This window comes from Amblyomma mixtum, chromosome 1 (assembly GCF_055824585.1).
Source record: "Amblyomma mixtum isolate Tamu chromosome 1, ASM5582458v1, whole genome shotgun sequence".
NCBI classification, from domain to species: domain Eukaryota; kingdom Metazoa; phylum Arthropoda; class Arachnida; order Ixodida; family Ixodidae; genus Amblyomma; species Amblyomma mixtum.
Genome location: NC_143012.1, coordinates 292,532,615 through 292,598,252, shown reverse-complemented (window position 1 = coordinate 292,598,252; position 65,638 = coordinate 292,532,615). Strand labels below are relative to the sequence as shown.

The window sequence follows — 65,638 nt, the reverse complement described above, 5'->3', positions numbered from 1 at the left end:
ACGCCTAGTGTTCTGCCTAGTGTTCATATTCGCTCATCCGAACGATTCTGCGATTGTCTTGTAAGCTGTTCAATGTTACCGTTGTGCATGATGCACAGCGCGTTTCAGAACTCGCGAGTCTAGCATCCCTGCTGCATCCCGAGCACGGGCATCTGCACTGCGCAAAGCACGGCGCAATTCTGTGTCGCCGGTGGGTTTGGCTTGCCCAGCCGTGGCACACATCATGCCACAACTGGCCGATACATCTAGACGCGGCGGCGGCAGCGCGCGCATTCGTGCAGTCCAGCCGTGATCATGCTCGCTAGCCCTCTCCATTTCACTTCTTCGCCCATTATCACGCTCGCTTCCGCCTCGCAGGCGCCTTGGAGCCCATCAATCGGCAGCGAAAGACTCGTTGTTGAACCATCGGCAAACTGCTCTGTGAATGGAATTTAGGACTGTCGGCATCGTCGATAATGGGAGGCTGCATGCCGTCTACGTTCGGCGGCGTGCCGTGAGCCCTGGCTACGTGAGTAGTGTCATGAGCGCGTTCTTGTGCTCTATTTAAAAGTCACAGGTCAACACAAATGGTGTTCAGTGTTTTGTTGAAGGACGGAGGAGAGATTGTGCTAGAAAACTAGCCACCCTGTACATGCAATGCCTTGTGATCTCGAGCGTACCAGGAGCTCGGAAGAACGCTAACATTATTTTAATTCATGAGAAAGGAGACGTCAAGGACTTGAAGATTTACAGACCGATCAGTTTACTGCCTGTTGCGTACAAGGTATTTACTAAGGTAATCGCTAATAGAGTCAGGACAACCTGAGACTTCAATCAACCAAATCATCAGGCAGGTTTTCGTAAAGGATACTCGACGGCAGACCATATTCACGCTATCAATCAGGGGAGAAATGCGCAGAATATAACCAACTGCTATATATAACCTTTATTGATTACGAGAAAAGCCCAGTGGCCTGCGCCGCAGCGTGGGCCCTGCGAACCAGTCCGTTGCTGGTCGGGGTCCTCGCTGTGCAGAATGACCTCCCACTGCTTCAAATTGGGATTCGGAAGTCTGTCTATGGCAGGATTGAATTGGCATGCCCACACCGTGTGAAAAACTGTCGCTATTTTTCCACAGTTTGGGCACTTTGGTTTGTAGAGTGAAGGGTACAGCGGCAACGGAAAAAGATTAGCACAAGTGACTCACGACCGGAGCGGAAAAATTGCGAGACGCGGCGCTATTGTAGCCGTACGCGCAGATAGCGAGAGTGCCTAGCACATTCCACTTTCCAAATTGGGGGTGGCCGGTAGAAAGCAGCTCATCCGAAAGCAGGCACTGCCACACGTTACTTTTGACAGTGCATCCCCAGCACATTTTTAAAGGAAAACGGTGATAAAGATAACAATGATCGCCACGCCACGCCAGCGCAAAAAAATAAATAAAACGAGATTATGTGCTGAGCCACCTTACACATGCTTTGGCTGATAAGAGGTCTGCAGGCGTTCGTTTAAGATGTTACTTTTCAGATGGGCGAATGTCTAGGTCGGCTGCTTTCTGCCGGCCACCCCCGCTTTAGGAAATGGAATATTCCTTACACTCTCGCTAATGGTGTACACTGCAAAAAAATTCCGTGAATGTTACGTACAAACTCTCCATAACAGAGCAAACGCTTGCTCTGTTGCATCTAAAATGGAGGGTCCATCCGTAACACATTCGTGAAGGTGGCTGGCCGTATTATGCATTTTCTGAAACGTATTACTCGCCGTAACTGTTGGCCCCCGGACTAGGCACCACATGACGTCCCATTTCTGATCTGTGTGGCTTACTCTTGTTCAACAATGTCCACAAACTAGCATGGCAAAATGAGATTAACCCCATGTGCAAAGGTGAAGATCCGAGGGGGGGGTGATAATCAAATTAGACCCAAGTGACGCATAATGTTGCTTCAACGTTGAGGGATTGCTACAAATTGTGAGAAACATTAAATAACAAAGGACTTACTTTGCTATAACTTTAAAAGAAGAACGTTGACTTCATAAAAAAATATTTTCACCATGTTCGTAACCCCATGACAGGGTAACAATTAACAAATGCATTTAATAAATAATTTAGAAATGCAGCGTAATGAGGTCAAGAGTTAAAAAACATTTAGACACAGACAATGGTTAGACAACTTCTCTAAATTGAAACTGAACACCAGCTGAAAATACATTACAAACATGATGAAGGTGCACAAGGTGAAAGCCGAATTTCCGTCTGCCGTTTGATAAGGAAACGAACCACTGAGAAAGCCAAAAGCATGGGCAAACAAATTTGTGAATGCAGTGCAATGTAGCAGTCACATCTTTGCTACACAACCATCAATCAAAAACGCTAACTCCTTCAGAAATAACAAAAGCACAGGCATAACAAAATATTGCTCATTGCAATGTTCAATTTATTAGGTACCTATAGCCGGCCATTCATGCCTGGTCTTCCTGCGGATAAATGAAACGCTGCAAAAAAGCAGTGAGCAGCCATAATTGCTGTAGTGACAAGGAGGATGTGCACCGTCGGTGCTGCTCCCTCATCCTGACTAGGAAATAATAGCTGTTTTTTCTGGAATGTACTCTGGAAGCATGAATTTCCTATCCACCTTTATTTAGCTTGCACTGACACGAGCCATCATGAACTCTGCAGCTTTGACAAACATGCGGGCCAGTTGGCAGCCACAGAAGACTGTAGAACTGTGCTAACTTGCAAAAAACCAGTGCTCAGAAAGAAAAATTATAAAAAAAATGTGGAGTTCCTTATACGCACTATGTTTTATATGGTACTAAGAATGCGGCTAAGACATGGCATGAATATTGTTTTTTTCTGCTCAGTTACAAACTTTCTCGCCTGTGCTAACATATTACTGCAATGTAAATAATGAAACATGCCAGCATTGCACAACATGCTGTAAGACTTACAAAATACACCCCCTGCAAGGCTACCACATGCCTCTTACATGTGGTAATGTTTATATCTACCAAACTATCTAGACTAAAATGAGACACCAAGCCTCTGGCATCTGGAGATGTGTACCTCCCATGCAATTAGAGTGATTGGAGATGCTCCTCCTTGATGGCATTTCAGTTGCTAGGTGTGGAAGGACTAGATATGAAGGTGGACAACTAGACACCCACTTTTTAAGCAACGTCACAATGAGCAATGTGCCTTGGCTTTTCTTCCATCCAAAAAGTTTTATGTTCCATGTTTACGTAACTGCTTGCATGTGCTCATTTTGGCTTGCTGAGAGGTTCTTTTCTTTGTTAAACTAGCTTTAACTCTGGCCTCAGTCTTCTGCACCTTCTTAATTTTTTGCTAGTGTTCACCTTAAGTCATGTGTAAGCTCACACAGATCTCTACTTTTCTACGTTTCCAACTGTCACATCTTCTCTGCCTTCGTCATGTCCATCACTGCACCCGACGCCTTCAAGTATGCTGTGTATAATCACCTTAACTAATTTGCCTATTACAAATGTATTTTTGTTAGCCACCCACTCCTCTATCTGGCGCCGATAGGCCCTGAAAGTAAATAAATGAATTGTAGTCTAAGCTAAGTCTCAGCAAGCATGCATTACGTTCAGTTTATTTTACCATGTTGACCAGTAAAGAGTGGACGGAAAAAAGCTGCTAAGTGGAGCTTGACATGCCTCTCGCCGCTACACTGGAAAGCAGCAGGCAAGGCATACGTAACCACTAACGACAACGGAACATGCTAAGTGTGAAGTAAATCAGTAATGTTCCTTGCATTTATCACAAGGCATACTCTCTGCTCAGTAATTTATTACCCCCTTAGACATTCTGCAAGGAGTGCATACAATGATGTGTCACCACAATACAATGAGAATCATTAACCCTGTGCCAATACAACAGCAAAGAAATTTATGCCCAATAAATGCATTGCTTACATGCAACCAAGAGGCAAGAAAGGGCCAACCTGGCACATATGTGGAAAATAAGCTCACAATAATAAAGAATGACATTTGAGCAGCAGCTCATTCCCGCACCCTCTCCCACAAAAAAATATGAAAAAGGCACGTTTGAAAGATGCGGCTGTAATATTTGCGAAAGTTCAACTACGTGTGAAATTCAGATATAAATAACGCCAACGCATGCGGTTGGAAGCGAGGCGCCACGGCGCGGGCAAACAGTAATCGTCTTCAGGTATCGACTGGTTCCACCTCCTGAGGGCCGCTGCTCGACGAATACCACTCATGGCCACGTTCACATCCAACAAGCTTGTAATAAACTTTAGACAGGTGTTTATCATGACGCAGCAGCAGCTCATCACTGCTATCGGCCAGTGCTGAACTTTTTAGCTTGATAAACGCAATCATCCACCGAAACGCGTGTCGACTGTTCCTCGCCAGATTCTTGCAGTCCCACGAGGGTGAGCAGCTTTTCCGCCGGCTTCAAATCTCCTCTTTCGTGCAGGGCCACTGGCATTGTAACGCACATTCTGCACGGTCGTTTTACTATGCATCGATGCCGCATGGGACAGCAAGCGGTTGTACACTCCAATGCAGCGTACGGACCGCACACATACACACACCGTAACGACAATACAGCGCGCAGGACGCACGCAGCGAACACGGAAGAACAAAAACCGTTTTAAAGCACCTGTTCACTCAACACCACACATACTCCGCGCATGGTTCCGACTGCGGGCTTGGCTAGCGCTTCGACTCGTCACGGCCAAGCTGCATGCACTGCGCTCTTGTGGTAACAACGCTCATGAAACGAAAAGAAAATTTTAATATGTAAAACCATTCAAGTTGTCATCTAAAAAAGCTACGGTAAAATTAAATACATCTGATATGTTTTCAAGGTGGTGCGCTTTTGCGGCGTCAGCGAAGTAAGCATGGACGCGAATACGAGAATGACGCTATGAATTTCCCGTGCAGCTCTGCTAGCGACCATAGCTCTGCAAATGGCATCGTGCTCGGCGTTTTGCGCGGCTGACTTGCCCGCATAAATTTTACTTCCTCCGTGCACACATGCTTGGTGAGGTGAACGGTGGTCGGTGCGAACAGTTTGAAGTTTAATCGACTGCAAATTGCTCAAGGAAAGTCAGCGGAATTGCATTTTTATTGTTTCTGTGCATCGCGAGTGACTGGCGGCAGCCACACGGCATCGTCTCCGGTTTGGTGAACTTGTGAGAAGGTAAGCAATTTGTTCTCAGATTTTGAAAGCCGTTTTTTGTTTCTATTGTAACCCTGTGTCTCGTCGCATGTTATGTTCACGGTAACATCAGCACAACGTGCATGCGCTTTCTGTCTCTGTTTGAAGTAACATTGGTCGATCAGCGTAAACTTTTGGATTCAATTAAGCACAGGCTGTCCATGTTGGTAGTGCGTGTCGAATGTGCTTTGAGATCATTCTGCGCTCGAGATGGTCTTCTGATAATTTATTTATTACCAGGTATAGTCTAGAGATTTGGAACCGTTCATCCCACTGCAACAGTGCTGAAAAGCTGTTTTGTGTTCATGCATCTGCTGTCCTTAAACTTTTCGGTAATCATTCGCGTGGTTCCTTTGGATCTGGACAACCGGCTACTGTTGCTAGGGACGCCTCGCAGCACAGCCCTTGGGGACGCCCAGTGGGTCAGCTGTTTGTCCAGGTGCCAAGTTACCTAAGATACCATTCCAGGCTTTTTTTTTCTGTCCATCAACCTCATATTCCTTGCAAAAATTACAGTATGTAATTAGGCACTAAAAAAATTGGTAACTTATACACATTTCAGGACAGTTGAGAGAAATGAAATTAAAATTGGTTTTTGAGGAAATGAAATGGGGCAGTAACTGTCTCTCGGTGGACTCCTGAACCTAAGGGAAGGAATAAACGAGGGAGTCTAGAGAGAAATGCACATGCAGCATCAGTATTCTCTCTGTAGACTTTTCGAGACCGGGATTCATTCCTTCTAGGACAGTGCCAAGCAGTATGTGAACTGCACACAAATTTATTTTCCTCTGGTGCAAAGTAAAGAGTGAAAATGTTATAAGACAAGTCTCTAGTCTGTTTCATTCTCACTGCATTTGCTCAAAGCATAGTATGAAATGCTGTATTTCTTATACCCTGGTTTCCTTTACTTTTAGCAGTAGGTATTGACAGTGAACATCAAGACAACTCCACTCTCATTGCTTTTGCTGCTTTTAGGTTTCCTCCATGATTTTCTGTTTGCTCAGTCCTGGCCTTTACATATTTTCTTCTGCTGCTTAGCTTCGAACTATTGGCTAGGTTACAGGGTTCTGCTACTTCTATGTTCACTGTGAGGTTTGAGAGCTTGTTGCTTTGTTCTTTTTTTATAAGCATTTTTGTCTTCTCGAGGCTGATTGGCAGTCCCAGAACAGAGACCACATGCTTTATGTTAAGATGATGACATGATAGCCTAACGCATCGTATCGTTGCATTCGAGCCCCCTGTGTACTTGCTTTGTTGCACTGGGAGCAAAAAAGTTTAGTGGAAGTCGCAATGAGGTGCACTTTTGTTTAGACTAGTGGCAAAGGTTTACTGTTGCTTCGCAGTAAAGTGCTCCCACCTGTTGTGCACGAGCATTTAGATGGCTGTTAAATACTACTATCAAGGATTTAGCCATTGTAATGTCGCAGGTCTGTTGTGTAGGATTTCAGATCATTGTCTTGCACTGTCCCCGAAGCCTGTTGTCTGTCAGTCACGCCACTATGCTGTTGTATTTCTGTCCAGTGTAAAAAATATTTTCTGTGATTATGCTACACGCACAGGTTCATGGGGAAGTAAATATTTTGTGTCGCTTCAACCGGGTAATGCTTCAGAATGAACACATGCAAAAACACATGCTGTTAAAAGCCTTGGCTTGTGTAACCCAAGTGTGAGGAGAATACTACTGTGGCAGGGGTTCTTGCATTGCAACCTTTTAAATTTCTTTTTTTGTAAAAAGAATGACGTGAGGTTTCATGAGTTACAGCTGTCTTTCATTGCTTGCTCAGAGAAAGCGTTTATTGTAAGTAAGCAGTAGTCGCTTTTTTCTATTGTTCAAGCAGCAGCATCAGCATGCCTCATCATTTTTGTCTTGAATGACTGAAGGTGCTTCCAGAGCATTGCCTTCTTTTTTTCTTGTTGTTTATTCGGCATGCAATATTGTGTCTATAGATTGCTCTTTAGCATTATTTTGCGTTCTCCCAAGCAAATTTTAGGCGACCAAATTCAGACGCACCTTGTATTGGCCTTACATGCTCGCTATTAATGCAGAAGTAATTATATGCCACACTAAACACCAAATCTACATCCTTCAGAGTGGGTCTAGAAGCTTGTCTCCAGACTCTTGCCTTCAAGGAGTTTTTACAGGTTTCATGTATCTGCTTGGTGTTGGAAGTTACAGCCTTGACTGATAATAATGAGCATTAGACACACATTATGCATTTACAGTTAGGCCGGAACGAAATGCAAACATACATGTGCAGTACTTTTCTACTTTGTAGCGAGGTATACATTTAGAAAGGGTTCATATATGTGTATTAGGTAGATCTCTTATCCTGAAACAGGAATCAGGCTAGCTGCATACTCAAGCTGAAATCACACAGGTGAAATATTTTGTCTTGTTCATAGGCGCTGTTTGCATTTCATTCCAGCCTGATTGTGCACTACTGCCATAGCAGGTACCCTATCTAAACGAGATACTCTCTTGTGGCAAATCATGCGCATATGTTTTAGACACGTGTGTGAAGAAATGTGCAGCTACAAACATTGCATACTTGGTTATTCATAATGCTTTTTTTTCTCATGTCCATAGAACAATGTTCAGCTACATTGCTTGCTTTGTTGTTACTACTTCTATTTTTCCACTAATATTAAACTACATATTAATCTCAGAGACCCGATGTTCAACTGAATGATCCTTCTGTGTCCCACTAGGAAGGCAAAAGCATCACGCCTAGGGCTCATTCACCGCCCTTCATCCCTGTTTTGGTTTCAGTCGGTCAGTTATGCTATTAATGAATGTAATCACTGTATAGCACAAGTATATATGAAAATATATTTTGGGCTAAATGAGGTTAACAAGTTATCCACTGTGCATAATGGTATGGTTGGTCTTGTACATCTTTTCTTGAGTGTTAATGTTTCTTTTGTGGTTACTGTCTAAATAACTTTGCCTGCCTATTGTATCCTAAGTCCTTTTATGCCTGTCTTCCTTCCTACTGGCTCTCTCCCTTTTCAGTCATTCCTTTTTCCTTTAAACTGGCGATTGGTCACAAGCCTGCTTTGGGAATGGCAGCTAGCACTAGGCCCCTTTTTTTTCATTGAACCTGCACTGCTAATATTAACACTAATAGTACTGTATCAGTATTTATGTGATACTGCATTTTTCATTATGCATAAATAGCTGGCTAAGCCAATGGTAGCAGTGTTGAATATCACAATATATCATGCATATATCTTGCATGCAATATCAGTATCACTTTATTCACTTTGGGTGAAGGTTATACAAACAGGGTGATAAAAGCATCTGGGCCCTTAGCAAGCTGCTAGTTCAGGCCCATGCAATAAGTGCACAATATAGTGTACCCAGGCGTCAGCATAAGAAAAAAAAAGTGTACATTTTATATGAACAGAAGATGTTACACAAAACTATATCAGTATATTCACTATTACACTACCCTCTATTTCTTTCAGCTCGGCCGTTTGGCTGTAGATATTTTGTGCTTCTTTCCTAGTTTAGTCCACTCAAACTAAAACTTTGCGTTCTGTGTTGCAGGTAGAATCTACAATGAATGCCGCACTGTGTCTTGTAAGCAGGAGGCGGTGTTAATGGAGCCATGAACGTTTCTTGCGGATGACTGGTGTTGGCCTTATTATGCACTGAACCTCAAGTGTGAAGAGGAAAATGTCGTGTTGGATTTCTGAAGAGGTGAGACATCATGGTGAATCTACCAGTGCAAAATACAAGACAAGAGACAAGACAGTCGCTGAGTCGCGGCCATAGTTTATTGAAGTGAATAGGGAATACATGAAGAAGCCAAGCAACGCCACAAACCACACAATTACAGATAAGCATACATGACAACATGAGTCAATGCCCCTGAACATTCCCCTGATCGAGATAGTCCAACTCATTGCGTGTTAGTGCGATAGACAATACACTTGCACATTAGTCACCGAGTCGTAAGGTGTGTCTAGCCTCAATAATCTACCATTTAATCTTCTCTGAATTTACTGCCAAAATGTGTGCTGCCAAAAGGAAAGGGTAGCAGCCTTCACATCCCTTGCAATATACAGAAAAGTTAGAACCCCTACCCTCATGTGCTCCTGTAATCTTACATTGATACACCTTCCAGTTTGACCTATATCGACCCGACCACAAGATATAGTGTCTGATACCATGTTCATTTTACAAGGTACATATACATTTCACTCCACATGTCTACTTTTCTCTAGCCACATTCACAGAATTATTCTTAACAATTTTACATATTTTAAACAACTTATTAGGGGCCAAAAAAATCGCTTTTCCATCATACCTTCTGGCCGCATTTTTCAATTTGTGCGACAATCTATGGACGTACGGTAACACAACCTGTCTTTTGGCATCTCGCTGGCTGGCTCCGGCCTGATTGCGCCGGTCGCCGTGAAAAGCTTTCGGCTTCTTTAACAATTTATTGTCTGCTCTTGCAATAACATAGTTAGAAAATCCTGCGTTCATTAACCTAAAATGTGCTCTTGGAAACTTGTCGTCATGCTGTGAAAGCATGACTTCATCAATTCTGAGCCCAGGCTGGACAGTCCAATGCTATCTTTCACTAGCTTGGAATAGCCAACCTGTGTCCAAGTAGCAGCTTAACACTCCTGGGTGAATATCACTAGCGCACATGGTATGTGCAGATCATCAAGGTAAGGTCCAGAAACCGCAGCTCTTTTTGTGGCGACATTTGCTCCAAGGTAAACCTAAGACAAAGGCCTTGCTCCTTAAACAGCTTGAGAATATGTTCACATCCCAAATTATCAGAACCTCTGTAAAAGACCAGAAAATCATCAACATAGCAAAAGATTTTTTCCCCCAGTCCATCCAAGTCCTTGACAACCATTCTATCCACCCTACTTAAAATATCTCTTAGCACAAGGCGCATCTTCGAACCACTACATATACCAGATTTTTGAACACATACCACACTACAATACTCTACAGCCATGCTCTTAAAATAAATGCTATTCACTAGCATGCTCTTCAGATAAATTTCAGAAAAGGGTTCTTGCAAAATTTTGTCTGGTTATTTGCAAAAGCATTTGTCTACTTCGCATCTTGAAGATCCGTTTCTGGTACTCAATTCGCAGCGTGGTTGAGTATCTGAAGAATGGCAATTCAACAGATTGTCTGGCGGTTAGTGTCGATGTAGAACTATTTTATTCCATCCCGTATGAGAACCTTATGAAAAGCTTGTGAATGTGTATATCAAAGCACAATGATGAGCTTGTGTTTAGGAGCAGGTGCTTAATAGTGTTTTTTTTTTGGACTTACCTCCGTTTATTTGAAGAGCATGTTTCTGGAGTATGGCTGTGCGGCATATGTTCAAAAGTCTAGTATATGTATCGATTGAATGCCTCTGTGCTAAGTAATATTCTCTTAAGCAGGGTGGATGGAGTGATTGCCAAGAACTTGCATGGGCTGGGGGAAAATCTTTCACTGCGTCTGATTTTCTGGTCTTTTACAAAAGGTTGCGATAGTGTGGGACCTGTGCATATTGTCAAGTTGTTTAAGGAGCAAGGCCTTTCATTAAATTAGGTAGGTTTTCCTTAGAGGAAATGTCCCATCAAAAAGAGCTGCGGTTTCTGGGCTTCACCATGATGTTCTGCACATGCCATGTATGCTGCCGATATTCACCCAGGAGTGTCAAGCAGCTACTTGACTATTGGCCGAACCACTCTAAGCTAGTGAAAGATAGCATTGCGTCTTCTAGGCTAGGCTCGGTATTGATGAAGTGATGCTTTCACAGCATGACAAGTGGTCTCCAAGAGCAGATTTTAAGGCTTACGAAAGCATTATTCCCCAACCATGCTATTGCAGGAGTGTGTGATAAATTGTTAAAGCTGAGCGTATAAGATTGATCAAGTTGGTCAGACATGCTAAAGGTAAGAATGGCATAGCATCTTTAACGAGGACAGCAGGAGAGCACACGCATTAGTGCCAACCCTGGAGCAGATACAGAATCCAAGAGCGTGTGCTTGACATTCAGCGTTGACAGTCAAGGATCGGGCTCATTCAATCTTGAATGTTCAAATCAGTGTTTTCTCATTTCCTTGACTGTCAGTGCTGATTGTCAAGCACGTGCTCTTGGATTCTGTATCCGCTCCAAGGTTGGCACTTGTGCGTGTGCTTGTTGTCCTGCTGTCCTTATTACTTGATGCTGCGCCATTCTTCCCTTTAGCATGTTAAAGCTAAAACCCCTTCACAGCGATTGGCAGGATATGGCCAGGGCCAGCCATCGAGATGCCAAAAGATCGACTGTGTTACTGTACATACGAAGATTGTCGACAATTTGAAAAATGTGGTCAGAAGGTATGACGCAGAAATGGTGCTCTTGGCCCCTAATAAGTTGTCTACAAACTGTAAAATTGTTAAGAATAATTTTGTGAATTTGGTCCGGAAAAAGCATGTGTGCCTTGTAAAATGTATGTGGTGTATCGGATACTGTTATCTTGAGGTTGGGTTTATGTTGGTCAAACTCGAAGGTATTTGAATGTAAGACTACGGGAGAACAAGAGATATTTGGATATTGGTAGGGGTTCTAACTTATCTGTACATCGCAAGGAATGTGAAGGCTGCTAGCCATTCCTTTTGACAACACTCATTTTGGCGATACATTCGGAGCAGATTAACCGGAAAATTATCAAGGCTAGACACATCCTATGACTCGGTGACAAATCTGTGAGTGTGCTGTCCATCGTGTAAATATGCAACGAGTTGGACTATCTAGATGAGAGGAAAGTTAAGGGCGATCTTTTACTCATGTTGTGGTATAGCTTATCTGTAACTGTGTGGTTCGTGGTGTTGTTTGGCTTTCCTATGTACTCCCTGTTTACTTCAATAAACTTCAGTTGCGAGTCAGCGCCTGCTTTGTCTCCTTTCTTGTCATTGTCTCGTGCTTGTAGGTTCACATACTTGTAGAGTAGATTCACTGAATTGTATACTTGCAGAGGCTTGTGAAGAAAAACCAGAGGAATTTCCTTTCCTTTGTCTGGAATGGAAGTTAAATTTTTTTTCGCATAGCTAGATGTTTGCAGCATGAAATTCCATTCTGGAAGGGTAAACCCACTAAATTGTACATTTTGTGTGCAAGGGTACTGATGCTTGCATGAAACTGAAAACATTCGTCCAGGCTATCGGCTAGCTTCCTTCTTCCTTGTGCCCAGATTTTTTTAAACAATACTTTGTCAGATTTATTTTGACCAGAATTTCTAACATGGTATTACACCACATTTTGTGATCATATACAACAAAATTCAAAACATGATCACTGGTGTATGGTTTAGTCTGGGGTAGAATGATGAGAAGTACCTAGTATATAGTAAAATTTAATATTACTAGTCTAACATGAACAAAATTGCTCTCTTTTTTAGTGGAAAATTTTGCTACCAGAGAGTCGGAGCGGCATGGCATGATGAAGACTTGGACAGTGTGCATTCCAAAGTACCTGTATTCATGTCGGCACGAGAACTTGCGCATAGTGCTTCAAACAGTTGGTGAGTACCTTGGTGCTGTGCTTCTGCTTAAAAAGATAGGTAGATATTTTATTTTAAATGTGCCTGAACAGCCAATTGGCCTAAACAAGTGCACACTAAGTCAATACAAACACCATGACGTGAACAGACATAATACAGAAAAATGGTCACAAATACAATGATAATAGTAGTAAAGAAAAACAAGCATAATGAAATAAACAATGAAAACAGCAAATTAGGCAAATATTTCTGTGTCATAAAAAGTTGAATTGTATTATTTGCAAACGAGTCATTGGTGAAATGGCATGCATGTCAGGATAAAATCTATCATAGCATTTGGCGGTTTTTCCCTGAGGCACATGAAATCGCAGTGACATCAATAACTGCTCACAGTCAATAGAGCCGAGCACAATTTTATGTAGAAAGTGCATGTCACGCGTGAGTCACCTGTCATAAAGAGTAGACATACCAAGTCCTGCTAGAAGAAAGTCGTAGTCTTAGAAACGACGGCGCTGAATATATCTATCACAAAGGATGCATACAATCTTCTGCTGAACATTTTCGATTTCATTGCCAGAGGTAACAGAGGCACTATTCCAAGCTACTGATGCAAACTCAAGACGTGGCATCACGAGAGCACAGTAGCCAAATTATGTTTTTAATCTGGATAAGAGTGTGTATCTGAAAATTTGAGCAAAAATTGAGTAGCATTTAGATATTCTTGCACGAAATACCACTGTTAAAATTGGTTATAAATGATATGTCTCACATGTACACTTATGTGCTGAATATAGTAAGCATGGCTTGCGACCTGAGTCCCTCCGATGTATGAAAAAAATAGCCAGGTTACTGCATGACGCGTGGAGCAACCCAGTGTAGCACATTCAGGCTTCATGGAGTGGAGAATGAAGGCAGTAATAACTTTAAGAACAGAAAACACAGGACCAGGAAGCTGACAGAACACACTGACACTCGGTGCATGAAGGGCATTATGGAGTTGCCTGTCGTGTCGTGCAAGATGGAGGTCGCACAGACAGATGTTAAACATGAGTCGATGCAGATACCTTCTGTCATTACGTAGTACTCACTGCAGAACTCAACAAGCAAGAAGCAAAGAAAGGTAACAGCTGAGCATGGCCAGACTCTTGTGCTTTCCTCCGCAAGCAATCTGGAAGCGCAACTCTTCGAAGTCTTTTATGCTTTCGCTCGACATATACATCATCACTGCATGTGTCGAGGAAAAGTACATACCCTTAATGTCAAGTGACAGAGCACTCACAGGACCCAGTAACAGCTCACTTAGGTGTTCTGATGCATCTACAGGGCACCTCATGAGAGATTCTTAAGCTTCAGAGCACTCAATCTACAGGGCGCCTCATGAGAAATTCTTAGGCTTCAGAACACTCAGCCCTTGCAGAAATTGTTTCAAAGTTTGTTGCTACATGGACCTCTTCGTAATAATGACCCTAAAAGCGAGCCTTCCTTTAGTGTCACAAAAAAAGGCCTAGGACATGGGTTTTTTTTTGCTCCTTCATTGAACCAAAATTTTTGCGAGCGAGATCTTTCACAGACATGGAATGATTTCACGAAATGTCAAAGAGAAAACTGAAGCTGTGCGAAGCAATGCCAGCAACAGCCCTGCCGCGGTGGCTCAGTGGTTACGGCGCTTGGCTGCTGACCCGAAAGACGCGGGTTCGATCCCGGCTGCGGCGGCCAAGTTTCGATGGAGGAGAAATTCTAGAGGCCCGTGTGCTGTGCGATGTCAGTGCACGTTAAAAAACCCCAGGTGGTCAAAATTTCCGGAGCCCTTCTACACGGCATCCCTCATAGCCTGAGTTGCTTTGGGACGTTAAACTCTAATAACCAAACCAAACCAAGCAATACCAGTTACAAACACATCACAGCTGTTGAAGAAGCTGAAAAATTCACGCCTTCATCCTTTTTCTACATCAGACACATGACTACACTTTGTCTTTCTGGGCCATCATTTTGAAAAGGTTAACATGGCAGCGGCCTTCGGTTAAATTTCTGCAAAGAGCCCTTTGTGGAAACTTAAGCATCTGTTCCTCATGAGGCGCACTGCAGAGATATTTGAATACCTTAGTGAGCTGCAACCAGCACCTGTGGCTGCATTTTCACTGACATCAGAAATTAGTACATTTTCTTGCCGATGCTGAGATAATGGAAACTATGACTGAAAGCATAAGGTTTCGGGGAAGTATGCTCCCTGATTTCTTGTGGGCAAGTGCTGGGTAACCACCAATCCAATGGGTACAAGCTTTCTCCTCACCTGGTGCTCGTCTTCTTTAGGGTGAAATGCCAGCCAAATGGTTCATTGCCCCACCTTGAGATGAAGAAAATACCTTGTGCCATGGTGCTCTTTGTCCTCAGATTCCCTCGCGCCATCAAAAATCACAATCATCATCATGCTTGTGGGCAAGTGTCTGGCCTTTTTCAGATGTTACCAATGTTCCTTGCTCACTAAGTTGTGCATTGAGTACTATGTAATGAAAGGCATCTGCATTGAATTGTATTTGGCACCCATCCTTAGCTACTTTATATTTGCACAAAATTGTAGACAACCGTAAAGACTTTCATGCACACAGTGGTGTCCGAGTAAGCGCATTTTGTCTGTTTCTTCCTGGCCCTGTGGTTTTTGCTGTTTACTGTTATGAGAAATGAATTTTAGGCAATGAATCATGTTGGTTTGGTTCTCAGTAAATGGCTTTTACAAGCTTCTACGAAAGCCGATTGTTCAATAGCGGATGGTTCAAATGTATTTGTGAAATTTATAATAGGTGTTGTGTGGCTACTAAATGAGGATTTTTTTATCTTTTCAGATGGATCCGACAGCAATGTTTAGAGGTACAATGCGTGCAATTTGTCATGAAAATAAAACGTATGTACTTGTACTCAACCAAACACTTGCCACTCTTTCATTCTAAGTTGCATTCTTTTTATGTGTGCAATACATAATATGCATGAAAGTCTTGTACATAATACTTATTTCCTCGACCTCTGGACTACTATATCTGCAGTGAACAATCTGGGCAGAAGCTATACACAGATGCATGTGCATGTGCTACTGAAAGTATTATCGAGAGCAAAAATAACAGACCCCTGCCAGCGCGTGCTGATCTGTGCCAAACTGCATTTAAGCGCCGCTTGACGAAGCACTCCAGATGCTGAGACGAGCGCAGTGGCACGCAATGCGTAGCGCTCCTCGAGATGGGCGCACGCCACTGCGCTGGTCTCGGCACTAGGAGCGCTTCGTCAGGTGGTGCTCGCATGCAGTTTGGCACAGATCGGCACGCGCTGGCAGGGGTCTGTTATTTTTGCTCTCGATAGTACATAATTACAATATTCCGTTCTAGATCAGATGACTTCCAAGTGAACGGAGGAAGTATGCATACACATTACGGGACCTTTAATAAGAACACAACAGAGAAGCATTCGTTGCAAAGAAACGATTTCATTCTCGTGCATAGCATAGCGTAACTTTCCGTTACCAAGAATGTGACGACCGTCGGACGGAGTCGCTGTATTCATGTTGCGGAAAACCCTCCGGCAACGCATTACCAGCGGGTTTCTCTGTACTGTGGAGCATTTTTTTTTACAGTGTACTTGGCAACAATAGCGCCGCGTGTCGCGATTTTTTCGCTCCGGTCATGATTCACTTGTGCCATTCTTTTTCCGTTGCAGCTGTACCATTGGTGGAGTTGAAGTGGAGTTACGAGAGTGTCTGTAGTCGGCGAAGGGTGTGTAATTCTGCCTTGTACATAGTTTTGTGAGGTGTGGGGAATGTCTGTATGGCCCTGTCTGTACACCTGTAGGTGTTTAGCGAAGCTGATTATGGGCTGTGTAGCGTGTTCCTCTGCCTCATCGGTTAGGAGGGAATCCCGGTATAAGAGAGCTCGTCATGGGAAGTAGCGGGGCCATTTGGTTCATTTTTCAACTTAAAACAGTGCGCAGGGACAGGACACAGTCAAGAAACACACAGACACAGCACTGTGTCTGTGTGTTTCTTGACTGTGTCCTGTCCCTGCGCACTGTTTTAAGTTGAAGAAGAGAGCTCGGTCGTGCCGGTGGGCGGCATCATTCCCTCCCGTGTGTTCCGTGTGGCATGGAAACAATATGATTGAGGCTTGATTAGGAGGATGTTTGGCTAAGTGTGTTAGACCTGATTGATGGATTAGTCCTTTGTTTATATTTCTGCAGGAATTTTGGGAATCTGTCAGTACATTAGCGTTTCGGTTGGTAGCTAGCGCTAGCGCAATGGCTGCCTCCTCTGCGTGAGTGGGGTTGGACATGCGCACTGACGCGCAGTTGATCAGAGACATGGGAGAGGCCTTTGCCCTGCAGGGGGCGTAGTCAGGCTGATGGTGGTGATTATAATGATGATGACGATGATGATTCGGTTTTTTGGTGGAGGTACGAATTTCGATGACCGAATATCGAATGATAAGGATGTTTTCCAGGGTTCTGGGAAATTCGCATTCTCAATGTTTTATTCGACGGCTTGTGAATTTCAGCGTCGTTTTATATGTCTAATCTTCGATGCGTTTTTCGTCTTTACGGGGTTTAATTGTGCGCGACCGCACGGATAAAAATCAGCAGCTTTTTCCGTGATTTCGTTACGACCATTGTTTTGTTAGGACCCAGGAGAGCAAAACGCTTAAAACCATGCACTCGTTGCTGGAGAAGACCACAAATAACGCTGGCTTTGTCACTAAGTTCACTGTAGTTTATTCAAGTGTGCTTGAAAAGAACCGATGAATTGACACTTATTCTGCTGATGGGCAGCTGTGTATGGTTGAAGGAACTTGGATGAACAACAGCTTTGGGTAAATGGAACGACCAAGTGGATAGAAATGAGCACATGTTACACTATCCACATGTGTCCACGGGAATGCACATGCTGGAGTGTCTGCGTTGGTCTGGTTGTTATTTTAATCTTCCCCGTCGTTTTCCCTAATCCACAGTCGCGTGATAAAAGAAATTATCTTGGAGAGGCAGTCGTCATCCAAGTCCTTCGTGTCTATAACTCCGTCCTGCGGTTTTTCTAGCAATACCTTTTCATCGCTCATCACATACATGCTTGGGACACTGACTTCGCATTTCACTTTGATGTCTTCGTTCTGATCAAAAAGGTCGTCTGTCACCACAAAGCTAAGTTTACGGGACACCGTTTCGAAGCCGTCGGCGTGTTTCACGGTCGTGAGGTCGCTTTGATGCTTGGAGTCCGTCACCAAGGCGCCGTTGATAAACCAACGAAGAATTGGCGCTGGTTTGGATTTTCCCGATGTGCAGTTCAGGCTGACCGTTTCAGTGGCCCTGTATCTCCTCCTGGCTCCTTCGATCCGCGGTCCATGCCTCGGAAGGGCTGTAGTAAAAACGTAAAGCGCGCTGTGAAATAGATCGACAGGGTTTGTTGGCAACAGAGGGCACACTGCCTTCTGTGTTGAGTCGAAGATAAAATGCGCAACACTCCACTCAGCCGACATACTTCGCTTACGGTTTTCATGCCACAACCGCCTCCGGCACAGCCGCGCCATGTTGAGCGACGAAATAAAATAACGCGCACGGTGCCTGGAACAAATGGAAGCGCTCTAGCAGTTGAGGAGACACCTGGCTTGCGTAAGCATTGAACGATCATTCTTGTAGTGATTGGCTGTGACCGCATGCAGTAAAGCACGCATGCATTCAAGATCGTGATCGAAGTGCATTCTTTGTGAGAACAGTCGCTGCTAGGCCGACCCGGGGCCGGGTTCACGTGACCACACAGGGCGCCTCCTGAGAGCCCGCTACCTACCTCTCTACCGCGGAGTTCTTGCCGGGTTTTAAGGCACAGCAGTAGTGCGTGTGTCGTAGCAGAAAACGCAATGACGTCATCAATTCGCGATTCGCCGTGTTAACCTGTTGTACCAATGAGAATGTGCCGTCTATGGTCACATGACCGTGGTCAATGGCCTGTGGACCTGTGAATGTGTTCTTTACGTGGTCGGTCGTAGAAGGGTGGCAGTACAGCTTGGCGTAAGCCTGGCTAGTAGTGCAGCTGTGTATCTGCTGTAGCTTAAAACGAGAAAGACAAAATGTGTAGTGATTACTTCGATTAGCTATGCAGTCGTGCCCAGTTAATATTCCCTCTTTAAGGTGGACGACTCGAATCATGGACATCTCGTACACCGCTCTTTTTAAATGTATTTGCCTCCCGTTAATAAGGAAACTGACTGTCCGGGCAAAGGAATGAATGAAAATGTGCGGAGCCCATTGGGGCCCATGTATTTTTGTCGGGTTAGTATTAACGGCAATGATAAGATCTCGACTGCTCCAACCAGATATTTTCTTTTCTGTATATTGAGCGCAGGACACCAGCAAAAGGCAGCGGAAAAGTGAAAATGGCTGAGTGATAGCCTATTTTTTTTTTCTGGTTTCATACTTTGAAGTGCCAAGCTGCCTGGTCGACGCGGCTTACTATTAGCCGTACTGCGTGTTTGGCCGTGAGGAAAAATCTCTCGCCCCGCCGCGGTGGCTCAGTGGTTACGGCGCTCGGCTGCTGACCCGAGAGACGCGATTTAGATCCCGGCCGCGGCGGCTGGATTTCTTGAAGGCGAAATTCTAGAGGCCCGTGTGCTGTGCGATGTCAGTGCACGTTAAACAACCCCAGGTGGTCGAAATTTCCGGAGCCCTTCACTACGGCGTCTCTTATAGCCTCAGTCGCTTTGGGAGGTTAAACCCCAATAAACCAAACCAAACCAACCTAAAATCTCTCAACAGCTAGGGCTACATTGAAAACCGCATTCAGTAGCTGTCTGACGGGGCACATATATGTCGAGTGGTTCGTGAGGTGTGAACAGTCGTATAGCAGGACACGCCACGACGTGTCTCATGGACTACGTGGAACTGCAAACCGCACCACATTATTTTAAACATAATGGCGACTAGCATTTCAAGCTCCCAAGAATGACTAATTTCCCCTTCATGGCCCACTACTGTGCATTTTTTCCGGATCATTTTTTTTCTTCACAATTTTGTTGTTACAGATGACTAGCTTTATGAACAGTTTTGCACGGGAATCAAAAAGTCCATAATAACGAGGCACTATACTGTATATGATATGCTGAATTTTATTCACTTTCTACAAGCTGTATGCGCATCCTTGTATTCTGTGAAGAAAACCTGTCGGCTTTTATAGTCTACGGATTCGCCTTCGCTTTCTGTCATGTTGGTTGGTTGGTTTATGGGGTTTAACGTCCCAAAGCGACTCAGGCTATGAGAGACGCCATAGTGATGGACTCCAGAAATTTCGACCACCTGGGGTTATTTAATGTGCACTGACATCGCACAGTACACGGGCCTCTAGAATTTCTCCTCCAAAGAAATTCAACCGCCGCGGCCGGGATCGAACCCGCGTCTTTCGGGTCAGTAGCCGAGCACCACAACCACTGAGCCACCGCGGCGGCGCGTTCTGTCATGTATTGTGTCCATAATTATTATTACAAAACTAGTACCGGTTCCTGACAGCACGTACGATTTTCGTTGATGATGATGACGGTGTGGCTTTACCCTCTAGACCAGGGGTTCTCAAACTGGGTTCCGCGGAACACAGGGGTTCCGCGGGCTGTCTGCTTGTGTTCCGCGAGAACCTTCACCGGCCCTGACCTGGCAGCTGATATGAGACTGGCTCTGAGTGCTACTGAGCCACGCTTTGACTTGCTCTTAAAAGGGAAGCAGTACCACCCATCACACATCACATTAGTATTTGTATTAATCTGTGCAATAAACATTTAACCTCTGCAACTTTCCCTTTGCAAAAATGCACTCCACAACATTGCTGGTAAGTGAAAGCGGGGGGGGGGGGGGGGGGGTGTTCCCTGGAACTTATTGAAGGCTTTTGGGGTTCCTCCAAGCAAAGAAGTTTGAGAACCCCTGCTCTAGACCAAGCTGTCACAGTTCGCCTGTTCTAGCTGTTGGATTAGTGCCGAAACAAAAAATGAAAGAAAAGAACGAAGCTGGTCGGGGTTAAGTGCTCCCTCTTATGGGAGCCGCTTGTGTTATCTAGATTATTCCGCACTATAAGGCAATCTTGGGGCTTAGAAAAGTAAGGGCTTCGACGGGCTCACCTATGACGTTTATCTGCTTGACGCCAATCACTGTCTGGAACGACGGCTCCTGTGCCGATATCTCGCAGTTGTAGAGCCCGGAACTTTCAAGAGTCACGTTGTGCAGGTAGACTGTCGCCCCGACAGACTCCGAAGTCTGCGGTGCGTTGTAGGAAAAAAACCACAGAAAATTCGCAATGTTAGCTGTCTTCAATGAGTTGTGGGCTTAAATAAAGTTATTCGCTTATTTCTCCTCAATGTGAGACCACGCTAGTCAAACACAATGAAAAACTCGTTTGTGCAAAACCTCTCCTTCGAAAAGGACCCGATTTAACTCGTGTCTCGCTGGGAAGAAAGTGAGGGAGAACCTTAATAAACGTTAGAGGGCGCTGCGGAAACCGCACTGGAGTAATGCGAAAGCACTGACGCCTCCTCGCCGCCTCTAACCGCTCCTCTTTGCCTCTATAGTTTCTCTTCTTTGCCTCTATGTGGATTGTGACGTCACGTCTGACAATCGAATCACATAATTCACCTTTGAACCATAGTTAATGTACCTTACTGTAAAATTAATTCGCATTCAATTCAAAATTAATTCATTTCATCCACACTTATTTCACAAACATGACACAAATAATCTACAATTAATTCAGCCAATTCGCACTTAGATAATTTAATTTGTAATTGATTCATTTAGTTTGCACTTAATTCACAACTGATTTACTCTAAATCACCTTTAATTCATTTCAATTTATCATTAAGTCACATTATACCCACATTAATCCATATTAATTTATAATTAATTAACCTTAATTCACTCTAATATACCTTGATGCATCTTCGTTTACTACTGGCGTTTCTGTAATTTGTTATTATTGATTATATTTCGATTAACTCCAAAGCCCCCATCGTTTAACCGCAGTATTCATTACGGACATTCAAATTTCGCGCCGCGCGTTGGCTCTCGCCCACCTTTCCGGTCACTTGGGCCAATCAAGTGGTAGGTCACGTGGCAGCGTCACGTGGTACGACACTTCCGGCAATTAGAATTTCGCGCCACTCGCGCCCCGACCACGCCCACTTTCGGTTGCTTTTTTGGCTGTAATTAACTAATGATCCGATTGACACCGAATTTCTTGCCCGGCATCCTCACATCACCTCCATTCGATTATAACCACTTTTTAGACATCTCTTTATGGTTCCCCGCAACTGCTGCCTACACGTTTTGCGGACACGAAACCGCCGACATAGCCTAGTAATGCTTTCGCATTAAAATGTCCCAGGTTCACGGAACACATGGGAGGGAATGATGTCGCCCGCCGGCACGCCCGAGCCCTCTTATACCGGGATTCCCCCTTGGCCGACGAGGCAGAGGAACGCGTTACACAGACCATAATCAGCTTCCACGAACACCTACAGGCCTACAGACAGGTCAGACAGACATACACCACACCTCACAAAACTCTAGACAAGACAGAAGAACACACCCTTGGCCGACTACAAACAGACACTCTCGTAACAGCCCTTAAACTCCACCCATGGTATCCCTCACTCTACAAACCAGAGTGCCCACACTTTGGAGAAATAGCGACAGCTTTTCACATGTGTGTGCATGCCAATTCAGTCCTGCTACAGATAGACTTGCGAATCCCAATTTGGAGCAGTGAGTCCTTGCAGTGGGTCCTCGACCAGCAACGAGGACTGGTTCGCAGGGTCCACGCTGCGGTGCAGGCCAGTGGGCTGCCGGAATAGCCGGGCCACCCAGGGCTTCACTTATTGTCATTGTCTAAATAAAGTTTTCAATAAATTCCAGGTTCATGTACTAGGTCGACGGGTTCAGGCCAGGTGGCTACCCACCAGGCGAGAGTTATGGACCACCAGCAGCGGACGCAACGTTTGGCGGAGAGCAGAGGATTCTAAGGTCTAGAATCCAAAAAGAATCACTCCGTCCTTCATTCCAACCTCTACCGCCTCCTTGGACTGCTGTCAGCTCACAGCAAACAAGCCTACTCGTGGCAAGAAGAGACAAGTGACGTCGCCTCCGTTTCAAGCCGCCGCTCTTCGTCCATTACCGGACGGTTGCATTCTTTACATTGATGTCGCCACCTCAGGAGGATCTACTGCTTCCGTTAGTACACTGAGCTCTCACCTCAGCGACCGCATTGACAATCCTTACGCACTGTGGACATGTTTCGGACCGTAGGTGGTTCATGCCCGGGTTCTTCGGGGAGCTGGGCTGTCCTTGAGCAGTGACGCTCACTTCCGCTTGTAGCTGACCGAACATGCGTACACTCGCTTTATGTCATTATTGGCAGCAAGCTGAATTGCATGGCTACTTGGGATTATTTCTAACGCTTCATTGCGTTATACTCTGCGTCATATCTGCAGCCCCTCTGAACGAGATGTCCATAGACGATTTCCGTTCACGACGGCCCGTGCCTCTAATGGGTACTCACGTTTACGCTGATTCCCGGCACAGGGAAGGTCGTGGTGCCGACGGCAGGCCTATAGCGGTAGAACTCCTGTCCGTCCTTGAACCACTTGGCGGCGTACAGGGAGTCCGCCTGAAGGTCATACTGGCAGTCCAGCTTGGCGGTGCCGCCGTACAGCACGGTAGGGGGTGCCTTCACCTTTAGCAGCCGCAACCCGGACGCCGGACGGAACAGCAGGCCTGCGTGAACAGTGCCACCGACAATTTTACGCTCGCGGCCTTGCCTGTTCAAGGAAGTCGTGGGATACAGCGGTGGTCTGATGATATACAGTACACAGGCCTCTTGCCAAAAAACGGGAGCAATAGAACAAATAAATAGCAGCGCAAGGAGACGAGGACTAGACGAGAGAACAAGGACGGCGCTGATAGAATAAAAAAGGTCTTTAATGTCAACTGAGAAGGCTTGGCAGCCCTTGTCATGATTATGGAAGAATAATTCTAAAACCTGGTCAGAGTTCTTGACCAGAAACGGATCGTCCACGGGTAAAAGCTTAAGTTGTCGTTGCAAAAAACCTGCGACAGAATGCTGCCATGTTCCAGCTTCAGAGACAATGGTCCTTAGTGGCATTTCTAACTTATGGGTTTTCGCGCTAAAGAATACATTTAAGAAGTTTTTCTTGCTGTTATCGATCGCCTTTACAAGCTGTGTAATGTTTAACCGTTCGCAGAGTTTCTTTGCGTGGGTCTTGACTTTAGTCAAGGACACCTTAGGATGGTTGTTGAAGACTGACGAAATAGCATCCCTAGATTTTGTTTTAAAAACTGTGCTAGGCATAACAGTGAATCCACCCTCCTTATCGGCCAGAAGGAGACGAAGCGAGTGATCACGTAAAAAGGCGGCCACTCTTCTGACAGGCATGAAGAGTTTCAGCGCCGTCCTTGTTCTCTCGTCTAGTCCTCGTCTCCTTGCGCTGCTATTTATTTGTTCAAACATGTACCAACACGCCCAATTTTCCACGTGAGCAATAGAACTTTGTCGCGGAGGCCAGGCGACAACTTTAGTAAACGTGTCCCTCCGTAGAAAGTCCAGCAGCGGACAGGTGTGGACGCTCTAGGAAGAACGGTTGTCCCCCGGCGGTGCCGTAACACGAGCCTCCGCGATGCTTCCGCTAGCAAAAAAGAGATGCTGCACGCAAATTCTTGCACTGTTACATCAACAACCTGTTACTAGGAGTTTGGAGCATGCTTCAGCGAGCCAACACCGCGTGTCCTGCAGCTCCGTTCAAGAGAATAAGCTGTTGCACGTTATGAAGCTGAATCTACGACGCATTTACTACATTAAGCTGTTACCAGAATGAAGTACACGTGGTTCTGAGTGCGTGGTGGAGTTTGTGTCTTCGCATCGAAATGCTAGAGGCCCGCGTGCTGTTCGATGTCAGTGCACGTTAAAGAACCCCAGGTAATCGAAATTTCCGGAGCCCTCCACTACGGCGTCCCTCCATAGCCTGAGTCGCTTTGGGACGTTGAATCCCATACAACGAACCAACCTTTTCATTGTCTTTTCATCGTGGTTGTAGGCTATGCAGAGGGATACTGGAATGCCGCCACGTGCGCAGCGTGATGACAGGCCCGGTGATGGGCTAAAGTGGCCGGCATATTAAAAAAAAAAGGATATAAGTTGTTCCCGACCCTTGTCCGTTTATGTCCTGCTGGCACTGTGTGAAATAACAGGCGCTGAGATGAGAGGTCGACTTTAACTTGGCTTACGCCGGGAGACGGCGTACAGACCTTTCCATCGTGTGCGCACAGATGTCGGAAACCTCCTCTGTGCACTGTTGCAAACCTGTTCTGCAACAGCTTCCACCTTGTTATCGCCAGCTGGCAATATGGCGACGCTTATGAGAAAGGAGGGGAGCGTTATGATTCGCTTTCCCCTCCCACCCTTCCCTCATGGCGCGGAGGGGGTAGGTGTCCACCGAGCATTTGCTGGGCGATTTCCTTTCCTCTAAATCCATTTTCGCTTGATTACTGCTGCCGATGCCTGTATATCTGTGTCAGTCCTTCTTCTTCTTATTGGCACTTTCTGTATATTTGCCGAAAGGTCAGAGCAATAAAAATTAGTTGACAGTTCAGCACCTGTGACTTATCTTCCCTTCCTTTGCCCACAGCATGCTTTTTCCTCTACGTTCAGTCACCTTATACGCCTATTAAACCTATTATGAGCTTGGGTATAATCCTGGTAAGCTTCCGAGTCGCTTTGGGACGTTAAACCTCAATAAACCAATAAACCAGTAAACCAATTATGTTTCTGAGGAATTAAAATGCAGTGTTATACGCGGGATTTGTCTTCAAAAGCAACCACTGAATCGCCAAGCAAAAAAGCGATGAGACCAAGGAACAACTAACGCGTATACCGAGGGGAAAAAGCGTAGGGTAGAGCGAAAAACATGGACACTCTCACTCGAACTACACTCGGGGGAGTCGTGCGTACGTACCTCCGACAAAGAGGACCTGCAGCGCTTGGCGCAGGCTGGCGATGCGGACGAGACGCGAGCCTCCCAGCGACGTCATGGGGCCGTGTTCCTTGCGACGCTCTGGATTCGCCGAGCCGCTTACGCCCCTTTTTTCAACCATACGCAGAGCGCCGCGGTCGCATATAAGAGAGGTCGCGTTGCGAGATCTGCAGTGACGACACCAGACACACCCCCGCCACGGCAGCGAAACTTGATACGCCCTTCGCGTATAGTGAAAGGTAACGACCGTTTATAGTGGAAGGAACTCCATTTCTGTGTGTGTGTGTGCAGAATGTGGACGTGTCGCAAGCCAGACGGCTGGAGCCGCACGAGCAGTACACTTATCTTTGGACTGTGAGGCAAGCTAGGGACTTGTTAACTATGCTCCCTATACCGCTCTACTAGCTGGAAGTTGCTTTTCGTAAGGGCGGAAGTTGACACGTCTTTTGCTGTGCCAACTAGGTTTCGAAACCGCCACGAGAGCTAACTTCCCATTGCGGAAGAACTGTGAGCTGTAATTGTGAAGGGTGTCTGTTTTCTTCAGCACCGTCGCCTTATTTCTACGCTGTTTTGATGCCCTTGTGTTGCAGAACTTCATTTGCTTAATTTTGTCGTTGCTTGCTGACGCAATAAGAGCGACAAGTTGCAATAGATTATGGTAAGTACTCTATGTACTTACTTCTATGTACTGCCCCACTCACACAATGCTCCCATGTAAAGGAGCCTGTGAGTAACTTGAATAAATAAATAAATAAATAAATAAATAAATAAATAAATAAATAGAGTCAGCCAGTTCTGTGCTACAAGGCGTTGACAAATTTTTGTTGAACATGTTTTTTTACGGTGCCCTTTATATTTATTTTTATACCAAAGAAGAACAACCATTCAAATACAATAAGATTTGCCGGTCTAGCTGGTTCATACTCATGAAGGGTGTAACTGCGCCAAACGGTTAGGACAATATGAAGGAACACACACTGCTCTTCTAAGTATCGTGTGTGTTCCTTCACGTTGCCCTAACCCTTTCGCGCAGTTACACCCTTCATCAATCAAGTCCAATTGTGGAGTTCACCCTGCCCGAAAATGCACATTTTGCAAGCAGTATTTTACCATCGTTATGCAAAAGTTTCTTAGGATCGTCGCCTTACTTGTAGTGTGAGTACTAAAGGCAGTGTTCGTGGGCATTACGCTGCTAATCGTTACAAACTGTTTATATAATAAAAAACTGTTCTCATTTTCTTGCTCCACCTGCACGGTGGAAGGCCACGCTAATGCAAGTGATAAGCCGACAAAACTCATTACTGAAGTATTTGGTAGCATCGTTAACATTATTCAAACTGACCATACCCAGGCGACGTTCAAGCTATGCGGAAGCAAGCTGAACAAACTGCGGTGCATTTGCGAAATCCTATATCATGCGACACCACGACGTGATGCATTGTTAGTGCGGAGTTAGATCGTGTTTCCACTGCGCCCGACTGAACTTCACGCCCTCCAGGCGGGAATAAAGTTGCCCAGTGTTATTACGCCGCAGATTATGCAATGAAGTATAGCATCAGATGAGAAAAGAAGCATCTGGTCCTTGGTTGCGTTAGCGGAAGTGAAGCTCTAACGAAAGTGCCTTCACTGGTTCGCGAGGCGCTTGGATACGGGCTTTCTGTGGCGTCGGGTGCTCTTACGAATGTCATTTACAGCAAGGCTGAAATCATATTCAGAGCGTGTTCTTCTTTCCGGCCGCCCTGTTCGTTAAGGCTTGCGAGGCTCCTGCTTTGCCCACACTAAACGGCGCTTACATCTGGATCCTGTCTCTGCGACGCAACCGCTCGGTGTTCCGTGCGAAGAAGCAAGCCTGCAACAACACTCTGTCTTAGCTCGAGCTAGGCCGCCCTTGAATCCCCGGTCCTCAGCCATATGCATCCAGCCGGCATGCGGCTTTCACGTGCCGTACACGCGCGAATGTGCCGCCAGGGGACTGCGCATGCGCAGATTGGTAGCGCAAAAAGCGGATTGCTTCTATAAATGGTTGACACGTGCTGCTGGCTTTCCGTACTGAATATCGAGACACTCGAGCACGTGACCAGGGAATGCTGCTGTTCTGAGCGATCGTGTTTCTGAGTATGTTGCTCGACCTTCTGGCGCGTCTGTCGTCGGGCGGAGGGGCCCGCGAGAACGGCGGGCGCTTCGCGCTAAATCTTGCGTGACGACACCGGCGCGAAACGAAGTTGACAGCTCGCCTAGGAGCCGAAAGCGCAGAGGGCGCGACACTGGCTCTCGTCTTGACGGCACAACTTTTCCCATGGGTGTCGCTTACGGAACAGTCGCGGTGTTGATTGGACGCGGCGAAGGCGGTTGCCTCGCGTGAACAATGCGCCGTTAAGTGGAGGGGGTGCAGATGTCGTAGAACTCGTTTTGTGATGAGAAAACGCTCGTTAGCCTTCATATGCTTGCCGGTGCTTTATTTCGCTAAAGTGTCCGACTAAGCAGTCATGTAGTACTTGTCAGGTGTACGGATGATGCGCCAGCTGATAAGCTGAATATTACTCCTACTTTGATGGCTTAATGCCTGATCAATGCTCAGTCGCTGTCTACACAACAGCAGTGTTGTTCGACGGACCCGAACTTCCTCGTTTGTTTTTTTCTCGGTGTATTTTAGACGTTCGTCATATGCAGAAAAAAAGTTTGATGGTTTAGTGAAACGTCTGTAGCTGTCAAATAGCGCAGTAAGTTCTCTTACAAATATTAATCAGTTCCTACTTGCAATCTGAAGATTTATGCCATTGCACCCTGCAGGATTTGCCATCGTATTTGCTCATGGTGGCCTGTGAATTTTCGCCGCCTAGTCGACGTGCGTCATTTTTCTCTCTCTGCATTTCACGTAAGTATATAGTGCCAACTTTTGGGTGTGTTTTTGTATATTTGCACATGCATGCGCACGCTTTGTGTGTGTGTTTTAATAGGGAGAGTCAGAAAGAGCTTCGCAACGAAGAGCACAGATATCCGCTGTCCTGTTTAAAACCTCCTAGATTCGGTTTGGTTTGGTTTATGGGGTTTAACGTCCCAAAGCGACTAAGGCTATGAGAGACGCCGTAGTGGAGGGCTCCGGAAATTTCGACCACCTGGGGTTCTTTAACGTGCACTGACATCGCACAGTACACGGGCCTCTAGAATTTCTCCTCCAAAGAAATTCTAGCCGCCGCGGCCGGGATCGCACCCGCGTCTTTTGGGACAGCAGCCGAGCACCATAACCACTGAGCCACCACGGCGGCCCTAGATTCGGTGTGTTACCAGAAATCAAGACTATATAGGAAGCACGGGGAGCCTTGGGTTTTGTATATCCTAGGCAGGATCAGAGTGTATTCCAGTGACGCTTCAGCTTTATGCCCCTGGCATTAGAACACATGCTTTCACGACGTTTGCAGTGGTTGCGATCATCTCCACTACAACGAAGAAAAAAGATGTGGCATAATTTTCTTCTGCTTTTCTATCAGCGTAATGTTACGCGCAGCGTACGCAAAATTTTTCGTTTAGCAGTACGGCTCGTTTCAGTGGTTTTAAAGCGAACCCGGTGACATCTCATTTGGCTCGGGGCGCAGTAGTAGCTCCCTTTTTTCTTACGTGAGCATGAAGATCTACAGCCTTTGTCAAAAGTTTGCAGCCCACGGGGTTTGTTTCTGAGGCACACTGTGTGGTTCATAATGCATCTCCAGCGCTCCAAGTTTCGTGAAGGTGACATGATTTCTGGTTCTGCCTCCTCCAATGGGTAGGACTACCATGAATGTTACAGGAGTCCCACTACAAGGCTTAGAAGCAAACCCCCTGGGCTCTAAACTTTTGACAAAGACTGTACAAGGGCGAACGCATGTCTAGAACGACCTAAATATGTGTTCCTAGCTCCCAAAGCCGCTAAGACAAGAAAGGCAAAAAAATGACGATGAAACCTTATGATTCTAACTGCACATGCTTACATCCAGACCATTTTTAACCAAATGTTATCGCTAGATATCGTGTGTTCAGCCTGAAACAAGCTCAGAGCGCGTTTTAGGGAAGCGTTTTGCCGTCGGTACATATGCCCTCAAAAGGTGCAGTAATTCTCTTATTTTACTATTTTCTGCGCCGTTCCCTTCCTGCCTTTCTCTCACAAAACACCTCCCCAGCACATTAATAGCGTGTCAGCGCTGTTTTTTATGTTTTTGTATTATAGCGCTCAGTTCGTATACTATAATTAATGCGCTCTTATGCGAGGTACAGTGATAAAAATTCCTATGAACAGCATTCTGAGTACTTCAGCTGATGCCCGCTGACTATATCTTTTTCTTTCTCTCTGCCGGAATATAAAAGCCACAAAAAAAAAAAAAACTAAACTGAACTTCCTCGCTGCTTGGAGGTGCAGCTTCACATTGAGAGGTACACTGGGCAGGTCCCTCACGAAAGTGCAGAGCGCCCTCTCCCGTTCTTGGCTACATGCTTAGACTGCCAATGAATTATTAGCTTTCTCCTTTCCTCCGTGTTCCGAAAACTTCTGAGTGGGTACTTATGTACTACGTTTGCTCTACATTTCGCCAGTTTTCTTTTCTCTATTTTCCATTAGAGTTGCCGTCATCACCTTTAACAAGACAGTGGAAAACTTCGTTCCGTGCTATTAGTAGCCACTTTATGCAAATATATGCACTTATTTTGGATTGATTTTTTTTCGGCACACTGTTCTGGTGACGCGGTGGTATCTGAAGTGCCTTAAACGCACTAATCGGTAATGTAGTTTTCAGGTAGACCGCAATCAGAAGTCTATAAAACGCAATATTAGCAGAAAGAACGATTTTTATCGCCGTGTTTTTATGCATCCTGGGAAAGACATGCGCAGACTAATTGTGATTGTGTGAATTTACTCATTACACCAATAAATCTCAAGCAATACACCTCGGATGCAAATAAAATTCATTGGACAAAGCCGCATTCCATAAACTTTTCGAGGAGCGTACGACTAGGGGGGAGGGGGGGGATGGGCTATTTCGAACATCAATATAAAACAAACTGCACAACAGACAGGGCACTGAAGAGATGAGAGAGGAGAAAAGCATTCGCCAAAACACTGCAATTCTTGAAATTACTGCCAAAAAACACTAATTCTCAAGGAGAGAAAGGTAATCGGATACGCAACAGGGAAAAAGGTTCGTGAAATTCTTGATATTTCGAAGTAGTGTGATGTGGCTCTGATAAGTGTGTAATTATCGCTTCAATACATTTATAGGGCAGAAAAAATAAGATGTCTGCGTTCATTGAGCTGATTCTGGTGGCGCGTTTGGCGGCCATACATTTTTTGCGCATGCGCATTGTTGGAGATGAAGGAAGCATCGCTTCAGTAAAGTAGTCGAAAGCGAGCGCTCCTCCCGTCTGTGTGCACAAAATTTGCACAAAATGCACAAAATTTTGACGCCAGATGTGCGTTGAAGACGCTGTGAACTAAATGGACAAGCTACGGGTTGTGACAGATGAAAAGCGTCGTCTGATCGCATCGAATACGAGGGGGTACCCAAAAGAAACCGGACTTATTTTTGTATGAACTTATTTGTTCACATTTTCAGCACAGACCTTCAATATCCTTCAAAGTACTCTCCACTTACAATGATACGTTTGTCGAATCTTTCATTTCATTTCTCAAAACATTGTTTAAATTCATCTTTTGTGATGCTTGACAGTCCCTCCGTCGTTTTTTTCTTCACCTCAGCAACATCAGCGAAACGCTTTCCATTCACCTGTCTTTTCATTCTACGAAATAAAGAAAGTAGCACGTGGCAAGGTCGGGTGAGTATGAGGGTTGAGGAACAGAGGTCAAGCCAATTTTGGTCCGAATTTGTCGTAGAGACAGGGCTGTGTGAGCAGGGGCATTACCATGGTGGAAAAACCAGTCACCCGTCTGCCACAAATCAGGCCGCTTCCACCAAACACTGTTGCCCAATCTTTTCAAAACATCCAAGCAGAAAGCCTGGTTAACTGTCTGACCTTGCGGAACAAATTCTGAATGGACGACTCCTCTCACGTCGAGAAAACAAATCAGCATTGTTTTGAGGTTTGGTTTCACCTGACGAGCTTTCTTGAGGCGAGATGAATTTGGAGTTTTCCATTGGCGTGACTGTTGCTTTGATTCAGAATTTAATTCAGGAACACTTGAGTTGTCCCCATAGCATCGTCCTTGAACGTCTTTCTGAATATCTCAAGAGTTTCCGTTCCACTTTTTCCGAGAAAAAAATCAGAATTTCACCGGAGCACGCCGTTCACGAAAATCAGCCATTGCAAAAACGACGCTCACACAAAACATTCGTCACTCTAAAACTCTTCCTAAACTAGTCTGAGCTCCTTCAACGACGGCACTCGGCTTACTGACTCTGGAATGTTCGTTATATATGCTCCTAGCGGCAAAACGCGGTACCACAGAAGCTGTGCCGATTCAAAAAATTAGTCCGGTTTCTTTTGGGTACCCCCTCGTATTTGCCGCCGGTCAGGGATTTGTATTGCCTGCTCTGAAAACGCGATTGTTTTACACTGGTACGTTGATCCTGAAATCTCACCCATGCACTGTTATGTCACAGCTTAAATGAAATATTTTGAGGTGTAACATTTAGCTACATATAAGAGTTTTTTTAAAAAAAAAAACGTAGTCGGCGCGCGTGGAGTGTTGTGTCGGGGGGAAATAACTGTCCAGTCAGACCAAAACTCTATGCGTTCGTCAAATAACCTGTACTGCCGGTCAAGAATTTGTCTGCTTTGGACACATGGTTGCTGTACGGAAACGGAAACCAAATAAGATCGTCACTATTTCAACATCGCACATGCTGGAGGGAACAGTCAAAAAGCCAGCCGATTGCTTTTTAACTTGGATGGATTCTTCAGTCCGGAGCTGCATTGCGTTTACTGGTTATTTATTTCTTTAGTCGGTTAGAGTGGGACGTGATAGCGATAGCGGTGATTCTGAGTAAAACTCAGGTTTGGTCATGTTACGTATGCACATTATAAATGTGCTACTCTCACTTCGCTGTGGGAGATGTGAGCTATGGATAAGGAATTGTCCATTTTTCGTTCAGTGACAATAACAGACTCATAGCAGTCGTGTCATCCAGTTTGTTCTATATGTGTACTTAAATGGAGAAAATGACGGTTTTGAAATGTTTACTGCTTGACACAGCCTTGTACTCGTATCGGGAAGATGCGAGCTTGACTGAGCTTGGAGTTTTTACTGATTTTCAGCGAGCATCTTAGCTGCGGCTACTACCGAAGCTCTCCCTGGGACCGTGTCGACGATGGTCCCATGAACATGTAGTGATCGATGACGCGATCCGACACTTGTATATATGCGAGCTTAGACCTGTACTTAGAGTAGTCGACGGCCTTACTTTGTAACACTGTCCTACAATTTCGAGGTACAACATTTCTGAGCTGAAATAATGAAACGCTGTATCGCGCATGCATTTTGACTACCATGACCACTAGACATACAATACTACACAACGTGTGATTTCACAATAGTTTATTATATGCGTTCAGCGCTGCTTCTAGTTTGATATTTATTATCTTGCGCACCATCTTGCGGAAGTAAACTTGAAGCCTCGCTCTTTGGAGCGCGTTTCAGCGGTAAATAGCCCAGAGCTTGGTCAAGATAGCCACAGCCTTGTCCAGGCATTCGTCCTGCGGCGTCGGCACGGGTGCTGTGTACGGTGGCCGTTGGTGCTGGTGCTGGCGTTGCTGGGGAGGCGAGTACGCTACGGTTCGCTGAGCGACAACAGGAATGGACGTCTGGCCCATGGCTTCGTAGAGCCCCGCGAAGCTGGCGTGGCACTTGACGCGTATAGCGCCCGCACGGGCGTGGTGATTGGCGACCGAGATTCTCGTCGCGAGGTTCGCAGTCTGGAAACCGTCCCTGTGCGTATCGACCGTCGCTTGGGCCTCCGTGTCGTCCACGAGGCGGTTGTCGATGAACAGAGCCAGCTTCGGGGCGGGCCTGGCACGGCTCGAGGAGCAGTTGAGGCGTACGGTGTCCCCCACCTGGTACGTCTCCAGGTCGGTGGCGATGTGTGGCCTCATCTCTCGCAGTTCTGGTCGAGGTGAAACGATGAAAAGGTAGAATAACGCATTTAATAGAATGAGCAGTGGAGTTTGCTGGTGCATGATTTGCAGATGACAAGAGCATTTGCGCAGGACGGAGCAGAAGAGACACAACACTGCGCAGCGGCCCTTCTGCTCGATCCTGCGTAAGCGCTGTTTTCACTTGTGAAATAAAGCAGCGAACTGATCAGAAAGGGACAACTGCATTTAGGTTACCCCGAGAGAGAAAAAGAGAGAGAGGAGAGAGTCAGAGGGCAAGTAGACGGAAAAAGCGCTTAGCTTTTCCCGTCGAATTCCCGTCGAAGAATCGAATTTCATCCATTATGGCGAACATGTTGAGATGCAAGCTGTTTAAGTTTCGGCAGTAAGAAATCGTAAAAGAAAAAAAAAACAGACACAAGATATGTGGACAGGACGATTTGTCCACCTCTCTTGTGTCAGTTTTTTTTTGTTGTTCTTTCTTATTACCAAAATTATGCACAAACTGGCCCCGCAACGTGTTCTAATTGAGTACTGCTTAAATTTGTTGCCACAGTGATGACCAGGAAACAAGCTGTGAAAGGTGCTATTGATACTCAGAATCGCCTAGAGATGTCCACGTCTGGTGCGGAAGCATGAGCGCGAACATAGTTTTCAGGAGAACGCTAGGACGATTCGTGAGGGGTGCCGCTGACTTCGTCTTCAAATTTTGTGACTGCAACAACGTAATGACACCTAGAACGTGTAAAAGGTTCTTTATTTTTTTTTAGAAAAAATGTTGAATTTCTCAAAACATAACCATATTAGTCCTTAAGGACGTCACTTGTTCAAAGTTTATGAACCATCAATGACAGGCTAATATACTTTTCCATAAGCATTGTAACTGCATCTGTCCTCTTCTTAGGAGTGCTTTAAAAGACCTTACTGTTTTCTTGCTGCAGAATATTCTTCTTTTTCATAAAGAGTTCCAAACCACTACATTGATCTGGTTCTGAGTATGCAAGTTGCACTTTCTTTTTAAAAGTCACTTTTCGGCTGTCGAGACAGATGTTACAAGTGGGTACAGGGGCATATTTCTTCCAAAATAGAGAGACGTTGGAGACAATGGCGATGGCAATATGTTAGGCGCCAACTTATCAGATGGCGAAGGCATGTTCGACGGCTATAACGACGCTTTATGGAGTTTTCGATCGAAAAAAGATATTTGGACAATATAATTCTTTTCTTTTAATTTGATTTTGGTGAACGAACTGTTTTTGCATACGCTTTCTCCACAATTAGTAATCTAGGATGATGTGCATGAGGAACGGCTTGAGAGTTAAGCCGATCGAACTAAGTGAACGCCGTTTTTTGCGAAGCACGAGGACTGCTAAACACTTTGGGCCTTGCTGGAAAAGAACATTGTCATTTCAACGTTCGATCAGCTTTTCCGCAGAGCTTTTAGTACAAAAAAGTTTTGCGAACTTCCCCAGCTCACTGCTGCAAAAATTCTGCTGTCTCATGCATCATACAGTTAGTGTTATCACTTTAATGCTTCAGCTAGCTTAACTCATGAATTTCTTTCAGCCTAATTGCGAGAATAAACCGTGTTACAGCAGATCAATCCGAGTAGGCTAAACCTGAAGTGACCACCTTCAAATCGCGCCAGACTGCACTCGTGAGGATGCGGAAGAATTTCTATAATATTAAAGCTGAAAATTTGCTTGTGTTTTGGTCCCCACATTACTGAAAGATATGTAAGTATGATTACTTTTTGCGACATTATATGTTAATTTGGGACTGGAATGCGTAGTGTTGACGATAAAGTCCGACGGGCAGCTCCAAAGCGAGTACTCGTGCGGGAAGAAAGAGGACAATCAGTGAAGGTCACTCATGCTAGATGTCTCTTAAGGATCGCTCTTGTATATTTCTGTCACGTTCAGCACATTGTTTTGAAACAAATGTTCGTTGGTCACCGACAGAGGAGGGCGCGGAGAGAACTTCTTGCATGCTCTACAGAGTACAGTCACGCAGAGGGTGCACTGTTTAATTTGCCGCATACACGAGCGTCGCCAGATGCAGCGTTCGCCGCTCTGATTAGCATGGGACACGCCCGGATAAACGAAACACGTAGCAGAAAACTACGAATAAAGGCAGGAAACAAAGAGGTGCAATCTTTGCTCGTAAACGACTTGAATGTTAGGGTGCAGCTCTTGGCATGCGCACTGGCAAGAAGAGACAAGTATGCTGTTCGTATTTACCGGAGACAGTGAGCATTTTCTCGTCCTGCACTGTGAGGAAAGGAGGTGCGTCGGAGCTGGCCTCGCAGCGGTAGGTTCCCGCACTCAGCGCGGTCAGGTTGGTCAGGTACAGGGAGGAGTAGTTGGACTGCAGCATCTGTGCCACGGGAGAAAGTATGGGAAGTGCATATCACCTTACTGCCTTCGCTATGACCCGAATGAATAGTAGTTATGTTCAATAAGAATAGTTTTTTTGGGGAGGTAGGGGGGGGGGGGGGGGTATTGTTAACGGGGTTGTGCTGGTGTGGGCGCGTTTTCTCAAAATGCACCCACACGCTTGCATCTGCACCCTTTTTTGCCATAAGTGACCGCAGAGGTTTTTAAATTTGTGGCATAATCAAACCATGACCGTAGAGCCAATTGGAGTGAACATTGCTCTGCGCGAATGCAAAATGCATAGTGCTTGCGGGCGTTCTCGTTCTAAGCGGACGTTGAGGCCAAACAACGTGCGGCCGGAGCGGCCTGTGCCGGTCCCCAAATGCAAATTTACCGCTCGACAACAGAATTCCTTATCGTGAAACTGGCGGGTTGACCCCTTTCTTCGTTTCAATAAAGCTTGTTCGCTCTCCGAAAAAGCGTCAGGATTCGATCACGTGTCGAGCTTTTGTGTACAACTAAATACAGAATACGCTATTCTCGCAAGAAACGGAAGTAAGTTACGCTATAGACCCACGCACTCTTCACAACAAACCTCGAAAGTGCTTTCTTAAACAGCACCTCTGAAACGTGGTACAGTGTAAGTAACCAGGCTGCACGGTTTGCTTGTCAGTCGTATATTAAAGCTATTATGCCAGCCCTGAAGCTCTGAATCTCTGTATGGTAAGTGGGACCCCTGTCCTCACCTTCAAAGAACATTAAGGAAGCCGTGAGGGCTCTACAATACGAACGAGAAGCAAACCATGCGGCCTGGTTACTTTTGCCAAAGACTGTACATTCACATAGCGTTGAATCATTTGTCAACGTTCATTGCGCACGTGCTAAGTGGCACGCGTTCTGTTGGTGCCAGCGAAGATTTCGCTAGTGCCCATTACATGGAAGGACAACTGACTTACGTCGACGGTGACGCCTTCCGCGGTGAACAAGTTTCCGGGGGGCCTGCTACGGGGCACAAAGCGGTACAATTCCGTGTCGTCCTTGTACCACTTGAAGCTGTAGAGGGGAACGTCACCGAGGTCGTGCGGGCAGTTCAGGCGCACGCTTCCACCAAGCACACCGATGGGAGGTTGCTCCATCGCCAGCGGTCGTTCTGCGAAGGGTTTGTTAGAAAAAATAAGGAAAAAAAAAGCGAAGACGCAAGAAGAAATAACGACCTCTAAAAATAGCCACAACCATGTAGGCGTCCACACGTTATCTGCATTTTATTTCAAAGGGCAAGAAATCACAGGATGTCTTTGGCTTTACAATTTGACTTCGACTTTGACGGTGGATACCACGCCTAGCGCGAGGCAATAATTATTTCAAGTGTTCGTACTTCACGGATATTTTATTATTGCAGTACAGTCCTTGACAATAAGAAAACAAGTAATCTAAAAAGGCGGAAAGAAAGGCTTTCGAAGTGCACATCAAAATGACGGTGAGCATATTCTTTTAACCTTTGTACGGCAGTACGTGGCAACACACAGTTCGCTTGCGCGTTGCCCTTTCCCAAAAAACCACGCTGGTACAAACCGGAACGCTTTTGTTCTCGTTAAACTTGAATAATTCAAAACTTGTCCCCAGTTATCTGCATTAAAAGAGGTACAGCCGCCCACAGGCTTAACACGAATGACGGAACGCGTGGCCTGGACTGCCGTCAGCGCCACGAAGCGTTAGTCACTGGTGCGAGATAATGCTCTCGCTATGTTTACGGTGGCTAAAGGTAGCTGGTGCGCAGCTCGCTTTGACTGCTTTTCCGCTTGTGCCTGATCGGCGCATGGACAGCGCGCTCGTCACGGGGGTGTTTCTGCGCTTTTTGCTCGCCCATTCGGCCTGCACGGCCCCGGGAACGTTCTTTGCAGCTTTCTTATCACGGCAACCAGGAACTGCGCGCTACACTGCCGCGGTTCGCACCAGTTATCGTCAGCCACCGTAAATATTCCGAGAGCATTATCTCGCATTCGTTGACTATCGCTTCATGGCGCTGACGGCAGTCCACGCCACGCGCTCCGTCATTCGTGTGCAGTCTGTGGGCGGCTGTACATGGCCCTGCAGTGTGCATCCGGAACCTTATAGCCCGAACACTTTTGACCAAGACAGCACATGGGACGCAGAAGGGAGCTCACCCGTAACGCGGAGATCTCCGTCGTCTGACACCAGGGCGAATGACGGGGCGTCAGCTGATACTTCGCACGTGTACCTTCCAGAGGCGCTGTGCTGTACGTTGTTCAGGATTACCGAAGATTCGCTGCTTTCTGCTTGCTGAAAAGACATTTCGTAGATGGAAGTATGCGGTGACTGAACCCAAATGGATACTTGAAGCGATTCTGAGGTGCACTGAATTTGCTGTCCTGTATCGGAACCACTGAATTTCACTCCATGTGCTTCGGTGTCGCCTATAAATTGTTACTTATGCTATTTTTGTTTGTTCGCTAGCCTTTCGCTACAAAATTTGCAACCTTTATAGAGAACAGATCCCACTCGAGTGCTGTTTATTGAAACGCGTTAATTTGCTTAATGGGCAATACTTCGCGATTTCATTCCGGGCGGAGGTTCGGGAACAATTCGCTCCACTGATTTATGGCCGAATCGTTTGAGAAAACAGTTTCGACTGAGAGAGAATGAAAATATTTCTGAGAAGATATATTCGCAAAAACTAACATTGGTTACAACATTTAACCTGCGTTCGATATTTAGCACTTTTCTTTTAGCAGAGGTGTTCTATTTGTGGTTCAGCAGGTTGCTTTACAGCCTTTTCCCGTCTTGTGTTCCACACTTCGAAAAGCTGACTAAAGGGATCACAGGCTTTGTGTTTTAATTTTTCTCTAGCCCAAGTGGGCAAAAAATGGAGCATTTGTTTTGTTTTTTAGTCAAGGATTTTTTTTTTACCGTGTTTTGATACTGATATACTGCACGACATATTTTACTGTAAAGCGCTGGCTTGTTAGCCTTTCCATAAAATGCAGAGAAGAAGGTACCAAGAAAACATAGGGCACACTCTTTCCCTTCTGCCATGTCGGCAAGTGGTCGCACAAGCGCTTTGGTTCGCACACACTTATCTAAAACGGGTGAGCTGCTGTTTACTGAATATTCTTGAGTGACGTTCTTGGGTAAAAGGGCGTTTTTTCCCCCTCTGCACTAAAAGAGCTCACTAAAGAAGTTCTTGTTTTCCTAAAATGGTAGCCACGAATTAACTTAGTTGCGTGAGCGCGTCTTTAGGACCACAAGAATTTATTTTCCACTTCACCGTATCTGACTATGCTCTGGTCGTGGCATCAGTGGTTAAGCTCCTCTCAACAACTGGACACGGAACAATGCTTTTGCTAAAAAAAAGAAAGGAAAGAGTGCGCCGATGCACTGCGAATGGCAGAAGTTGTGCTTACGTTCACGGTGAGCCCCTTGACTTTGAACACTGACTTGGCTGGTCTGTCCCTAGGCAAAAAGCGGAAGAACTCCTGCTGGTCCTTGTACCACTTGACGCTGTACAGGGGGTCTCTCTCCAGGTCGTAGACGCACTCTAGCTTCACGGTAGACCCTCGGATGGGCCTCGACGGGACGTTCACTTCGATCAGTCTCAGGGCTCGAGCTGGACTCGTCGTACCTGTGGAGAGAGCGATTCGGATACGCTCGCTTCCATAGCACTCGTGTGGGCTAATCTGCCAAGAAAGTTCGTTCATGAGTAGCTGTGAAGGACTGTGTACGGGAGGCCTAGGCATGGCCCAAAAGAACTCTCTCCATCGACTAACACCAGAGACACTGTGTCTGGCTCAAAATTATCGCCCTGTCCCGTCAGCGAAGGCGGTTGTGTGGAATGCAGCGGGCGCAACACAGAGACGTGCGAAATAGCCAGAGGGCAAAAGAGGAGAGGCTGCGCGGGGCGCCCAGCGCGACCACACGCATCCCTGCGGCCCGTTTTGCAGCGCGTCCCCAACTCCCCCCCCCCCCCCCCCCCCCCCTTTGGCGCAGAGACAGGCACGTTTGTGCGTTTGTGTGTGCGCGCATGCACGCCTGCAGACGGCCTTGTTGCGAGGTACGGGCTGTGGACTCGGAGAAGGCTAGGATTTGGGTCTTTACTAAGGGAAGTTAACCCAAAAGAAAAGAGGGCCCCATGCCCTTGGAAAACAGACTGTCTCCCCGGGCAGCTGCTCTCTTCCGCTGCTAAGGGAGGACTCCTTTTGTCCGTTGACGGCCAAGTTTTCGAATGCCGTGGTCGCGTGTCCAAGCCGCGGTTCTTGGAAGAGACCACCCCGGGTTCCGATGCGAGAAGAGAGAGGACAGCCGTGACCCTCATAAATATGTCAACTTCAAGAGGAGTGCGTCTTCGGCTGAACATGAGCTCCGCGTTCGCGAAGAGGCCGGCACCCTGCGGCGCGGAGGGTAGGCCGGAACGCTCGCGGCACAAACAGCTTCCCGGAGTTCGCGGGCCCACTGGCCTGCATTGTCTTGCAGCGCGACGGCCTTACTAATGGCTCGAGGTGGCGGGGGAGGCCGGCAAGTTAGCACCAAGAGGGCTCCCAGCAGAGGAGGCGAGGAGGACACCGAAGGAAAGAAAGGGAGTCCTCAGAGAGACGCGTTGGAGACAGATGAGACAAAGGAGAGAACCAGCAGAGACGGGCGAAGTGTACGGACGGGAACAGATCGCGCTGGTCTGTAGTCGGTGAGGCCGGACCCGCGGGCATCCGTTGCAAACTGACCGCCAGCCGAGACGCCCAAGAAGCCGGACGCCACAACCCGTCAGAGTACCGCCAGCCGAGACGCCCAAGAAGCCTGACGCTACCACCCGTCATAGTCACCGAAACGTGGGACCGCCATCAGCCTGAGCGCCACCCTGCCAGAGCAGCCGAGAGCGAGGCACCTGTTGGCCGGACTGCACCGCGACGCCTGATACAAGACAGCGGTGAGCGGAACTCCCAGTTTCACCTTCAGGCAGAGAGTGTGAATAAATTAGGTTGACTCGGAGGCGTTGTGTGTTGGCTCAATTCTCCTCGCTTCAGCAGAACCCGTAGATAGCAACAAACAACTGTGTTGCATTGTGACTGACCCCCGACAGGCGGGAACGTCACATAGCTATCTTCAGATTCGCTCTGAATTGTACAGACGAATCTTGGTTCATTTCTGACATTTTGATCACACTATGTTGTAACCGATGTCCAGAACGCAACGTAAGTTGTTGCTGTTGATGCGACTGAGAGAAGGATGAAAAGGAAAGTGCACGGGCCTGCTGCTGGCTCGAGCCGAGCCACCACCGCTGCCTCGTGCAGATAGTGGAGAGTTAAGAGATAAGATGAAGGAGTGTAAGAAGAGACGCGCGTCGCAACAACCGCGTCCGCCGAAGCAAAGACGCTGGCTAAAGCAACAGATAAGCGACCGTAGCTCCGCAATATAAGCGTAACGCCAATGCTTTTTATACAGTTTCGTTCGTACGCAGGCGCGTTTTCATGCTGAATAACCTTGTTAGTTAGAACTCGCTCAGTTTCCCGTATAATAAAATTGATGATTTAGTCCCGTCAACTTCAAATAAAGCGCATTGAAAAGCTCCCCTTAATTCGAACAAAATTTCGGTTTCCTTCGGGTTGGAGTCATCGAAAGTTGACTGTATTAGTTTTTTTTTTCAAAGACACCCAGAGAAATCCTATTGCACTAATTTCTCGCGCTAGGCTAAAATAAAGCAGTTGTATTCAAATGCCGACTCGTTGAATACCTGTAGTGGTAGTACATACGCACATGCTACGAGCCAGACGAGGACAGCAGCGAAGACGGGACGACGCCAGCCTGGTGGAGGGTCGGCCATTTTGTTCGAGAAGAGGTTCCAGTCCCCGAGTAGAAAAGGCGGTCTGCGAGGGCGGCAGCGTGGCTGGCTTTATAACAGGAGCAGCGCCCGTCGTAGGAACAACGACGCCGCGTTGGGTGACGCGTCCCCGATGCAATCGCACGCGCAACACCGGCGATCACTCAGCACAGCGATGTTTGTCAGACATACTGCGCAGCGGCGAGCCCGTGGGAACGAGAAATGGTCCCGGCTCAAGGATAAATCGTGGCGTGTATGAGAGCCTGGAGCTCGTCTTAAATTATTCTTTATTTCATCTTGATCGCAATGTACCCTCGAAGACGTTGCTTATGGCGTGCCTCGAGACTTGCTCAAGCAAGCGGGCGCGGACGGCTCACTTGCACTGCGTTTTTGAGCGTCGTGTTTGTGCAAGAGTCTAATCTAGGTTTGCGCCTATGGTAACGCAACACTGCCAGTAAACACTGGGGAGGGGGGGGGGGGGTTAAAGAGAGAACATTGCTGTTTATCTAGTCCGACAGCTTGTTAGAACTCAGTCTTGTACACGGAGGTTTGTACAGTAGACTTACCCCACGACAGGTGATGTTGACGTCGTGGTGTGAGGGTATTTACTGAAACCTCCGTCGTTTCCCTGCTGGCCACCGGAGAGTGTTAGGGCTAGGTGTGGACAAAGATGTGGACATAGAGTTAATTTATATACTCTAAAGAGAAAGCGGCGCATTCAGCCCATGCATTTAAATATGCAATGAGCACGGCTATGAGCCGACTCTTCTCGATTGCCAGCTGCTAAACCGGTTGCTGCTAAATCCGGCGATAAAACGAAGTTTGAACCTGGGAACGTAGCCAGATGGAAAATGGAGCTTGTTGTGCAGCTGTAAATAATCTGTAAAGAATTTAAGTGTAGTGCTTGGAGTATTTCAGACGGTGTAGTATGTACTGAAGGCGCGTGTCCACTGTTAAGTTTTTCAGCTCATGCTTTCTTTGTATCCTGTAGTGATATGAAGGCAAATATTCGAGTAATCTCCGCGCCGAAAGGTCTGCACACATTGCCACGTATCAGCGGAGCGCACAAAAGTTATCAGAGTTGCAGCGTCTCAGAATATCCCTGTTTGATATAAAGAACTAGGCCGTTATCCAAGCAATATAGCGATGTCTATCTAACCAATAGATCCGGCTTTCTGTATAAACCCTATTCGCGCTCAGATTTGGCGGGTGGCAGCCTTGTACCCTGCTGTTCGTCATATTGTTGCGAGGTTTGAAACTAAAAGCTCAAACATATTCAAAGTCGCGGCCCGAAAGACGCTGCACAAAATGTGGTGGGGAGGGGGCAGCGCAGTGCACATCTCTGCTGAAAGCCGCTCACAAAAGACTCCTCCGCCCCGCTTTGGGCGTGGATGGTCTTACTCGAGTGGCCGCCATGCGATGCGACTGCCATGTTGTAGCGCAGCAGGCTTGCCTGCTTATGCGTGCCGCGCAATTTAAGTTCATATGAATAATGTTTATTGACCATATTCACTCTCAGATTTGGCGGCCGTCATGAGGCCTTTGCGTGGCAATTCTGTCCTCCGCCAGTCGGCAGTGGCCATACTGGCGGGGTGCAGATGATGCCGATAGCCGAAATACTGTTACAATAGAGGGTTTTAGAATCTGATGACCCTGTCGGATAGATGGATAGGGGAATAGTGGGTGCCAATGAGCATGCGCAGAACTCTAATTCCCCTTGAGTTTTTGTGTTAGCGGGCGACGCTAACCCAAAATTCAAATGTGGTTTGACCAATGGCCATCCGAGTAGAACTGCGGAAGCAACAGCGCGGAAATCGCAGCGGCGGCGGCGGCACCTCTGAACCCGCGCAGCGGAGGAGTCGGCGGCGGCCCCGCGCTGCCCTGACGCCACTCGCTCCTCGCGAATGCGCAGTTGGGGCTCTCCGGGGCTCCGCGAAATCGCTCACACCTAGCGTATGCTTATTGCTGCCGCAACAAAACTGGCGAAAGAGCGTGGCCTGCAAACGCCGGGTCCGGTCGGGCAAGATGGAGGCGCCCGGCGAAGCGGGAGCCGTTCGCCTCACCCCCTATTCGTGGTTGCTGTTTCATTGTGTCTCGCATGCGCGGAAAAAGAATGGTGCTCGAAGCTTTTTACTTGTCTCGAGATTTCTGCACCACAAACTTCTAGCGATTAAGTACCGCAAATTTTAAGACTGCAGATTCTGGATCTTGACAGACCTGTGCTAAGCTTAGCCAGTAAGTGTTGTTTGGTCGCCATGGAAACAGTACGTCAGAAAGCGCAGGACACTGCAATAATTTTGTGTACTTTACACAAAAAAGACCGACCGACCGACCGAACGACCGACCGACCGACCTACCGACCTATGGCCGGCTGACTGAAAGCGCGGGGTATTCAAACAGTTTGTGCATTTGACATAAAAAGACCGGCTGACTAACTGGCCGACTGATTCAGTGACTAGCTGACTGAGTGACTGAAAAACTTTATTTCGTCTTGAATCGCTCTTGGACGGTTCTCCAGTTAACCCTGTCCTGCGCAAGCTGCGGCCAACCTTTCCCCGCAACCTTCTTAATCTCATCCGCCCATCTAACTTTCTTCAGCCCCCTGTAACGCTTGCCTTCGCTTGGAATCCACTCCGTTACCCTTCAGGACCATTGGTTATCTTGCCTTCGCATTTCATGCCCCGCGAAAGCCCACTTCTTGATTTCGGCTGGGATCTCACTGACTTGTGTTTGTTCTGATCTACTCTGCTTCCTTCTTGTTTGTTAAGCTACACTTAACATTCCACTTCCCACAGCTCGCTGCATTGGCCTCAGTTTAAGTTGAACTCTCTTCGTTTGCCTCAACGTTTCTGCCCCATAGATGAGTACCGGTAAGATGTAGCTGTTGTACACGTTTCTGTGGAATACTGTTAAACGGCCATTCTTTATCTGAGAGTACCTGACCAATGCAATCATTCTCATTGTTTTAGTCATTTCATTCTCGTGGTTCGGATCTTGTGTCACTGCCTGCCCAAAGTAGACATATACCATTACTACTTCCAGCACCTCGCGGCCTATCGTAAACTGCTGTTCCCTTCCGAGACTGTTGAACATTAATTTTATTTTACTGCATATTAATTTTTGGACAACGTTTAAATGCGTTATTCTTACTTCGCTAGTGAGTTATGTGAGCTACGGATATAAAATTGCCGATATTTCACTCAGTCACAATAACAGATTCAAGGTCATCGTGTCAAATGTTCTGTTCTGTAATGTCTACTTAAACAGAGAAAATAGCGGGTTAAATTTTTTTAACCGTTTAGCGCATGTGAGCTTGACTGAGCTTGAAGTTTGCCTTGTGTTCTTAGCCAGCATACTGGCTGTGGCTGTAGTCCCGCAACTCTCCTTGTGTCCATGCCGACGATGACCCCGTGTACATGATGTGATCAATGACGCAATACGCCACCTCAATGTTTGAGAGCTTAAACCTGTACTTGGAGACGTCGACGGCTTTACTTTGTGACTCGGTCCGATAATTTCAAGGCACAGCCTTTCCGAGCTGAAATAATGAAACGTAGTATCATGCATGCGTGTTGACTACTGTGACCAATAGATATGAAACACTACACAAGATGTGATTTCACAACAATTTATTGAATGTCTTCAGGGCTGCTTATAGTATGGTATTTGTTTATAATGCCCGCAAGCTGGTGGAAGTAAACTTGAAGTCTCGCTCTTTGGAGCGAACGCGTTTGACTGGCAAGCGGCCCACAGCTTATACAGGATAGCCACAGCCTTGGCTAGGCAATCGTCTTGCGGCGTCGGTACGGATGCGATGTGCGGCGGCCTCCGGTACTGGCGTTGCAGAGGAGAAGAGTACAGTCGGGTTCACTGAGCGACAACAGGAATGGACGTCTGGCCCATGGCTTCGTAGAGTCCCGCGAAACTGGCGTGGCACTTGACGCGGATAGCGCCCGCACGGGCGTGGTGATTGGCGACCGAGATTCTCGTCGCGAGGTTCGCAGTCTGGAAACCGTCCCTGTGCGTATCGACCGTCGCCTGGGCCTCCGTGTCGTCCACGAGGCGATCGTCGATGAACAGGGCCAGCTCCGGAGGTGGCCTGGCGCGGCTCGAGGTGCAGTTGAGGCGCACTGTGTCCCCCACCTGGTACGCGTCCCGGCCGGTGGTGATGTGCAACCTCACCTCTCGCAATTCTGGCCGAGGTGAAACGAAGATAAAGAAGAATAACGCATTTAACAAGGTGGACAATGGAACTGGCTGGCTCATGATCTGCAGATGAAACTAGCATTTGCGCAGGGCGGAACGGAAGACGGCACGTAACAATGCGCTGCTGCCACTCTGCTCGATCATGCGCAGTCGCTGTTTTCACTCGCAAAATAGAGAACTGATCAGAAAGCGACGACTGCAATTACGTCACCGCGAGAGAGAGAAAGAGAGAGAGAGATAGTGCTGGGAAAAGCAAATGAGTCAACAATTCATTTCCCATTTCTGTATTTGCGCTGTTCCTCTTTTTGTCGGGTCAATAAGTACTGCGTACAGATAGCTATTCTGCATTGGCGAATTCAGATGAAAGGTTGAATTTCAGCCACTGTATCAACATATTCGAGAGCAAGCTGTTTAACTTTGTGGGTGCAGTGATCACCAGGGAACAAGCTGCGAATGTGTGCTACTGATACTCAGAGCCGTCTGGAAATGTCCACGTCGCGTGCGGAATCAAGCGCACGGACATAGTTTTAAGGCGAACGCTACAAATTTTTCCATTTTACTGCATCTGTTGTCTTCTTAGGGATGCTTCAAAAGAGTGTATTGTTTCCTAGCTGCAGAATATTTTTATTTTTCATAGACAGTTCTAAATCACCACTTTTAAGCGGTTCTGAGTGGGATATATGCACTTTGTTTATCATATATCTCCCTCCAGCTATCGAGAGAGATGTTACAATCGCCGACGGGACATATTTCTTGCAAAAGTAAGAGACGTTGAAGATAGCGGCGATGGCAATGTGTTAGACGTCGACTTCTCGGGTCGTGGTCACGTTCGACGTCTGTGACGACGCTTTATGGACTTTCGCTCGAAAAAGTTCTTTGAACAATATAATTCTTTTTTTTTTTCAAATTGTGATTTTGATGGATAACACTTTTTCCCCAAGTACTGAGCTAGGATGATCTGTGTGAGGAACGGCTTGAGAGTTAAGCAGGTCGAACTGCGTCAACGTGGTTTATGCAAATCACAAGGATTGCTAAACGCTGCGGGCCTTGCCCGGAGAGACTACTGTTCTTGGAACGTTCAATAAGCCTTTCCGCAAAGCTAGAAGTACAACAAACTTTGGGAACTGCCGCAGTTCATGCAGTAAAAATTCTGCAGTCTTATGCATCATTCAGTTAGTAATATTGACTCTTTCTTCCTATATCATGAGTGCACAAAAAAATGGCAGTCAGTCTCAGTGTCCATAGTCAAGCGCGATTTGGTGGTTACCCCGTTAGTTTCAGTCAAAACGAGCAGGTAATGTTTCCTGGCCTGAAGGTCATTCAGTCTTTAACAAAAATGATGGTACAGGTTTCTATAATGCTTCAGCTAGCTAAACTCAAGTATTTTTTACGTCCTTCATGCGGAAACAAACCGCGTTAGAGCAGTTTAATTCGAGCAGGTGAAACGAAAGTTGAAAGTGATCACCTTAAAATCGCATCAGACTGCACATTAGGATGTCTAAAGATCTCTGCAATACTAAAATTTTATTTCTTTCTTGTATTTTGGCGCCTTTTCACTCAAATATACGTAAGTATGAATACTTTTTGCTGCATTGGAGGTTAATTTGTGATTTGAATGGGTAGGGATGACGATAAAGGTCGACCGGCAACACGTGCGGAGACAAAGAGCACCGTCACTTAATGTCACTCGTGCCATATGTCTCTAAGTGTCGCTCTTGTATATCTACGCCACATTCTACGCATTTCCGCCAAATGTTCGTTTATAACCGACATCGGAGGAGGCGCAATGCACTTTTCGCACGTCACACAGAGTACGGACACGCAGAGGGTGCACTGTTTGTTTTACCGCCAACGCGAGCGCCTCGAGCTGCAATATTCACCACTCCGATTAGCATGGGACGCGCCCGAGTAAACGAAACACAAAGTAGCAAGCGACGGCTAAAGGCTAACAAAGGGGCGCAACCTTCACTCGTATGCGGCTAGGATATTAGGTTGCAGTGAAAATAGACGCGCACCAAATCCCTTAGTGACGTCACTGACCGGGTGATCAATGAATGCTCTCGGCATGCACACTGGCAAGAAGATTCAGGGATGCTGTCCGTATTTACCGGAGACAGTGAGCATTTTCTCGTCCTCTAATGTGAGGAAAAGAGGTGCGTCGGAGACGACCTCGCAGCGGTAGGTTCCCGCACTCAGCGCGGTCAGGTTGGTCAGGTACAGGGAGGAGTAGTTGGACTGCAGCATCTGCGCCACGGGAGAAAGAATGCGACGAACAAATCAATCAATCAATCAATCAATCAATCAATCAATCAATCAATCAATCAATCAATCAATCAATCAATCAATCAATCAATCAATCAATCAATCAATCAATCAATCAATCAATCAATCAATCAATCAATCACTCAATCAATCAATCAATCAATCAATCAATCAATCAATCAATCAATCAATTTATTCCAGGGTATGATTTGAATGTTCCTTACTGCCTTCGGTATGATCTGAATGTACAGTAGTTACGTTCAGTAAGAACAGCTTGGGGGGGGGGGGTATTGTTAACGGGGTTGTGCTGGTGTGGGGGCATTTTCTTGTCGAAATGCACCTGCTCGCCTTGCGCTTACAGTATTGCTTTTGGCGCCTGCAACACGGATCATGAGGCTGCGTTGTAAAAAAACAAAAACAGTCAGCTTTGTGTCTCGCTATGGTGCATGCGCTTTCCTCCTCAGCAGAGCTATGCTAATGATTTCGGCGCAAAAAGCAGCGTGCCAGTTATGGAGCTTCTCCAGGCTTCTTCGCTAAGTTCTCCAGGCTTCTTCGCTAAGTGACCACACAACTTTCTGAAATTTTGGCATACTCGAACAATGATCGCAGAGCCAGCTACAATTGAGATCCTTCTACGAGAGTGCAACTGCACGGTGTTTGCGAACGTTCTCTTTGTCACCGGGCGTCGGGGTAAAATAAGATGCTGCCGTTGCGGACTACGCAGCTTCTCAAATCTGCCTTTGCTGCGCAAAAGAGGATTGATTTCCTTAGTCGCGAAACTCGCTGGCAGACAACTTTCTTCGCTTCAAGAAAACTTGTGCAGTGTCCAAAAACGCGTCAAGCTTTAATGAAACCTCGAGCATGTGCATAGACTGAGACACAGTGGAAGCAAGAAATGAAAACAAGTTAAGCCGGTGACTCGCGCACACTGCATAACCAACCTTGAAAGTGTTTTTTTAAAGAGCACCTCTGAAACGTAGTACATTCATTTAGCGTTCAGTTGTTTGTTGATATTCATTGCGCACATGGTAAGTGACACATGCTCTGTTGGTGGCAGCGAAGATTTCGCTAGTGCCCCTTACATCGATGGACAGCTGACTTACGTCGACGGTGACGCCTTCCGCTGTGAACAAGTTTCCGGGGGGCCTGCTACGGGGCACAAAGCGGTACAATTCCGCGTCGTCCTTGTACCACTTGAAGCTGTACAGGGGGACGTCACCGAGGTAGTATGGGCAGTTCAGGCGCACACTTCCACCAAGGACACCGATGGGAGGTTGCTCCAACGCAACCTCCCGGTCTGCGAAGTGTTCGTTCGAAAAAAGAACAAAGAAATATGAAGAAGGAAACAAGTACAAAAGACTACCTCTAAAGATAGCCACAGCCAGTAGGTGTCCACATGTTATCTGCATTTTAATTCGAAGGACAAGAAATCGCAGTATATCTTTGGCGTTATAATTTGACCTCGAGTTTGACGGTGGTTACCGCGCCTAGCTGGAGGAAACAATTATTTAAAGTGTTCGTACCACACGAATCTTTTATTATTGCAATACAGACCTTGTCATTAACAGAGCAAGTAATTTGAAAAGGCAAGATGGACGGCCTTCGAAGTGCACCATATTCTTTGAAGCTTTACACCGCCAGTAGTTTGCACATAGCACACAGGTTGCTTGCGGGTTGCTCTTTTCCAAAACTACGCTGGAATGAAGCGGAACTTTTTTGTTCTCGTCAAACTTGCACGATTCCAAAATTGTCCCAAATTATCCGCGTTACACAGGGTAGAAGGCCCTGCAATGTGCTTCCTAAACCATACTGCCTGAACTTTTTTGTCCAAGACTGCACGTGGGACGCAGAATTGCGCTTACCCGTAACGCGGAGATCTCGCCCGTCGTCTGACACCACGGCGAATGTCGGTGCGTCGGCTAACACCTCACACGTATACCTTCCGGAGGCGCTGTGCTGTACGTCGTTCAGGACTACCAAAGCGTCGCTGCTTTCTGTTTGCTGAAAAAGACATTTCGTAGATGGAATTATGTGGTGAGTGAACCAAAATTGATATTTGAAGCGATTCTGGGGACCACATGTCACAGGAGACCAAAATGATAGAGGGAGACTTATAGGGTCCACTCGTTGCCTTCTCCCCTGTCTGCGAGTGCCTGCCCAAGCTGATCTGAAACGGGAAAGCTGCTGTTTCCTGAATGTTGTTGAACGGCCTTCTTGGGTAAAAGGGGAACTTTTGCCACTTCTTTCCCTCTCTGCACTGTCGGAGCTCATTAAATTAGAACTTCTTTTCCTAAAATGGAAAAGTACGCTCGTTTCAAAACATTTAATAATCAGAGCAAATCACGTCTATTATTTCAAGCTCTTGCAGTACACAAAGAACGACAAGCTCTACACTACAACAAATCCTGAGCTATGTTCACAGCATTCTGTCCGCAGAGGACACAGAAGGACACCTATTACAAGAACAAACTACGACCGACAACAGACTTCCAGATACCTTTATTGTTGAATCATGTTGATGAGTCAGTAAATTTTAACAGACCAATGTCCAAACATTTCATAAAAACCCTACTGCTCAAGCATGACTTTGTATTCGCATAATTTTTTGTTGTTCTTTTTGCTTGGTTGGGCCTGAAAATGTATGTCAGTTTTTAGTATTACTGACTTCCTTTAGTAATGTTCCCTATAACGGCATGCTTGATTTGGGACATAATAATTATAGTCGGATGTTTCGTCATTGTAAGACAATCAGCAATATTATGTTCGCCTATTTTGTAAATATCATTGTGATCATGCGCAGCGCAAATCTTTGTTACCAAAGATTGTCTTTCTGGGAGCTCTTTTAACATGTCCCTCTACCTGCTCGCTGAACGTCATCCGGAGCGAAAGCCTTTGTCAGGCACTGTAGCCTTTAGCTTTCGCTCCTGCTTTCTTGAATGGAAAGGAAGAAATAACAAGAAAGAAAGAAAGGAAGAAAGGAGGGAAGAAAGAAAGAAAGACAGAAAGAAAAAGAAAGAAAGAAAGGAAGAAAGGAAGAAAAAAAAAGAAGCGAATTAACTTGGTTGCATAAGCTTGTCTTTCGTGCCGCAAGAACTTTTCTAGTTCGCCGTTTCTGACTACGTTCTGCTCGTGATGACATTGATTCATCCTCCTCTCAGTAACTGGACACGTTACCGCTGTTTTCCTAAAAAAAAAAGAAAAAGAAATATTGCGGAGATGCATTGTGAATAGTGGAAGTTCGGCTTACGTTCACGGTGAGCCCCCTGACTTGAAACGCTTTCTTGGCAGGGCTGTCTGTAGGTGTAAAGCGGAAGAACTCCAACTTGTCCTTGAACCACCTGACGCTGTACAGGGTGTCGTTCTCCAGGTCGTAGAGGCACTCCAGCTTCACGGTGGACCCTCGGGCGGCTCTCGATGGGACCTTCACTTCGATTATCTTCAGGGCTTGCGTAGGACAGGTCGCGCCTGCGGAGTGGGCGATTTGCATGTGCTCGCTTACATAGCACTTGTGTGGACTTTTCTACCCGGAAAGTTCGCTCATGAATAGTTTGCTACGGGGGCAGACGGAAATAAATACACAGGCGAGTAGTGGTTCGCTTTTACCACATCTGACCGAGGTGTGTTGTAACCTATGTCCAGAACTCAATATTAGCTTGAATTACAGCATAAATCATACGGTTGTCTCGGTGAGTCTTTATACAGAATAATAATCTTGTTAACTGGCGTTCACTTAACTTCCGATTCAATCAAAATAATGATTTGGCCCCGTCAGCTTCGGATAAAATGTATTGAACAGATCCTCTTAATTCGAACAAATTATTGATTCGATTTGCATTGGAATAATCGTAAGTGGACTGTATTACCTCCTGTTGTTTTCAAAGACACCCGGAGAAACTCCATTTCACTGGTTTCGCGCTCTTGAGCAAAATAAACATTTACAGAGGCTGGCTATATTCAAATACTGCTGCAGTGAATATATAGAGATGGAGAAGTAGTACACACGCACATGCTACAAGCCAGACGAAAGCAATGGCGAAGATGGGACGATGCCAGCCTGATGGAGGTTCGGCCATTTTGTTCGAGGAGAGGTTCCAGTCCCCGAGTAGAAAAGGCGGTCTGCGAGGGCGGCAACAGGGCTGACTTTATAACAGGAGCAGCGCCCGTCGTAGGCACAACGACGACGCCTTGGGTGACGTGTCCCCGACGCAATCGCACGCTCGACACCGGAGATGACTCGGCACAGTGGTGTTTGTCAGACATACTGCGCAGCGGCGAGTCCGTGGGCGCTGGAAATGGTGGCGGCTCAAGGATGAGTTGTAGCGTGTATGAGAAGCTGGATCTCGTCTTAAATTTTGTTTTCTTCCATCTGGTTCGCAGTGCATCCTGGAAGATGTTGCTTGTGGCGTGCCTCGAGACGTGCTCGAGCAAGCGGGCGCGGACGGCTCATTTGCACTTAATTCTTGATCATCGTGTTTGTGCAGGAGTCTTATCTTAGCCTTGCGCATATGGTAACTTAACACAGCCGGTAAACAGCGCGTGGGTTAAACAGACAGCGCTACTGTCTGTCTAGACCGACAACATTTAGCACTCGAATTTTTTACTCGGAGGGCTACGTTGCGAACTTTGCCTGGGTCAGATGGCGTCGGCGTCGTGGTGCATATAGGCGTCCACGGAAACCAGGTCAATGACAGCCGAGCCCATGTAGAACTGCCTGCTGAACCACCAAAGTATAGCCAGCAATTCAGGACAAAAACATTTTTGAGTGGGGTTCATAAACGGTTTAAACCGTTTATGAACACAATTTTTTTTTCGTATAATGGAAGATTTCAATATAACAATCAATATATGCGTAGATCGCCCGACGGCAGTCTTACTTTTTTTTTTTTTTTTGCCATTAGCGTTTTTGCTATCGTCAAATGCGTTCCCCATTGGTTTTCTAAGACAGTCTTGACTGTTCGATGCGAATGATGGAAACACTTTAAAAGAAAGATTTTGCTACGTATCAGAAGGATGGACATTGTCTTCAGTATTTCCTTAACATTTTCTTACAATTTTCCAACTTTCAAAATTTTGTCCGAGAAAGTTGGACAGGGAATGTCCTTCAAGAGTCCAAGCGATTCTCTGGAGAAACAGTGGCAAGCCATTTTAAATCCCTGTGCTGCCCGCAAACCAACCTTGTGTGACCAGGAGGCTGAGGAGGCCTGAAGCCACTCTACTAGTGCGCATAGGCACAGGTTCTACTCGAACTCTAGCGTGGATCTATAGGACAAAGCTGACACCGTCTCCGCTGCGTCTCCCTCGTGGTGTTCGTTGTGATCTACATTACCGAACGTGTTTCCCCGATCACGAAGCGGAGTGGCGGGTTCTACTCGCGTTCCTCAAGAGGGCAGGGTTGACGCATGTTTATCTGCGCTAGAACGAGACGATTATGAGGGAGGCGTCCCACTTTCTAGGATTCTGAACGGGATTTCATATGGTGACAGCGCCAGTTTTACACTTGTGGGTGCTTTTGTGTTTTGCTACGCCAGAAGTTTCTGCCGCAAACACTCGCCGTTAATTATTTTTTTTATTGCGTTGCTGGGCTGGAACAGTTTCCATCAGATTTAGAGGAAATTTAATGGATGTCACCTGCAGCCAGCAACATCCTCAACCTAAATCACGCGGAGGGCAGGGTGTGTGTGAGCGAGTAAATGAGTGGGGGGAAGGTGGGGTGCTCGGGATTGAAAAAGCTCTCGTCCACATGGCAGAGGCTGTAACTACTGACACGCCTTCAAGTTTGTGATGTTCCCTGCTCTCTAGCTGTTGAAGCCTACACACGAGGTGATAGTTCGGTGTTATTGACCGCAGTGGGACTCCATGATGCGCTCAAGGCACATATAAAATAATTCACAGACCACCTGCACCGTGCATCTGACTGCGTGCAGTTCACATCTGCGGCAGATTTGTTTTACAACAGGAGATAGGCGACGTTATTTTGGGCTTCATGCTAACCTATAGACAATTCCGGGAGATTTCTCGCTTTAATTTTTTTTTACTCTCTATGGAGAGGCGGCCAATGCTAAGAGCCTTAATGTGTTCCAGCGTGTGGTCTGCGGGTATCCGAGATGCTCATAGAGGTGAATTTACGCATGCCGAGGTATATATATATATATATAGTATAGTATAGTATAGTATAGTATAGTATAGTATAGTATAGTATAGTATAGTATAGTATAGTATAGTATAGTATAGTATAGTATAGTATAGTATAACATAATATAATATAATATAATATAATATAATATAATATAATATAATATAATATAATATAATATAATATAATATAATATAATATAATATAATATAATATAATATAATATAATATAATATAATATAATATAATATAATATAATATAGTATAGTATAGTATAGTACTATAGTAACAACACGAGAGGCGGTGCTTATGCTGGTTACTGAATGTACTTCCATTGAGACTGAAGTCTGCTGACTGCATCACCTTGCATCAAGCACGCAGTTATTTTGAAGAACTAATGGCTATACGCTAGTTTTGCAATAATGCCACGTATCATTGTAGTGTTTGTTCGTTCACGCTCAAGGCTGCTGGAAAGGGCTGTTATCATTTTTGTTCGTGACGCGAGAAGCGACCAGTCTAATCTCGATTGATCGCAGCCATGAAAGGCTGCATCTAGGTTTTTCTAGATTACTGTAGATGATCTTGACCTGTTATCTCAAAGTTTCCTTGGTGGCTTTAAATTGAGCGATGCCGCGATCGGCGGGCGTTCGTTGTTCGACGAATGACGAGCACGTTTGTTGCTTACGCCGCAGCCGAGTGATTCAGTTGTTTTGCGGGCGCAAGTCAGCCCAAATAAAGAGCTTCGTTTCCAAGTCTTGTTGGTGTCTTCCTGACCGCTGGACTGCCGTCAATACAACGTGACAATATTACGGCGTGATATTCGTTGAGAATACGCCATTGCTTAGTGTGACACTTGAGTCGCTGCCTTACAGAAACGCGCATCGGGTGCAAAGATGCGGTTGAGTTGAAGAGCGACAAAACTGTTGAACAAGAAAAAGAGAGATTCACCCCATGCAGTGTTACCTATCTTTGAGGCCACGCCAAACGCACCAGACTTTGCGCTCGAGCCTCCAGATTTATGGCAGAAAGATTTTCGTTCTTCGTCGCACTGTCGCAAGTAACTTACCTCAATATTTTTTGGGAAAAAATTTGGTTGACATGTGACACCCCTTGGGATTTTGAAGACCAGTGCAAAACTTGACCTCATTAAATACTTGTTAAATTTTTTTTTCTGCGCTATAAATGTTTCCTCAGTACTGTACAAGCATCGTAATTTAGTCGTAGTCAAGAATAAACTCTCAGAATAAAATGTCATATATATATATAGTTGCATAATTTTGCCCAAAAAGTAGAATTTTTAACATTTTTTTGATAACGCAAGCGCGACATTCATCAGCAATATAAACGCTTCAACGGCTGTCTGGGGAATGTACTACGAGGCAACAATGTTTAAACTCAAACTGAACAAAATAAGTTAGCGGAACACAATTTCAAACTGAAAAAAATGTGCGATTTCTCGCGCACTTAGCCATACTTTTCATACTGGGGTGTTTTAAGTAAAAATACAGAATGCGTCTAATTACAAAGGTAATATGATTGAAATTACCGTCGGCAATTCTTATAAGAGAAATTTTTGTTTTAGGCGAGATATTTTTGAACTTGAATGCCAATGAATGCCAATGAATGCCATGGAATGACGCTTTTCTTTTCCTATGCCAGAATAAACACACTCCAGTAGTGACCAACGAACGGAGAACATCGTTTATTAGCTCCGTCCTGAACACTGACGTGTTCTGCTTCTGGGAGGTATTCGGCAACGTTTCTTCCTCCGTATATATAGCTGCTTTACTGGAAGGACGCCCAAGCCTTTGCGAGGATCGCCTGTGCTTTTGCTAGACACTCGTCCTGTGCTGGATGCAGTTGGGCTTTGGAAACTGATGCCTTTCTCTCCAGGACGGTAATGCTGGTCTCGCTCGATGTCGCGTAGCTGTCTCCGAAGCTGGCCTGACACCTGATTCGCACGGGGCCCTCGCGCAAGTTCTCCTCTGCCAGCAGCAGGGCCAGCCGCAGGGACACCGACTGGAGGCCGTTCGGGTGGTCTTCGACCGTGGCCGTTCCGTCCACAAAGCGATCGTTGACGAAGAGCGTGAGTTCCGGAACCGGTTTAGAACTGCGGGAGGCGCAGTTCAGGTGCGCAGTGTCACCGACTTGGTAGTTCTCCCTGTCTTTTGTTATTGCGGGTGTTGTGTCCAGAAGCTCTACGCAAAAAAAAAAAAAAGGAGAAAGTGTAATTAAAATCAGCGCGTGAAATGTGTGCTCTTTTTATGCACACTTTGTAAAAGTACGAGAAGTGAGCAAGAATCCGCAGCACTGACCGATTAGCTATATGGTACTGTCATTGCGTCAGAAGTCAAGTGTTCGATGCCTTGTTTGTTCGCGTACTGAGATTTTGTTACTGAGGGCTTCATGGGGTTGTAATTAGTACGGAGCCCTCCACTACGACAGGTCTCCTAGGCCAGGTGTGGCTTTGACTGGTAACAATGTCACTAGTTATATAGCCTTAGCCGCTTATGCGCCGTTAAACCCAACCCAACACAACGCAACACAACACTAGCTATATACGAATGAATGATTATTATGAGCAGGACTGAGCATTTGTGAACCACAGGTTACTCCTAATCAGGTCGAGCCCACTTAGACCTCACGGTCACGCGGCTTTCGTTCGTTGTATTCGATGCTCGTAGTTAGTGGGATGTTCCTTTTACAGCCAAAATTACTAATACCACGAAATGCGGCGTTAATTTGGAAAAAAGTGCGTTATGCCAGTCTACTTCTTCAAAGCTGAATCTACCGCGGTGTTTTCGAGGCTCTCCAGGGCAATCATGTTCTCTTCACAGATACCCTTGCTGCCAAATATCTGCTTTAGGGACGGAATGTAACTGATTGTGGTTCAAACGTCCACGGCAGCTGGTGTGGTGTGTGGTCCGGTTGCCCACATTAATCAGATTCTTCTTAATAAGATTCCTGGATTCCGCTTCTCTTTCGTTCCTTTCATCCCCCTTCCTACGTGTAGGGTGTAGTCAACAGGCATTATCTGGTAACCTCCTTTCCTTTGTTCCGTCTATGTCTTTTATTTTTGGTCATTCCTCTTATAAACTTCTTATTTTTTCCGCGTTATTTTAAGTGCGCTTAACTTGCCCCAAATTGGCCAGAACCGTTTTTTGGGGATTTTTTTTTTTGGCCACGGCATTTAATGCAGGCTAACGTTAGATAACCCTTATGTAATGCCCAAGAGGGCTTTGGGACAGGGGGGTAGAGTCAGGAGGGGGAGTTTGGAGAACAGGAGTAAACGAAAAGCAAAGTTCGAAAGCGGCCCTGCAATTTCGAGTATTTGACAATGGTCAGCTACCGGAAACAGTGATATTTGCTGTGTACTGCGTTGTCGGGAAGGAAGCACGTGGAAGTCCTGGGTCCACTTCGCAGCTGTAAGTCCCTGCGCTTGACGCGTCCAGTCTCTCGAGGAAGACTGAGGAGGCGTTCGACTGCTGCACCTGGGCGAAACGGGAGAACGCCGCTTATTCGTGTATACCGGTTGCGTCATTGCTTCCTAACCAGTAAAAGGGAGATTACAAGACATCAGTACAGCGCGTTCTGCAAGAGCAATTCGGTGCGTAGCCTCGAGCATAAACTGGCTTCAAGGCTTTAGTGATAAGCATCAACCCCACCTATTTCACCGCAGTTTGTTAAATGATGTTTGGAAACATCATACACATGTTTGCAGATTTGTTAATTGGCGAACTTCTTTTCAGGCTATAGATTAGATTACGGCTGTAGAGATAGATAAGAGCCTTTCTTCTTTGAAAAGCCTCACCCAATAATTGTCAAAAGTTTTCCTTCCTAAGCAGAAGACATCTCGTCGCAATGATCAAGGCTAAAACAGACCCACATTTATGCGCAAGAATGTTTTTGACTGCTTTTGCCGTACGGGTACTACGGCCGCATTCCGTCCCGTGGCGTTTTTGCCGTACGCGTACTGCGCTGAGCGCCAGTTTGTAATTTTGCGCCCTTCCCAAAAGATGCGCACCCTGGGAGGTGCTGCCACCTTTTGAAAAGCACAAGTGCCAAGATACTGCTCTTTCCGGCGATACTACATTTTTCCGGCGAACAAGCAAACTGTCTGTGCCCATTGGTGTTGGCTAATTTAATTACTTTTAATTAGATTTTGTTCCCGTCATACGTTTTTTGAGTCACACTTCTATCATCACCGCCGCCGCGGTGGCTCTGTGGTTATGGTGCTTGGCTGCTGACCCGAAAGACGCGGGTTCGATCCCGGCCGCAGCGGCTGAATTTATTTGGAGGAGAAATTCTAGAGGCCCGGGTACTGTGCGATGTCAGTGCACGTTAAAGAACCCCAGGTGGTCGAAATTTCCGGAGCCCTCCACTACGGCGTCTCTCATAGCCTTAGTCGCTTTGGGACGTTAAACCCCATAAACCAAACCAAACCAACTTCTATCATCACACTTACGTAATTCCGACTGTATTATTTTTGTGCACATTGAAGTTGACTGCTGGATGTTGGGTAAACGGCTGGAATTATGTGAAGTGCTTCATAGCCATTTCGAATGTTTTATGGACCACTGTAATATCTAATAGCCGTAGCCAGGAACAAAAAAAAAAAACAAATTATTGATTCGACGATACTCAACTAAGCACTGTCGAATGTAGACTTACGTTCACATTCACTCCATCCACTCTGGAGGCGAGCGCAGGATTCGACAGGCTAGGTACAAAAAGGAAGAACTCTTGGTTGTCCTTAAGCCATCTGATTTCGAAAGGGCTTCCGTGGTCTAAGTCGTACGGACAGTTCAGGCGCGCTGTTCCACCCAGCACTGATACTAGAGGGGCGTCTATCTTCCCTGACGTATCTAAAGCAAGCAGTTTGAAAAAAAAGAAAACAATGTCACAAATAATTTATGTGAATGCTCTTCACCATGGACAAAGAAGAATAAATACTTTCTATTTGGTTCGACGAGGTTGGTTTGACCCGTTAGGTAAAATTCAAGGTGAATAGCTCTTTCCAAAAAACAAAAACAAAACAAAAATCAAAACGATCCACGTTATTTGTCCACGTAGCCACCACAGGGCTGGACACATGTTCGACCTGGCTTCCTTTTCTTTTTCATCCCATTTGAAAACTAAGAATTGCTATGGACAGCGAAAAAAATTCAGGGGGCTCTTTGGCTCAAGTGCTGCAAGGCGAAAGCCTTTCCTGGCGCACTGTTTAGCATTGACTGCGAGACTGTTTGTGCTGTACTATAATTATGATTACACACTTTGACTACACATTACAACTACACACTTTGACTGCCGACTTTGACTGCTTCTTTAGCACGAATCTCTCTCTGCTTCGTTGAGTTCGGTTGTTTCCATGGCTCTGTTCGCAGTAAAGAGGTATGTAATGTGGTCCTGATGTGGTCACCTAGGGACGCCTTGCGTCCCCTGTCGGAACGGACGACAACTATTTTTTATTAGTTGTCGTCTGCTCCAAAAGGGGGCGTCAGACATCCGTTGGTGACCTCATTACTTCGAATCCGCGCACTCTGACGTTTTGAGCAACCGAAAAGCTTGACACCTCTGCTGACAAGTTACAACCTTCTGTCGGCAACGATGAGGCATTAAAGGCCTTCGCTTTAATACGCATTTCCGGCGGCTATGGCATTATAGCGGACGAAAATTTCGTTCATCCGAGACAACTATTCAATTTGAGTCTGCCAGCTTAAAGGATGATACACGGACGACATAGAGAAACTGCGAGGACAATATGCTGATTTTCGACTTCAATGGAAGCCAGGAAAACCGATCGGAAATATACATATCGTCGAAAGTGGTTTTTTTTTTTTTATTCGTGAAGTCTGCCTTGAGGCATAAGTTGAGAAAAGGGGGAGTGGAATGTAGGTTACAGAAAGTTAAAAGAAGGAGTGTAGACCAGTTTCGGCGAGGTACTCGCATAGGCTGCTGGTGAAGTGATTGTCCATAGTCCACTTCACATAGTCCCCGTCGCGGTTCCACCACAGGCCGACCTCCCTGAGGAGCCGTTAGGGGAGGCTATGCGCATGATAAAGATGGTAGCACTAATGGGCGCAGAAAGTGGAGGTGCATGAATTATGTAGATTCGACAGGAGGCAACACGAAACATGGTAAACTCATAGGTGACCCCTTTGTCTCCCTTTGTGGAACGCGTGCTTTAAATGGCATGCTAGGATTCTCAGCAGATATTTTTAGAAGCTACAAATTCCATGCGGTGCCAAGGGATACAACGCAGCACAAAAGAATGGTACGTACTTCGCGAAGCTTGTTAAAACGCATTCCTCCTTGTGAAAGAAAATTGACATTTACTCACTGAGTACCAGAAGGTTTCCCAGTCCTCTAACCGTCCCGAACGACGGCGCTTCTGCCGACACTTCGCACTGGTATATTCCCGAAGTGTAATGGTTTATGTTGTCCAGGGTTAATGACGATTCTGTGGAAGCTGCGAGCTGAAAAAACAAAGCCAGAAACACATGCGCCGCTTCGAGGATGCACAGTGAGCTTTTTTTCTCAACATTTACTGCCCGAGAAGAGTCCGAATAGTAATTTATTCACAACTCGGAAAAACATTTAGTGTCTGGCAACACTGCCCAACCCAAACAAAGGTGGCAGTCCTATATGGGTCCGCGGTGGCGCTTTCGCTTGGCGGCATTCTTCGATTTCTAGGTATCATGGTGCTTTGTCGAAGGTGTGAAGGACTGCATCCCCCTCCCCTCTCCCGTCCCGGGCGTGGACAGACAAGCGAGTTTGTGGTAGTTAGTTTTTCTAAGATAAAATTTTGCGTTTCTAAGCTGACACGCAGCGCTTACGTTGACGGTGACTCCTGGAAGCGGGAACGCCGTTTGTCTCGGCTGGTCGCTGGGCATGAAACGGTAAAACTCCTTTCCTTCTTTGAACCACCTGACGCTGTAGAGCGGACTGCCTTCCAGGTCGAACACGCAGTCCAGTCTCACAGTCGACCCACGAGTCGGCTTGGTTGGAAGCCTAAGCTCGGTAAACCTGACGGCGCTTGCCACGCCCAGCGCACCTGTTGAGAGAGATTTTACGCTCTAGGTTGCATGTGGCGTTCTTACCTAGACCAGAAAATTCGCAGGTAAGCAAAAGAAAAATTGACAGACGCTCAGATGGTCTGATGCGATAACAGCGCAAGCAGAATACGCTTTTAGGATGATTATTTTTCCATTTGATGCTTTTCCGCTTGATACTTTTCTATTTGATACTTTTTCACTTGACGCTTTTCTGCTTGATACTTTTCCATTTGATGCTCTTCTATTACATACTTTTTCATTCGGCGCTTTTCTGCTTGCTATTTTTCTACTTGATGCTTTTCTATTTGATACTTTTTCATTTGTTGCTTTTCTACTTGATACTTTTCTATTTGACGTTTTCCTTTTTGATACTTTTTCACTTTATGCTTTTCTGCTTGATACTTTTCTATTTGATACTTCTCATTTTATGTTTTTCTGCTTGTTACTTTTCTATTTGATGCTCTTCTATTTGATACTTTTCCATTCGATGCTTTTCTGCTTGCTATTTTTCTACTTGATGCCTTTCTATTTGATACTTTTCATTTGAAGCTTTTCTACTTGATACTTTTCTATTGGACGTTTTTATATTTGATGCTTTTTCGTTTTATGCCTTTCTTTTTGACGCTTTTTATTTGATACTTTTTCATTTGATGCTTTTCTACTTGATACTTTTCTATTTGATACTTTTTCATTCGATACTCGTCTTTTTTGGCACGTCCCATTGCCTGAAAGTGTCGCCATTGAATTTCGCTTTACTTTGCCTTGATTTTATGCATTACATTTGCTGCATTTACACATTGCTTTACTCTCGCTACCTGTAAGCCTGGATAATAATTTTGTTAATGATTTTACATTTGTTCTGTCTTTCAGCGCCGCTTTCCATTGCACCGCACTCACCGCTCGCTTGGGGGTGTGATAGGTATGCGATAAGTAAGAAGCAGTGATAACCAGTGATAAGCATACTTATCAAGCATACTTTCTGGATCATTCCATGTCAAACGAACCAGGGTTTTGTGCCTGATAATCCGCGAGGTGTCGAAAAAATTTATGGCCCGTTGCTCAGCTCTCGAAAGCCACCAGAAAAGCCACCAGGCGGGTCATTGGCGCATCGCTTAACCACTGCATCACTGCTCCAGGGATGGTTTGAGGACATCCAGCTATCTATGAATGTGAAGTAGATAATGACCAGTTCCGCATATATGGGCGTTAAGCCATTAACGTGCTTGCGTCATACATCTGACGCGGAGCTTAGGTGCGCCCTCACGTTTTCTACAATCTTTCTTTTTTTTTTAACCGTGCACGACATTCGTGAGAAATATCAAACTTTTTGTCGCTTGTCAGAAACGTCTACTACTCGACAAAAATGCTAGAAATAGAATACAATAAAGAAAAGTACCGAAATTAAAATGCCTAAGTTGCGAGAAAGCGCGTTTTTCCGCGTACTCGGCCATAAATTTCGTACTGAGGCGTTCTTATTAAATAGGAAGAACACGCCTACATTTATTAGGTGTGGATATGTAATTTCACTGAAGGTTTTTTGTTGTAGTGTTTTTTATTTAGGCGAGAAAAGTGTTTCGGAGCTTAAGGGACGCACCGCCGGTGACTTTTTCCCCGTAGTATATCACTCCATTGCACATCGCGGCGGCGGCGCTGCTGCTGAAAATTCTAGCCCTCCGTGTACTGACGCGTTCACGCGTACACGCTCCCATGCTTCGAGCGTAGCCGGACCAAGGCTTATCGCATGCTGTGTTTACGCATGCGTCGGCGGTATCAAGCGACTTGCGGACACACAGACAGAATACTCAGAACTAATGAAGATACAGACTTTAAATCCACAACCATCCAGGGCACTCTGAGGATGTTGGAAACGAAGGCACTCACGCAGCTGCCAGCGCGCTATTACCTCGGGTCCCCCAACATTGGCAGGAACAAAATTATCCAGAACCGCTATTAGGCTATAAGGATTTACGCCAACTTGCCAGATTAACGAGGAACGTATACGCCGAACCGCACAAAATTCTAAGCAGGGAGCAAGGGGTCATTTAAAGTTAATTGCTATCGAATGTTACATAAATCCCGTCAAAATCGGTTATATATTTCTAAATTTGTACCATCCACATTGCACCTTCTGAGGTGAAGTGGCTAACTTATACCATATGCTATGGGCATGCCTGAAAAACTCAGCTATACCAAGAATCAGTAACCCAACAACTGAGGATTGGGAGGTGGCGCTGTCCAGCTCACATTCGGATGACCAGATTTTGCTGGTGAGCTGGGCAAGAACGGCGGCGAAAGCCAATGGGCTCCTGGAATTATGGCCCACCCAACCATTCTATGCATTAAGCGTTTCTCTCTCTCTCTCTCTTTCGGGGAGCGTTCGGAAAAGCGTAAACGACTGCCTCACGCAGCCAGCGTCTCGCCACCGCCGCGCTCTGCTTTCTCTTCTTCCCAACCGCCTCTTGCTCGGAGCAATACCTTCCTCTGAGTTGCTGAAATCTTCAACTCTCAACGTCTACGTGAACGAAGCGGCAAGAAACGGCCAGGGTGGTCCTCTCTTGAGCTGGCGAGAGCGCGCCTTTTAGTGCACTGACAGTATGGGGCAAGAGCGTTATGTGATGTGGCCTTTAACTTCAAAAATGATTTCGGTCAAATGTTTAGGGAGATCCCCCAAGGTAAAGTAGATTTGTAATATGGGAGTAATTACTGACTGACATCAACCAAAGCTCAGCCATACGGCTACACAGGAAATCTACGCAGGTTCCACGGAAACTTAGTGGTTAAAGAAAAATTCGTCCTGGTTCGGGGTTCGAACCCGGGACCGCCGCTTCACCGTAGCAGCCGCTCTATACCAACTGAGCAAACTGGAACGGCTAGCATGTGGTAGGGCGAGAGCAAATTGATCAATAACTGGAACAGTGTTGGTCAAATGCTTAGGGGAATCCCCAAGGTGAGGTAGAGTTCCCACTTCGAGCTATTGGTCATTTCGCTCTCGCCCTACCGTGTGCTAACTGTCCCGGTTTGTTCAGTTGGTAGAGCGACTGCTCCGGCGAAGCGGTGGTCGCGGGTGCGAACTCCAGACCAAAACTACTTTTTCTTCAACTGCGAAGTTTCTGCGGAAACTGTATAGATTTCCTTTGTAGCCGTTCGGCGACACTTGGCTGGATTCTAGTGAGAAATTACTCCCTCATTAAAAATGGTTTTCTCACCTAAAGAAAGAAACATGAGTCCAATAAATATCGCGGAGCGAAGTTGCAGTAACTAAAGCCATAATTGCGGCTATTTTGTATATTTAATAAGAACATTTCAGCATGAAATTTATGAAAATACGTGGCAAAACCACCTTTTCGCAACTTCGGTATTTGATATCTGAGAGTTTGTCTAATTTATTCTGTGTCTAGCGTTTTTATCGAGTTGTACGTGTCGCTGATAGCCGATCAAATGTTTTATATCGTTATATTGTTGACGAATGTCGCGCACGTTTTTAAAAAAAATATTGCAGAAATTAAGCTATTTGGGCTAAAATAATAAATTAAAAGCTCGCACAAAGCTGTGCACTTACAATACTCTGCTATACATTTTGAGGAATGTTAGAGCTTAAAAAGAAAATAATTGTTTTGACATTTTTTTAATGCGACCTGGTTTTGAACTCGTCCGGAAAGCTGTTGGATGCCTGGAAAAGTTTTCCACCCCATACTGTTATGAAAAATTACATTCGACAGTTTAGTAAAGAGCCATAAAATTTCTGTAAGAAATCGGGGATGGTCGTATTAAAATCTGGTGCATTTTGCGTGGTTTGACCGTTCTCTGGCTTGTTAGTATACATTTCCAAGTTCGACGTAGAATTAAAGTAAATTTGGTTTTTGTTTTCCAGCTGTTTCTTTTCACTTGCGCGTGCACATAGCTGGAAAAGGCAAGATGTATTAAAACTGCATGGCAAACTCACCTGCCACAAGTAAGATGACGATGA

The 65,638-nt window shown here is 46.0% G+C and overlaps 2 protein-coding genes, 1 long non-coding RNA gene and 1 pseudogene across 4 annotated transcripts in view; 1 reads left to right on the top strand and 3 right to left on the bottom strand.

Annotated features, from left to right (window-relative positions):
* Positions 1–4,934: 4,934 nt before the first annotated feature.
* LOC149372041 (uncharacterized) lies at positions 4,935–15,685 on the top strand. Its single transcript, XR_016292192.1, has 4 exons — positions 4,935–5,170; positions 8,739–8,891; positions 12,596–12,718; positions 15,538–15,685. It is a non-coding gene; the product is annotated as an uncharacterized LOC149372041 (long non-coding RNA).
* Positions 15,686–17,479: 1,794 nt separating this feature from the next.
* Positions 17,480–42,164, bottom strand: LOC149372040 (uncharacterized; annotated as a pseudogene). Its single transcript, XR_016290773.1, has 10 exons — positions 41,952–42,164; positions 39,611–39,828; positions 38,354–38,489; positions 37,145–37,338; positions 36,054–36,189; positions 33,313–33,824; positions 25,723–25,847; positions 23,253–23,467; positions 20,821–20,956; positions 17,480–18,080 (listed from the first exon to the last, which is right to left on the bottom strand). The product of XR_016290773.1 is annotated as an uncharacterized LOC149372040 (transcript).
* A 3,465-nt stretch (positions 42,165–45,629) lies between these two features.
* On the bottom strand, positions 45,630–52,695 carry LOC149372039 (uncharacterized). Its single transcript, XM_089585651.1, has 6 exons — positions 52,490–52,695; positions 51,731–51,948; positions 50,346–50,484; positions 49,587–49,780; positions 48,330–48,465; positions 45,630–46,208 (listed from the first exon to the last, which is right to left on the bottom strand). Exons 1-6 carry the CDS (start codon positions 52,554–52,556, stop codon positions 45,883–45,885), a joined length of 1,080 nt encoding a protein of 359 aa, XP_089441777.1. The 5' UTR covers positions 52,557–52,695; the 3' UTR covers positions 45,630–45,882.
* An 8,253-nt stretch (positions 52,696–60,948) lies between these two features.
* LOC149372038 (uncharacterized) overlaps positions 60,949–65,638 on the bottom strand; it is a 4,733-nt gene continuing 43 nt past the window's right edge. Inside the window, exons 1-3 of the mRNA XM_089581501.1 lie at positions 65,615–65,638; positions 61,453–61,670; positions 60,949–61,092 (exon numbers count right to left, since the gene is read on the bottom strand). The exon at positions 65,615–65,638 is cut by the window's right edge and continues 43 nt beyond it. Of these exons, the coding sequence (XP_089437627.1) occupies positions 60,949–61,092; positions 61,453–61,670; positions 65,615–65,638 (386 nt within the window). The remainder of the gene's footprint in view (positions 61,093–61,452; positions 61,671–65,614) is intronic.

Coding starts and splice junctions, on each gene's coding strand:
- LOC149372039 (XM_089585651.1), bottom strand. CDS start 52,556: ATGGCCGAACCTCCATCAGGCTGGCATCGTCCCATCTTCGCCATTGCT. Junction 51,949..52,489: donor TTTCGTCTGGCTTGTAGCAT/GTGCGTGTGTAC, acceptor CCCACTCCGCAG/GCGCGACCTGTCCTACGCAA. Junction 46,209..48,329: donor GAAAATGCTCACTGTCTCCG/GTAAATACGGAC, acceptor CACCTCGGCCAG/AATTGCGAGAGGTGAGGTTG.